At 31.3% G+C, this 72089-nt stretch overlaps 3 protein-coding genes across 5 annotated transcripts; 2 read left to right on the top strand and 1 right to left on the bottom strand.

Annotated features, from left to right (window-relative positions):
* The first annotated feature begins 1241 nt into the window (after positions 1-1241).
* LOC108916396 (pro-resilin-like) lies at positions 1242-5158 on the top strand. The gene is made up of 2 exons (XM_018722641.2): positions 1242-1387; positions 4464-5158. The coding sequence occupies exons 1-2, from the start codon at positions 1259-1261 to the stop codon at positions 4953-4955; spliced, it is 621 nt and encodes a 206-aa protein (XP_018578157.1). The 5' UTR covers positions 1242-1258; the 3' UTR covers positions 4956-5158.
* A 28143-nt stretch (positions 5159-33301) lies between these two features.
* Positions 33302-65427, top strand: LOC108916397 (bumetanide-sensitive sodium-(potassium)-chloride cotransporter). The gene is made up of 18 exons (XM_018722642.1): positions 33302-33482; positions 36336-36583; positions 46495-46609; positions 53440-53602; positions 54926-55021; positions 55102-55355; positions 55456-55570; positions 56232-56371; positions 57281-57475; positions 58294-58525; positions 58598-58719; positions 58771-58906; positions 58971-59182; positions 60838-61079; positions 61183-61334; positions 61425-61652; positions 61717-61980; positions 63217-65427. Exons 2-18 carry the CDS (start codon positions 36342-36344, stop codon positions 63459-63461), a joined length of 3153 nt encoding a protein of 1050 aa, XP_018578158.1. The 5' UTR covers positions 33302-33482; positions 36336-36341; the 3' UTR covers positions 63462-65427.
* Positions 65428-66519: 1092 nt separating this feature from the next.
* LOC108916395 (very-long-chain (3R)-3-hydroxyacyl-CoA dehydratase) lies at positions 66520-71907 on the bottom strand. 3 transcript variants are annotated; one of them, XM_018722639.1, is made up of 6 exons: positions 71706-71907; positions 71299-71389; positions 71131-71247; positions 70838-71069; positions 67263-67608; positions 66520-67038 (listed from the first exon to the last, which is right to left on the bottom strand). In XM_018722639.1, the coding sequence occupies exons 2-6, from the start codon at positions 71377-71379 to the stop codon at positions 66711-66713; spliced, it is 1104 nt and encodes a 367-aa protein (XP_018578155.1). In that variant the 5' UTR covers positions 71380-71389; positions 71706-71907; the 3' UTR covers positions 66520-66710. The 3 variants fall into 3 exon arrangements, with proteins under 3 accessions (XP_018578155.1, XP_018578156.1, XP_018578154.1); XM_018722640.1 differs by having other exon boundaries at positions 71758-71907; XM_018722638.1 differs by having other exon boundaries at positions 71299-71907.
* Between the last annotated feature and the right edge of the window lie 182 nt (positions 71908-72089).

The following is a 72089-nucleotide window of genomic DNA, read 5'->3' as shown; positions in this document are numbered from 1 at the left end:
ACAAAAACTAAGGCCTACCAGATCATTTTTGGAGGGTGAAAATTGAAGAAACCATATCAGAAACTTCAATTTGGCAGAACAGGCCGTCATGTTATAATATTTTAAATGTTTTCTAATAAAGTTGGTTTTCACTTTTTATTTCATGGGTTACTGGATGAAAAGATATAAATCTGTAATATCAGCACAATTGGCAATTTGATCGTAGGATAATTAATACGCAATATTTTTTTATAGAATTTGGTATAGATCCATTTTAAGGGGCACATAATTCACTCAGATTTTTTCTAAAAAAAATGCTAGTATGATTTCCTCAATTTTTCTTCTGTTAGGAAAAATTCTATTAGATTAACGTTGTCGATATAAATGTAAAGTCGCTACACTGTTTTTTCTACATAATAAACCTGCGGTATATCAACTAATTCATTAAAATCATCCATTTTGTTATGTTGAAAGTTGAAAGGTGACAGCAATTATAAATAAACAGATATGTGACAGATAGCGGTATTCAAAATTGTTTTTCCAGCGCCTTCTGTTTGATATGATTTAGAAAGCGAGCACCGTAAATTAAAGTCAAAGGCTGAAAGTTTTCTCACTTTTTCTCAAAAATAAAAAGGCATACAAATTTCAATATGGTTGGAAAGAGAATAAAAAAATACATGAAAACATGCAAAAAAATTTATCGATGATGTCACCACTCTTCTATAGTGTGACGAAACAAAAATTTTGCGTCAGAATAAATAAAATAACATCCCATTTAAAAATATATAGGTATACTTTACAGGGTATCCAAAAACGGGTAACCAAGTTATACCTCGGGGCTTTTATAGTCAAACAGACTGTCTACACGGGTCCCACATTATATCTAATTCACTTTGAATGGTAAATTCAACTTACACTATTTCGTTTCTATTTTAAAATATTTCGAAGAGAGTTTGCAGTTTATAATGCTTCTTCTGATTTCTCCAATTCGGGGTTTTATTTCAGGGAGTTTTCAATATCGATTAAAGCGAAGCTCATTCTTAAAACATACCATTCCGACCTTGGTCTAAAATCGGCAATACCCGACTGATGAAAAAGAACGTCGAGTAGTTGGCACGAATACTAAAGCGTCCAACTTACCAACCGATAATTGCAACCTATGTGATTTGTTCAAACAAAAGTTTATTAGCACCATTGTACGTTCCCAACCCAGTGACCTCACACCAGAATTTTGGCAGGAACCGCCATCCTCCTCTCTAGGATGCATGCGTGAAAGTCGATGGCATCTTCAGAAGACACCATTCCCACCCCCTCTAGAAATTCGAGTATAAAACATCCTCAACATCTGGCAGTCGACACAGTCACACTCGACCCAGTCATCACAAGCATCATGAACTCATTCAGTGTGGTAAGTTGTGGTGATTTTCCAAAAATACAAAGGATTACGCGAGTTTTATCCCGATTAGTGCCCGAAGATTAACACAACCAGGACTTTTGTGCAGTGTTCAGACAGGATTTTTTGTGGTTATATTTTTGAAAAAAAAAAAAAATGTCAGTGGAAATCCAGTGTTCACTAATTTTCAGCCAATTTTGGATCATGCTTTCGGGAGTAAAAATAAAACCACAAAAATCTAAATTAAGTCCACAGTTGTGTTAATTTTCTTACGGTTTTTTTTTTAGACTTTGATATTAATGCTAGTACGGTAATTAAAACAATTAAAATCATCAAGACCAAATTTAATTAACGATAGCAGTATTTTTAAAATAATTGTTTTATTGTAAAAGTGCGCTGATTATTAAAATAGAACTATTATATTGTCTAGAAAAAAAATAATAATAAAAATTTCATTGCACCCTGCAATCATAAAAAAAAATGATAATATTGCTAGATTTAACATTAATGTTTCCTGATTAAATTAAAATCATATCGTTAATAGCATAGTTTGAATTTCACTATTTATAAATTTTAATATTGAACACTTTTGGATTGTTATTTGTAAACAATTTGAGTAATTAACTTAAAATTTAAAAAATCTACAAATTGAAATGTAATAATAATCAATATACCATTAAAAATTTAAAAATTGAATGAAATATTTGTTTGAATATTTGATACAAAAGTTACAAATTTTGTTTCAATCTGTTAATGAAAATGAACAATATTAACAAAATATATATGTATTCCAACACAAAAAGTGTATACCTAATGAAATTTTTTACACTTGAAAAATAATTATTTATTTTTAAATTTGAAAGAAGAATATGTGCGTAAAAAATGAAAGAATTTAAGATGTGAATTAATTCAATGAAAATTAAATTTAAACAGTCTGTTTTTATATTTACAAATTTTTGTGTTCATAGGAAATGTGTTGAATGAAGTTGTTGTAATTGTGACTAATTTCCTCGTAGTTAATCATCATTTTTTGCACTTTAATTCCAGCCTAATATAATTATTTAAAATTTTTAAATATCTCAAATTAAAATCATAACTTAGAATGATTTATTTTATTAGTATTTGCTGAATCAAAGTCATGCTATTTAAAAAGATAAATCAAATAATTTTTATTTTTTTACGTATCTGTTAGTTTAGTTCATTAGCATTACGACTGGCTCATAAAAACGGAATATATTTATTCGAAAGGATTTAATATTTGCTTAAAGCTACCGAAGAAATCCGAGCTACGAGGAACAACGTTGTTTAACGTCGCCGCTATGTTTAGAAACCGCCAAGAGACAATATTTATAGAACTACCATAGAACGCCTGCTGAATAGAAAGATGACACCGGAATTCACATTCCTGGTGGAATTCTAAGCGATTTCCTCTTTGTCAAACGCGGGAAAGTTTTGTAATGCCATTAGAAAGTGACAACATCCGCGTGTCGCGTCCTTCTCGGAAACAACTGAATTGTATAATTGTTAATGAATTGGTTTAGTCACTTTTATTTGTTTTCTCGTGACATGAATACAATGTATAAAAATGTTGCATTTAGTAAACTGCGTGTAATCTTGTTTCAGCAGAAGGCAAATATTATCAATAAAAATTAGGAATGAATATTTTAATAATAAAAATTTATGAACCGTAAGGTTAGCGGTGCAAAATGCAGGAAGCCGACACAATTCAGAAAATTTTTAAGTTAGCAATGGTATCTACCTAATGACACATTATTTGAAACTAGAAAATTCAGTTTAGTAGTTGCAGATATTTATCCCAAAAGGTGCCAATATTGTAAACAGTGATCGTCTTTATCCGCCGCACTTGAACATAGCCAGGTGTCATAAGATAAAGTTGTTATTTAATACGCCTCTGCTATTAAATGTTTAAAATTTTTTCCTTTGTAGCAAACTAGAAAGTAATTTCAATTTGTAAAAAATATGTAAAAAATGTTTTACTAAACTTTCGGGAATGTCCGTTTAAAATACATTTCTATTTTTCTGTATTGCTGTCGTTGATTGAATATTAACAAGAAAACAAAAAAGAAAAAAGTTAACATAGTTGAAATATTCAAAACTGTAGAAAAATAAATTTAATTATGTTCGTATTTTTATGTTTATCAAGTTTGTCTAAGTGCTTCAGCGACTGATGCAACAATAATAGTAATAAAACAAAAAAAGGAAAGTGTTGACAAAACAATGAAATATTCAAAACAGTAGCGAATATATTTAAGTCGTAGATCATTGCGTTTGAAAGAATGTAGAATATTGTATCCTTGGACACTGTCACTACACCTTATTTCGAATAAGTACTTTGTTATATTTTTATATCTATTAAGTTATCTAGTCCTAATTTCAGCTATTGATTCAACAGTAATAAAATAAGATAACAAAGACGGAAAAGTTAAGTTTAAGAGATCGTTTCTTTTGGTATGTGCAATTCAATACCTGTCCTTGGCATAAACTGACACTGCAACATAAATATTTCAGTTAAAATACATTTATGTTTTCGGTATTTATTATTATCTTTTTGATTATTGAATTCTTACGATATTTAATTCTATATTTTACAACAAATGAGGAAAATAACGAAAAGCTAAGAGAACAGCACAATATTCAAAACAGTAGCAAATAGATTTAGTAGAACGGACCATGAATTTTAAAGGGATGTATAATCAGAACTGAATATGTTTGGAATTTTTGTTTGATATCCATCAACTGTTATTGAATCCTTCCTTGATTTATAAATAAGTACTTTGCTAGAATTTTAATTTCTTTATTCTTTACGTCTCAATAATTCAATTGAAGACACTATCCAATAAAATTGTCATCATAATGTAAGCATGTAGGTACTACTACATATTGTTTCCTTCAATTTTTATTAAGTTATCTACTTAAATATGAAATTGTCACAGAATTTAGCTATTGATTTCATAATAATGAAAAATAAAAAAAAATAGTAAAATATTCAAAGAAATCTAGATTTAATGTTCATAAATCTGCGATGTACGGACTGGAATGGAGGAATTTATAATTTTTCTCTTTGTTTTAGGTATTCGCTTTGGCGTTGGCTGCCGCGGTAGTAGCCGAGCCCCCATCCGGCTACAGCTACAGCAGGCCCAGCGGCGGCGGCGGTGGCGGCTATTCCTTGGGGGGTGGACTGTCCGGAGGCGGTGGCGGGTACACGGCGGTCTCGTCCGGCTACCAGACCTCTGAAGGAGCCTCTGTAGACCATGCTCTTCTCGAACAAGTTCGTCAGATCCTCCTCAAAGAGGAACAGAACTCCGCCTCTTCCGGTAGCATCGGTGGCATTAGCTCTTCCTACGGGGCCCCATCCTCCCAGTACGGCGTCCCATCGTCGTCCTACGGAGTTCCCGGTTACCAAACCCGTGTGGTAGGCATCGACCTGGAAGGCATCAAGCAAGCCATCCAGGTTGCCCAGTACCAACAGATCTCCCACCAGGCTGGCGGTTATCCCAGTGGACCCAGCAGCAGCTACGGCGCTCCATCCCGCCCATCCGGCTCCTACGGGGCTCCCTACTAGGCTCTGAGAGCTAAAAGAACTGATTTAAGTGTAAATAACATCTCATTCCATCTCACACGGGTCATGATGCATTTCAACACCAACAACAACATCAACAACATCGAGTGATCAACATCAACAACACCACGCGTCAAATTTATTTTTATTTTTGTATAAAGCTTTTTGTAGGTTATGTTATAAAAAATACATTTGTCACCGTAACCTGCCACTCTTTTCTTGAAACTCCCCTTAATAGCAAAATCTGTATTTGCTCAAGGATACTCACAATATCCGAAGATTTAGCATGGAAAGATCGGCGAAAGTGTTCAGAGGAAGTAGAAATAATCGTGTGCCTGACGCAACTTACCTAAATCTTCCTTTTGTGCAATCTTCCCTCTCACAATTGTATTTCCAAACGAAGAATTGTTCTCACATGATTCAAGATTTCACTGTTGCATTTACAAACACAAAATTGTGTAAATAAAATTATCTGGTAGTAGAAGATTAGAAATTACAGTAATCAATCCTTACTTAATGAGAGAATGAAGCTCCATAGTTATGAAATAAAAAATTACCTTAATGAGAAAGCAGAAGCTTAAGATAAGCTAGTGTCTATATAATTACTTTCTTTGCGTATATTTTGAATTTATTAAGAATTAGCAACAATGGGGAACGAGGATTTTTCGACATCGTTTGGAAAATTGCATGTTTTTGAAAGTACGTTGCTCAAATATTATATATCCATTAACATAGTTGCATCCTAAAAACCTTAAAGAATTTGTGCAACAAATGGAAAAGTTTAAACAGCTATCAACAAATTTAATTATCGTACCGGCACATATTTGTTTGGAAAGTGTACTGAAATTTGTTAAGAATCAGATCTCGCCGCATTTAGATGCTCCTCGCTGTAGAGATTATTTTCGAGATAACGAAAGTGAACGTAAGAAATATAGCCTAAAAATGTAAGCCATCGGCGGGCATCGAGAGAAAGTAGGATGAGATCATACTTAATACCGTGTATCAATTATTATTGACCAGTTTTTGTTTTTTATGCAAAATTACGATACTCGAGGTAATAACTTGTCCGTGCGGGGCTACGCTTTTATGCAAATAAAAAGTTTCTCGTACCAGGAAGGGGATCGTCTTCGGTTAACGACTGTTTTTCCCTACTGTTTTCTACAACCTCGTGAACTTTCATTTCGCCTGTGCATATTTACAGAAAGGGAAACTAGTGGATATCTGTTTCGCTTGATCGTCGAATGAATATATCCAATCTAGCCTAATAAGTACTAAGCGGCGAATAATTGTTACTTTCAAAAGCGTGCAGATTATTATATAATCAAAAGTTGTTGAAACTGGCTAGTTGTTATAAGGAAGATTAAAACAATTATGCAATTCTCTTTTTAAAATGTACAAGGTAAGTGTTTGACAATAAAGCAAAACAGATGGATTAAATGATTCGAATCATATCCAAACGGCGATAGCAAAAACAAAATAAAATGCTTATCTTTGACTTTGTTTTGTAAAAAGACTATAATTCATAAATATGAAAAATTTGGAAAACACTGATTGACAGTGAAAAAGAAAGTCAAGAGATAGTACTCGTTATTGTTTTGACTGTAGATAAATCTTTCTGGTAATTAGTGTACCTAGATATATTAAAATTGTTTGTCAAAAAATTTGAATAATAATAAATATTATTGTGGTGATACCTTAAATATCAATATTCGAGAAAATGGTGGATGCGCCTGGTAGTATTCGAATTTTTTTATATTTTACTTGGGTTTTTCTCTGTTGCTAATAATTATTTAATATTTATGAGCAAATTGTCTTTGCATTTATACTTAATAAACTAATATTTTTTTTAATTTTGTGAAATCCGTATGAGATTTTATTATGAAGTATCAAAGTACCTCCTTTTGGACATTCAACAGTTTAACCTTAATTTAGTTTGATAAATGACTATATCTTTTTTATTTAGTTTAAAATAGCAAATAAGCAGGTACGAACCTGGTTAAAGTTGGTCATCTTTATTTCTTTAATAGATCTTGCGTAAGTATATTTAACTTTCTTTTAATAATAATACCTTGTATGTGGATTTTTACAACGTTGTCATTATTTTATAATAGGCTACAACTACATGCAATTTAATAGTTCCAGTGGTATTTATTTACTTTAGAAAAAAAAAATGGAATGTCATAGAACGTATACCTTCTTGGTTCGATCCACATGCTTACAAGTTTATTTAAGCAATTTTACACATTTGCTATAGTGTTTATGCACAAAATGTATACAAATAATACATTATAACGCGTGTTTTTATATTTTTGATGTAAATATACATAATGTGAAATTACATTGAATTATCATTAGATTTATATGTTTGTTTTAATTAATAATGTAATTTTACGAACGAATAATTTTATATACAAGGTGTTTTTTAACAATAGACCATAAACATGACAGTAGTTTACTCGAATGAACCTATGCTGTTAACTTATTGGTAACCGACATGGCGGAGTCAATTTTTTTTATCTCCATTATTTTTACTTTTCTTAAATTAAGGAACCTAAAAAATTATGAAAGTTGGTAACCGGGAATAATTTTGAAGGAGAAATTTAAATCTGCCAATAATATTTATGCAGTTTGTACAAGGTGCTACTTATCGTACTTTCTGCGTATCAACAGCGGTCTAACCTTCCTTATTATTTTCTATAAATAATTTATGAATAGAACCATAGCTTAAAAAGGATCAATCTTGTAAATGTTTCCGAGACAAATGTGTTTGAATTTATATAACTAGTAGTAGTTTAGTAGTAATAAATGTTTAGTAAAGATACAAAGTAAAGTACAAATAACTTACTGTCAAAGTATAGCCCATTTTGTTAATCATAGGCGGCGTCAAAATAAACAATAGTTCAGTGTGTAATTTCACATAAAATTTATGTGTAACATTTGTCAATTTCAGCAAGGTAAGCTATTGAAAATTGATAAGGTTTTTCGATATATCGAACAGAGGAACATGAATGAATAATTTGCTTATTCGATAGTATTGGAAAAACTAATTCAGTACTTTTTCGAATCTCACCAGGGATCTTAAAAAATGAACGGTGACAACCAAAGAAATAGAACACATTAACCTAACCTAACTTTTCTGTTAACTATCATAGACAGTGCTTATTTGCAAGTCTATGGAATCGCATTTTTAAAATCTTCGCCCCTTTGACATCTTTTGATGATATGATCGTAAAATATCCGAGAGTCCGCTGTTCATCGACTATTACGCTTCTTCTAGTTGGATGAGAATTAATAGTAGGTATAGACACATGTGTTGTGGGATACATGATCATACCGCGTTTTGTGAAGTAGAAAGTTATATAAGTATCTAACTGTTTTATGGTATTTGTTTTGATTTTTCATATTTAAATCTTGTCCAAATATTAAAAATTATAATTTTGTGTGGCCTATCAGAAATCGCTGATATTAAGTTTTACATAGGATGGAGGAACAGAAGGCGAACAGTGACAAAGCAGAACAGGGGTAAGGAACCAAAGGAAATTGAGTTAGAAAAGAAAGTCAACGTTTCTTCATTCTTAGGTTGGAAGAGTTATAGTGCAAGTTCTCATGTAATGTAATGTAATGTAATTCAAGAAGACACCGGTGGATCCCTACTAAAGAGATAAGCTGGACAGTTTTAGGAGCGATTTATGATCATTTTTAGTACTTAAATGTTTGTTATACATTTACATTAGAATCTCAGCTTATAGTCACAGTTCTCCAACAACATTTCTGAAGAGTTAATTCATATGTTTTTAATTCAGACAGAGTATACTACAGTTTAGGACGTTTATTATTATAAAGCTTATAATTAGTACTAGATGTTCTAATAACGAGTATGGAATACTACTTTAATAACAGTTATAGCTATCATTTCTTAAGGAGTATAAACAACGTTGTATGGTAATGGTTTATAGTCACTATACAACTGGGTTAGCAATACGCGTTTTAGTTATATACAATATCCATCTGTCACATATAGTATAGAATACAATGTTCGTATAATGGCATTTAGAATTCTAATAAAGAATAAAGCGCATTTCTTTCAGTGTATGCCCCAGAAATAAATATGTATGTGGTTAAAATCTTGGCATTTATTTCTAGAACGCACTGTATATTTGTTGACGAGTGTGTTATTTTTAGTCGCCAGACAATAAAATTTGATCTTGTCACGAGTTGTGGAATTGGCATTAATGTTTATAGTTTAAAAATTGGGTTATTTGGAAGTCAATAAAGTGACTGCAATTTTAATTGAAATCGAAATCGGAACCTACAGGAAGTTCGTCAACAAACTTTAATAGGCGATTATCGAAGTGATAAGCCAAAAAGGTTATAAAAACATCGGTCCACAAATCGATAATTTTCAAGATATGGATTTGAAATCTCAAAAATGTCACATTTTCTAAAATATATTTGAATTGAATTCGAATAAAAACATGTGTAACAATTACCAAAAATCCTAGAAATTCAAGGCTTTGGATATTTTCAAAATTCGGTTACTGCTTGTAAACTCCATATTTTTCGAAAAATTTGATTTTTTGACTTATACCTATTGCCGCTACCAAAAACTTCAGAGCTTCTACTTTCTCAAAAAAAGTTGATTCGATTTTTTTGCTAGAAATTGTGTTACAAAACAGTGATTGAATTTTTAAAATATCCAATGGCGTCGAATTTCTGGGATTTTTAGTAAACGTGACTTCCACCATTTCTGACACTGATTCAAATTCAGTGAATTTGTTTACGTAAATTATTAGCTCGATGTTCATAGTTCACCATCGAATGTGTCCAGAGGTATTTGGGCTTACACAAAACTTACCCATTAATGCTTGTCAATGTACGTTAAAAATTAGAGATTTTGAACACTTAAATTGTGTAATCGTAATTGCATAAAAAAAACAATTGGATATTCCCATTCATTACTAACAAACATTGGAGAACCCACTTTTCTCCCACACGTTCCGCTGGCATCCGCCTCTGGACAGTTAAAAATGCGGACCACCGAGAAGCCCGACCAGTAGTGTCGGTATACCCGGAAACGTCTCCGAGTAACATTGTGTCGACCCAATTCTAGTCCTTTCTCCTCGTCTTCATGCAACTCCGCTGACCGATAAAGCAGAAACCTTCTAATTGGTCGGCAAGTTTTCGGACCTAATAACACAGTAATGGGAATCGAAAGGAGCATTACCGTTGTTTATTGGCCCATCATCGTGATCGCCATCTCAACAGTTGTTTGTACATTGTCTTATGATTTATTTATGAGTGCAAATCGGTGGGATTGAATCGTCGTGATTACCAGCGATAATTCTTTATTGCGATCAACAAATGCTTCAGAATTTTAAGAAGGATATTGTCGATTTATTGCATCGATGGACAGTATTGATTAGATTTATTTCAAGAGATTAGCTGGAAAGGTTGTTGTAGGGGAGACTCGACCGAGATGAGAAAAGTTACAGCATCTTCTGCTCAATATTTGTCAAAGGCATAAAGGAATGTGCCATGGTGCAAACTGTCATAATATTAAACCTACTTTTTCTGCAAAATATTTTTGAGATGTTATTGCTTCTCTCTCAGTCAAATGCAGCTTAGATGTAGTGAATATTTATGAATGAAGAATAATTAATTGTTGGTTAAAGAAATAGTATTTATTTTAATTTGTATGGAATCAAAAAGAGTGTAGGTATACATGTAGATACATTACATTCATTTCTGCACATTTTTTCCTTATTTATAAAATCATGCTAGGGGGAACGTGTAGCTGAGACTGTGTGCAAATTACGTGGAATTTTCTGTAGAAGGAACGCCTCGAATGAAACATCTGAAACATTAGTTACCAAATTTGAACATTCAGGTTCGGTTGCCGACAATAAAAAAACAGCCCGGCCTCGTGCTCGCTGCTCAGCCGAAAATATTGCTACAGTGAGTGATAGCGTGGCGGAAATTCCCGTAACCTTAGTGGGCCGTCAGTCACTGCAATTAAACATTACAAAAACAACAGTGCAGCGGATTTTAACAAAAGATCTGCATCTTCATCAAAACGATGAATTATTAATTTTTTACGATATATTAAGTTAATTTTAATAAATTCCTATCAAATGAAGTCAAAAAATGTCCTTCGATATCAAATATCTAGGCTTGTAAAAGATATCTATAGTAGGAACGTATTTGATGCAAAGTAGAGCAAAAAATTCTCGGTCTTTTAAGGAAAACGCAATAGTGGCGCGTACAGAGGTAAAATGTAGTACATATTATGTGGAATATAAGAAACTACTTGTATTTATAATAAATTATATTTAAAATAAATAGTTAATGAGAATAAAGAGATTTTTGAAGGAACGGTGCTGCCAGACGTAAACTGATGTCTTCATCCCTTCATAATGTATAAAGAAATTATTCAATTTCTAAACCCCTTAAACCGTACTGCACTGGATCTTTTGACAAGCAATGATTTATTACTTTGCATCGAATATACTACACTTCATAGACATCCTAGACTTCATAGATACGATTCTTAATAACTTTAAATTAACTACTTAAAATACAGGGTACAGTCATAATGTCATTGATTTTAAGAGAAGATCGGGAAAATTTAGTAGAATATGAATCCGAGATTGAAAAAAATTCGGATTGCATATTTACGCTGAAAATAAATATTTTCAAATCATTATTTAAACCACTTTTATGACCGCTCCTAACCGCTGATCCACAAAAATTTATCAGGAGTGAATCTTGACGTTCCATAATATGCGGTCATTATTCTAGCTTTTAATGACTTTTTAATCCACAGAGGACTACATCGAATAAAAACAGCTTTTTACATAGGCACATGAATGAATAAGATATTTTTTAACATTTTAAGTATTAACAAGTATTATTTATTTGTTAATAAAAACAAATGTATAAGCATTTAGTATTTTTAAGATTGTTACCATATTCACTAGGTTTTATTATTAATTTAATTATTCAGTTTGTAGTACGTATACTTTACTGTGTGACATTGCTTTTCAAAGAGACCTATTTAAAGTGAAACTAGGGATAAAGTTTCAGAATCCGCTCCACTTCGATTATAAATCCAATTGCAAAATTCTAGACGACTGGGTAGAAAATCAGCTGTTTTCTTCAACCTTCGAACGCTCTAAGTCCGCCGCACTGTGTGCTTGAAAATGATTCGTGATTAGATCGGGTATACAAAAAATTATTACCTTCTTTTTAGTGAAATTGATCCTATCGTAACCTACTTTGAAATAGGATACCGCTTTTTTACCTCGAAAATTACATACATTTTTTTTAAGACCTTGAAGTTGAAGTAAATTTAGATCGTAGAGCATGGGCCGTATTTTTTGGAAAAGTGACTTAAAATACACTACATTATAGTTTTATGGTTTATGTAGTTACTTTTTATGTTTTCAGGATTTTTAAACGATCAATTCGAATAACTTTTGAGAATGACCTTCAATTTCAGAACAAATGTTGTACATTTTTAAGGGGATCGTACGATAATGACCTTGGTTTTGGCCCAGAGGTCAAATTTAGGGGTCGTTTAGAGGTTCACTTTAGAATTTCAAGTAGAAACCGCATTTGTTTTATCCAAAAATAAAAAGAGCAGGAAATTTTACGTTCAAAGATGTGTAATTTGATCTTGGGTTATATTGATCCCTAGGAGCCCTCTGAAGGTGAAATCAACTTTCCGACTGATATGTTTATATTTGATGGCAAAGGTTGATTCATTTTTGTAGCAAATGCTGTCCAAACTACCGTGGTCATGGTTTATGGTCTAATTCTGACTCTGACCTTGAGGCCTGAGGTCAAATTTAGGGGTCATTTAAGGGTTAACTTTACTTTTGGTTATTCTATACAGAGATGGGAGAAACAAAAAATGTCACGTTACAAACACATAGAAGTGAACGGAGCTAATTTTGGGAAATACAGAGATTTTCAAGCTCTATTTTGCCAAAAATATGCTTGGCACTGTAGCGACGCCCTTGCAAATAAATAAAAAAAAATTGTATGTAAAATGTGTTCAGTCTTGTGCACAATGTCACATTATTGCAATTGATGACTTCATTTTCATTGCCATATGCAATTATAAAGATTCCACATATTCTATTAACATCTTATTCGTATTGAACTAAATGTAATAGCATTTAACATCGTTTTACTGGGACATATCAAGGAGGAAATTCCTTAAACATTTAATATCACACTGAAGTGTTTTTATCGATTTTCAAGGCAGCAGTAAAAAAAGATACTTTAAAAGCTTTGATATATGACAGTTCCATTAAATTTATAAATATATCTTTGTTTTTTCTATTAACAGTTTTAATATAAATAAACATTTTTACATAAAGCTTCAGTAAACATCCTTGTTTTCTATTGTATCAGATTTCTGCGACGATCCACCTGTAGCCGCTACACCTCGATACTTCATAAGTGATGTAATTGAATATTTATAGTAATTACATACGGAATGATAAGTAGTGTGGTTAGTTTCAACTTACAACGACCTTTCCCGAAGTATTTGCACTGTATACAAATTACTATCTTCAATACGCCTATTAAAAAATCCATGCGGCACCTACTTGACAATCAAATAAAGCAATAAGCACTCGAACACGATTCGGGTTAGTTCTAAAAATGTTACGAAATTTTATGGTTACTTAACAAAATTTCAACGGGTAGTATTACTGTACAATGATTCCTAACAAAAAGCAGCCATGTTAGGTTACTTAGTGTGACGTTATTTTTAGTAAATTTTCTAAGACACAGTGTTTCGGAAAGGGGATATACGTATCGTCGATGATCTTGCGAATGGACGTAAGCATAAAAAAATAGACTAAACTCTTTTTTGGTACATAATTAGTATGGTCTTTCCGATCTCATTTAAGAACCAACAGGTTGGCAGTATGTACCATGTTCGGTCGCTGACACAGCAACTCGGCATTGAAATATTTGGAAACTTGTTCTCATATTTATTTAGCTATACCCTCATACAGGTCTAGTCGCTCAGTTGAAGAATGAGCGCACATGCAAAGGCGGCACAAACACAGTCGCCCTGGACCACCTGGCCATAAATTCAGTTGTCAACAAGTGGCATAGCAGTGCAGTGCAGCAATTCGGAATTTGGCGTGACTCAGGTAATTTTAATTTATTATAAGGACCTCCTATTAGTCATTCATATTGCAGTTGCGAAAGGGAGAAATAAGAGGAATTTTGTTTACTAATATTATTACAACATGGCATTTTGGAGACCTTTTGAAACGGAACAATACGAAATTTACCATCAAATTATTATAATTTTTTATCTTCAGCAGAAAACTTTTTTAGGGACGCCTAAGAAACTCATTAAATTTTTTTGCCAGGCGTTTTTATACATGTTCAACTGACTTCGGAAAGACTAGACTAGGATCCATCGTACATACCACAAAAAATCGCTTTTAATGACTTGTCGTCATATTGTTTTATTGAGAAATTACTCAAATAGCGGTTTTGGAACTAATGCGTACCCTTTGCATTATTAACCACGATATTCAGGTCAGTCATTTCGGCTTTGAAACAGTTACATGAAGCTTTTGCCATAGGTGGTGCGGGTGTGGAAGGGTGACACTATGTAGTAAAGCACCTTTTTCTCATTTGAACTACTACCATGACCGCTAATTTTTTTTTTAAGAAATTGGATTTTATGTCCATAATAGTTGTTTTCACTCATAATTCTTTGTGTACCTAATTACACATTCTTTTTTCGCCTGTATACAGGAGTTGTTTTGACTATGTACCCGTCGTTTGTGGGAAAAATAAATAGCATATTCGTATTCAGCATCCCAAACTCAGAATAAAGATACTGATTTCATTCCTTTGATGACCCAAACCAAAATTGCCTGTTTTTATAACATATTAAGAAACGTTTGGTGGTCTCTCTGTAACATAAATAGGTATATAAAAAAAATTATAGAAGCAAGACTGTTCCTTAGAGTTTTAATAGGTGATGTTCTGTGCGAATATATAAAAATATACAGGATATTCTATTACAAGGTGATGTTTGATAAGTCTTTTTCTTAACACGACAGTAAATGACAATATTTTTAAATTTATGCCCTTTTCAAGAACAATGTTTGAAGAAATGCAGGTTTCTCAAGGAAGGAAAAATTAAAGAGGCGTAGTTTGTCATTCCTGCAAATGTCAATTAGAATGTAGACATTTTGATACTTGAATGATCAAATTTATATTTTTAGCTCTAAAATCTTACTCATTTTGGTGCGTCTTATATTTCGCAATTAATCGTTATGATGTTATCACTTCCTGTTGGGATTGGTAACAGTATTTGAAAGAAACAGCACACTGCAAATCGAATTTATATTCTTTGTTTTTCATTTTTTGACATCTGCCTATTTGTACTTAAATTACTCAATTTTTTAAACATTCATAGCTCATTTTTTTGGGTGGTAAATAGGAATTTTTGGCTGCGGATTCGGATTCATCATCAAAAAGTAAACAAAATGTATTCATGTCTTTGGTACAGAACTTTTTTTGTGGGACAGTGTAATTAAAACAATTTAAGAATAGACTGTTGCAAACTGACAACGTGAGCAATAAACATAATCCAACAATAAAATGCAAACTTCAATGTTTTTAAGGAAACAATGGTACTTTTGGCATCATCCTGCCCTTGTACGATATCAGATAAAACAATTAATGTTCCACACTTTACATCAACACAAATACTTACTGATTTCTATCAATGTTTTTGTTTTGCAACTAATGAGTGTCACACCAAGACAACTTACTTTCGTAATGAGTATTTCTAGAAAAGATTTTTGGAGGTCAATAAATTGTCTTTTCATGTACATAAAAAGGAAAAATGAGAAAGTTTGACCCAAGAGATAATGTTCGACTGCACGTTGTAAGATTTCTTCGTATTCATCGTCGATTTCTCCGTATTGATGGTGACGCTTAAATTACTATCAATGAATTTTCCCGAAACGTTCGAAGTCGCATTGTATAAAATCAATAAGAAGACAGTCGTTGACTTCCTAGTTAGACAGTCACGCGATTAGTGTTATTAACTGAGGGAGAAGCGTCATTTTCCAATTAATGTTTATATGATTATATTTTGTACAGAGTGGTCAGTTTCTAGAAATATAGGGGAGTAATTTTAAAATAAATTGTAGTGGAATAATTTTCAATTAGTAAAATTTTTTAGTAGTTGCTGAAGATACAACGGAAAAAGTTATTCTTTGTTGCAAGAGCGAAATTAGTGCTTTTAAAAGCGGTATGAGTGTTGCATCTTCGATAGGGCAAACTGTCGTAAGAAATGGTAATTTTTTCATGAATATGTACAACCATATCAATTTTTTGTAAAAGTCACTTTGATGGCTAATGTTATTCGAATATCATGAAGTGATATTAAAGCAGACTATAGTATACTTACATATTTTCTTAATCTGAATGAATTTATATGTAGGTATGTTGATAGGTTGCAAAACCTTGAAATGGGAAATTAAGCGTCCATATTACACTTTCAACCCTTTATCACCACCACCATAACCTTATGAGACCAATAACCCCCTAACCCTATAAAACTGGGAACAGAGTGAACAGCTCGAAGGAATTCAAATTATCACGATATCTATGGCTTCCAAGCTTGGAACCAAGATTCAAGTAACCCTATAACCTCGTAACCCTTTATCAGAAATCACTATAACCTCATAAATCCAAGAACCCCATAGCCCCATAAACATATGGGATTGGAAATGCAGTGAAAACATTTGGATTTCTTCGTTCTGTCCACAATCACCAAAAGTGAGAAAAGTATCGGTATCGAAATTTTGATTTTTTGAAGAGCTTGAAAACTTGTCTTTTTAATTTTTCTTGAGTGTGGTTAAATAATAATCAATTCAAAGCATAATTGCAATATCATCTAAACAAATTTTGCGCAGAAAGCCAGCTAAAGAAGCAATCCCAAAGATACGAGTTGGCTAAAATTCTTATTGAAAATTGTGTTTATTGGTAAAACAGATATACACATTTTGGATAAAATACTAATGTCCTTACTGACAGGCCCTTTAACTGTAATCGTGAAATAAAAGCATGCAATAAAACCTCTTATACAAGGCTTTAAATATTTTCAGGTCATTTCATCCCATAAACTTCAAACATTCTCTGAAGGATTCTGAATCGATAATATTTTCAAAAATTACTTATAAAGTGTAGGTAGATTCTATTTCCAGAAGCATATTTATTTCTCGACTGTTTAAATAACGATTTTTCTGTTTTTAATGTAGGTATTTGTTCAAATTTTAAAATAATTAGATTTTTTTTATTTACTCATGTAAAAATTGTAACACGACGGTTCTGAAGAAACATAACATAGTATATTCTGTCAAAAAAGCATCCGGAATTTGTCATTTAAAAATTCCGCGTAAAGTAGATTTAAATTCCATTTTTGATAGAAAGTTGGTAGCACTGCACTCTATTCTGACGCGAGGATTAAAAAAAGTGTATCTGACACAAACATTATTCTCAGTATGTTCTTCAGCGAAGTTGTCTAAAATTGGTGCAAGTTTAATTGAACTAAACTCGGTATGATGCCAATTACAGTGACCACCCTGTGTAATTTAATAAAGTCTTAGATAGTTCATGGCTCAATATGATGTGATAGTACATTTATGTGACTCTTTCATTGCCCAATTTCTTACTTGACCTGAATGATTTTTATCTATAGCAAATTTTTATTACACAGGTACTTGCATTTTCTAGAGCGATGGTTAGATAAACTTGTTCTGTCGTCACCTTCTTTTCTGGTCGAGGTACCAGGTCTGCAGCAAATTACAAATTTATGTTTATATATTTCTTTGTGAATATATAGGGTTATACATATTTAATCCGGCAATTTTGCACATGACAACAAATGATTAAAAACAGTTTTATACAAATGTGAGGCGTAGATGCTTTGTATTTGAGATACAGGGTGAGGAAATAAAAATAAAAAATCACTTTTTCTCAAACATCTCTGAGGATGTTCGACGTAGGCTGATGAAACTTCGGCCAGTGATTTGTTTAGTTAAATGTGAAAGTTTCTTACCTCATTACAATACTTTTACGGATCTCATAATTTCGACGTCACTGAGTATTTTGGGAATTTGAAGTACTTTTAATTGGCCTCTAAGAAAAATATTTAATGTTTTTGGAATATTCTAAGAATTAGTTGTTTTCATTATTGTTTTTTTTTCGCAGGGGACTCATTTGTTAAAAATAATATACTAAATACAATACAGGGTGTTCCTAAATAAATGTCGCAACGGAATACTGTATCCTCTTGTAAAAACAAACATTCTTTTCCTCTTCCATTTTTCTCTCCGGGCTTTCGTTTTCGAGATACACTGTGTCAAAACTTTCATTTTTTTTAAATTTTTTGCCAATATCTTAGGAACCGTTTGAACTACAGGACTGAGTTTTTGTACACGCAGTACCACTATTAATAGCTACTTTTTTGCACCCTTCTCGAATTCATTGAACGTGCCAGTGGTGGAGATTTTAAGGTATCGTAAGGGTTTTTCCCCNAATAAAATATATTTAGTTTATTCCAATTTATTATACCATCAGTAGGTAATTCGTAAATGGATATTTCAAAAAGGTATCAATTTCAAAAATCATTCTTGTGAAAATCTGTATTTTTTTTATAAATTCATTGTTCCTTGAAATTCAGAAGTGCCAGGAAAACGCGTGACCTTGAAAATTTTAAAATTTTTCGCCTGCGGCGCCGTTTAGAGACTCCGGGCACTTAATATCCCGGAATTCAATTCAACAAATGTAACAACCCTAAGCAGAACACATTCAATCAATGTTCACGCGCCGCCACTGTAGATAGTGATAGTAATAATTAACAAGTTTAACGAAATTCAACAACATTTGCCACAAGTAGCTATTAATAGAGGTAATGTGTGTACAAAAGCTCAGTCCTGTAGTTCAAACGGTTCCTAAGATATTGGCAAAAATCTGAAAAAAAGTTTTGACACCGTGTATCTCGAAAACGAAAGCCCGGAGAGAAAAATGGAAGAGGAAAACAATGTTTCTCTTTTCAAGAGAAATATACCGTTTTCCGTTGCGACACTTATTTAGGAACACCCTGTATATTCGTCAATAGTCCAAAAAAGTATCGGTAAAGAAATAAATAAAAATATTTGATAATGAAAATGTGTTTAATATTAAGGCGATGTTTCGCATTGTATTAGGTATGTCCTGTACAAATTTAGTTTCGTGCAACTACAATATCTATGTATGTTTTCAGCCACGAAATTTGAAAAATTCCAAATATTTCGAATCTTCACAACCAAGAACGGCGGTGCCAACATTTAGGCGATGTTTCGCATCGTATTAGCTATGTTCTGTATAAATTTAGTTTCGTGCAACTCTCTCGGTTTCAAAAATACAATACCTATGTATGTTTTCAGTGACGAAATTTGAATAATTCCAAATATGTTGAATTTTTACAAACAAGAACGGCAGTGACAACATTTTTAACATTAAGACGATGTTTTGCATTGTATTAGCTATGTCCTGTACAAATTTAGTTTCGTGTAACTCTTTCGGTTTCAAAAATACAATACCTATTTACGTTTTCAGCGACGAAATTTGAATAATTCCAAATTTTTCGAATTTTCGCAACCAAGAACGGCTGTGAGAACATTTTTAACATTAAGGCGATATTTCGCATTGTATTAGCTAAGTCCTGATTTTTCTCTAATATAATGAATTATTTTATTAAGTCAATAATAATATAACCAGATCTTTACCACTCACTTTAATCCCAAGAAATAAAAAATTTGTGTGAGAGGGTGGCGGTATGCTATTACCAAGATAATGCATTTGCGGTTAGGAGCTACTTATGCTGGTAACTAAGTATAATTCCGCAAGAATATCTGAAAATATTTGTGTCTCGAAAACTGAAGCACTTTGTAATACAGGGTTATACAATCTTTTGCTTAAAATGAGATGTATTATGTGTGATAAAGATTTCTAATTAAAATCTGAACCACCTTATATTTACAAAATCCACTGCCTGTTTCTTTCCATTTTTTAAAAGCAAATTTACATTATAACTGATTTGATCAATAACTATATCTACTTTCGATTAAATAGTGAATTAAAAATAATATGCCCTTGACTCTTCTACTAATTTTCCTAATGACAAAAACTAAGCATATAGTTAATCCTTTTAGGAACAAATGACAACTACCTAATTTCGCAAATGGAAGTAAATCGATTGCTTTCAATCGCCCTAATAGGAAATATAAGAACAATGGGAAATATTTTGTCTTAATTACTCCAGTTGAGCTTAATAGTCAAATTTGGCAAGACGCAATTAGTATCAATTGTTCTATAGAAAACATTGACTATGTTGCTCTGATTCATAAAATCTTAAAGTACAACATGTCGTCTTCAGTAAATTATGTGGAAATTTTGATAACACAAAGTACAAAGAATTTTGAAAAATCTGTTGAAAATTAAAATATGTTAAAGATAAATGACACTTCTACTGTTTGTTCCCATATCTGCAATGTTCTAATGTTCATAATGTCCTAATCCATGGATTCTATCCATTAATTCTATCCATAGATCTGTTTTGAATATTCATATCGATCGACACCTGTCTTAAATGTATCCATAAATTATCCTTTTTTATTGTTTTAATGGACATTGTTATAAAATACCATGAGATATCGTTTTCCTTAAGTAAACGAATATTCCATAAGATGTACATCTTTATATCTTAAACAGATATCCATAAATTCAACATCAAAAAAATATATATATTTTTGCCTATCTAAATGCTTATTTGATCTAAGTAAATGCATAATAAATTATTTTATGTAGTTTTGATGGATATCCTTATTAAATTTTAATAATATAACAATTATGGACATCCATAACATCTATTTCCGTTAACTGAAATGGATATCCATAAATTAAATATCAATAAAACATAATTTTTGACTAATGTAAATAAACATCTTACTAAATGGATTATATTTGAAAAAGGTTTATGATTTTTTATTTTTGAGCCCATCAGAAAGATAAGAGAAAGTGGTAGAAAACTACTAAATTTCCATTAGTAGATTATAAAAATACATATTTCAATCAAAATTCCACTATACTTTTTCTTAGTCATGATCAGTTGTTAACTTCCGAATTTGATTATTGCTATTTTGACTAATTGCACTGTAAAGAATAGTTACGCATATTAGATTTATTAAATATTGGAAATTAGGGCTAATAAATAAAATTAGAGACGTTTGTTCAGCTCAGCGTTTATTGAAGAAGTGCTTTTTAGATGAGCTTATGATACATATTTCTACAGTTATCAATATACCTGAGAAAAGCATGGACTAAGCTCGGTCGTAATAAATAAACAGAAAGATAAAGGAAACACACTTAGATCGGTCCTATGGGTTTTAATTTTTGTAACTGTATATTTCTCATAATATCCAACAAATGTATTTTCCACGTAACTACTATTATTAATAAGTTATAACCTTGTAACATAACATCAAAATGTGAGCAGCGAATAGCTCAATAACTTATTTGGTCAATAGGCATCAAGGGAAGTGGTTCGGTGTTCAGAATCCCGTTGGAGGAAGAAAAAGTAAGTTTCTGGAAATTTGTAGTGTACATGTAAAACAGTTAGATGAAATATTTTACAGTTAAATACAAAGGAAGTTAGTAAAATATTAATAGATTGAAAAAAGGTTGAATGTATAAAAAGAAATAAGTCAGAGGCAAGAAAAGAATATATAAAAAAAAGAAAAAATTGGAAAGAAAATGTAGAAAAACAATTAAACCGCATTGTGTATGGATTATTATGGAAGTCAAATAGATGGCTTATGGGTAAGGTGAAATTATCTCTATGGACGTCCGTTTTGTAATAATGTAGATATATGTCATGGATCCATTTTATATAGTGTATGGACGTGAGAATTTATGATACAAGTCTCCATCAATCTCCATCAATTGATGTCCATCTGCAGTCCAAACGGATAAACTATGGATATACAGAATGTCCCAAAGATGTCCACGGGAATGCGTGCTATTTGGGATAAGGTACATTTACAGAGATCGTGATCCAAAGTGAATTAATTTTATGTTTATAGGTGCACCTAAATTGAAAAACTTATTTCATTTTGAAATTGTTAAAAGTTAAATAGCAGTTGCTCGTCTACAATCTCCCGTAAGGCTTTGTTCCTCAAAATCTTTATTTTGAACTTCTTCTGTTTTATTATTCCAAGAACCATTTCATTCTTCAAACAGTGAAGAAGTTATCGGCATATGATTATCTTTAGAATTATAAACTATTATTATTTACAATACAAGTAGCAATTCTCTTACAAAAAGTAAATGTAATCGCAAAACAGAAACGCAGTGAAAGTGATTTTTACAAAGTTCACTCTGCATTTCATACATTGGAATTCATCCTGGGTAAACAAAAAGTAGAACAGGCATTCATCGTTCATCTCAGATGATCACTTTAGCGTCCTTTCCTAGTGATCCTATTGAACCCTCCCTGACCTTAAATTTCATGTGCCACATCCACTGACTCAATAACACTATGTTCGGGGCTACAGCAATATTTTGCGTGTGTTACACAGTTGCGCAACAAATAATAAGAACATCCTTGCTTGGTAAAGACGTTCCTATAACACTTTATGTACTTATAAATTTAATGTTCGCATGTACGGTGTCTACTGCAGTAATTCTCCATCGAAAATGTAGGTTAATTGCAAAGTCGTATTACAGCAGAATGGAAAGAGAATTTATAGCATTTCACTTTTACCATTAATGATGATTCGGAAGAACTTTATATACGACTCCGCGTTGGTTGTGCATATTAAGATTGCATCGATATTTCGCGTGCGCAATTATTTACGTGGTGTTAATGCGTTAAATTACAGTTACATGAATTGTGACAGATGCCAACTGATAAATAATACATGATATAGCAAAACAAATAAAGAAATAAGAAACATATTGATGTGGTCAAAATTGTAGTAGAGCTAAAATTATTATAATATTAGGTAAGTCACTAAAATCATCAAAATTGATGAATAGATTAAAATCATCTCCATTGTTTTTAATTCTTTGCTCGATCTCCATGTATTGAAGTTACAAAATTTACCACACTTAATGTATTATTATTGGATTGATGTACAAGTTTTTTATTTCTTTTTTAATAATCATAACACCATGAAGTAATCAAGAACATAATTCTCCTTCTTTATTTACGATTATCTCCCAAGGATCTGGATGTTTTTCTATTCCACACCTGAAGCGATCCGGTGGTTTGGGAGTGAAGAATACACCAAGCTAATTTAGAAACGCGAAATATAGAATAACTCTTCAGTCAAACTCTTGAATAATCATTTTTTTACGTTAGCAGTACGAGACCGAGCGTTATCATGCTGCCAAATCACTTGCTAATATATTCCCTGTGTTTTTTTTTTAACTGATGTAGCCTCAAGACGACGGATTCGCTGGTAATAAACCTCAGCAGTGATGACAATGCCTTCTTTGTCACACCAGATGCTCAACATGAGTTGATGATGCGGAAGTCATTTTGTCTCATTTTTTTTTATTTTCGCTCAACACATGCTGCAACCATCTATTTTGGAAACTTGTCCATGTCGTGTTATGGTCTACACGTCGTAGCTCATCATATTGGTCAACTGGTGACTTGATTTATGTGGATTAAAATTAAAATGTTCCAACGATCTTCATCAATCAGATGTTTTTCCTGAATATAGAAAATCGTTTATATTCATGTCAAAATTGCCCTCTTTGAAACGAGAAAACTATTTTATTGCTGTACTTCCCCAATAGTGTTACCTCGTAAGCGGTGAAAATGGTTCTAGTGGCATAAGCATACCACTCGAACTGAAACAAAAGGATATACCCATTATTTCTATTTCAGATTCCATTTTCTTCTACAAAAGGTCTACAATCTTTGCACAAATTTACAAAGTTTGAATGCTGCTTAATTAAACAACTGTGACATATGTATAACAATTGATTGCTAATGCATTCTTGCCATCATGAAAACCAAAAACGCTGCGAACCATTAGATATACAGGATAAGAGAATCCGTCTAATTGTTGACACTGTCCACAGTTTTTGGGGAAGCTAGGTCCTCCGCAGCCAGGGGGGCAACAAGATCCTCAGATTTAAGAAAACGTGCCTCAAAAAGAGGCAATTATTTGCTTCAACTATTATAATAGGATAATAAAAGTGGTAAATGTAATAAACAATAATGATAAATGCCTAATTAGTTGCATCTAAGGGCGTCGACAGCAATGGCTCCTGGATCCTGACGGTCTACAAACGTCGAAATTTGTGGGCAAGCTTCAGCTATTACTTTGACTTTTTTTAACAGAAATCCATTATAAACTCAATGCTATCAACTCGTGCATTATCTCAGTTCAAGTACACCAACACAACTGGGTCAACTTCTTGAAGAATATTTTGGATCAAAACTGGGTATATGCAAACGTAGAGATAAAAATAGGGTCAATTCAGAAGCATTAAAAATTAATTAGTCATGTTTACTTTAGAAAATAAAAAAGTAATATTGTGTGTTATATAAGGATTTTTATATAAAATTACCTTAAAGGGAGTGATGAATTATAGTAAGAGAAAATAAAGGATGACTTGTTAAAGAATGGGACTAAATAGCCAAAGCATGTATTTCTGGATTTGAAGAAGCAAAAAAAAATGTTAAGCTTGTTGAGGTCTTTTAAAAGAAAAAAGGAAAAAGAGAAAAAATATCGGAACTGGAGAACGTAGATTAACCATAAACAACGACATATATTTATTATAATATATTTATTTTATTACAGGTACCAGAGAGGCATACAAAAATTTTTTCATAATTTTCCTAAAAATCAAATTAAAAAGAATTTCAAAATTTGTTTGTGACAGACATGCCAAGAAAACTGTAAATTAGTCCTGTTCTTTATTACTCTTATTCTCTCTCTTTGTGCGGTGTAGCTAATCTGATATGAACAATGTACATTTCTTGTTTTTTAATGAAACACAATCAATTATCCAAAAATAAATAGTAAAATGACAAAAAATTACAGATACACTCAGAATCAAGTCCACATTAACAGTAAGTACAGTGTGACGCAAATCTCTTTGAAGTTGAATGGAAAATCGACAGAACGTGGATGGCGTGCGTTGTTCGTCACGAAATTATTTGTGTGCATTTGCGTGCGGCGCACAATTCATATCAATAAAAAAGTCGACGCACACGAGCAAGTTTGTGTTAAATACAACGCACAACGCAAATTTTTATTGATGTGGATCCGCCTTAAAAATAAATTTATCAAGAGACTAGGGTAACCATGGTTTCCTACTTTAAATGTCTTTAATCTGACAATGCTAGGTATGTCTAACTGAAATTTTCGTCTATCGATTTTTAGAGGGATTTCCAAAAATTGTATTTAACTGACAATGGCTTTAACATTATGGAATTTGTTCGAAACGTCTTTGCTATGCTTGAATGCATTTACTATAATACAGGAAGAAAGGTTACACAAATGTAAGTATTGTTTTAATTTGATAAATTAATATTATGAAAGCTGTAGAACACAGTGAGATAAGTTGAGGCTGTGGAACGGTTATTTTGAGGTAAAAAAATGTTGTCAACAAATATGGCTAAAAATGATTGATTTCATATATTTTTAATGTCCTAACCTAGTCGCTAAGAGGCGTATTTGCTTTTGATATTACAAAAAAACATCAATATTTTCAAGTATCTTGCGTAAAATATAAGCGGGAAATATACCTTTTTAAGAAGGTCTTTTTCTATAGCAGTTGGGGACTGATTCGGATAAATAAGAGATCAATTGATTCGTGACCTTGGATTCGCTGAAAGTACGTGGTGGAACGGTATGCCTGAAAACAGTTTGTGACTGCCGTGGAAACGAACCTATAACCTTCGTTCAATCTTCTCCAAATTTTGTTCCAACATTTTTTTTCTTATTTCCATGACAAAACCAAACCCCCCTCCCCCCCATCGTTTTCGAGAGTATGAATCCGAATTTGAGGACCATTGAAATTCTACACATCCACCGTAATTGGCTAAAAATCAGCCCTTGTTTGATTTCGGGCCGCAACAATGAACTCATACCTATTTCCCCCAATATTCATGGGTATTAATCACGAATATGATGATCACAACCCTCTCCAACACTCGTAACCTCCTAGAACGGGCCAAAACTACCCCTAATCTGATTTTATGGAATTCAACAAGGTAACCCTCCATTTGTGAGGCTGCTGACCACGAATAAGGTCATATTAATGATTAGCCCCTCGAAAATGGAAAGTTGGTTTCCATAAAATCAAATGGGGGGTAGTTTTAGTCCGTTCTAGGGTCGTGATCATTTTATCATTGGAAACGGGAAAGAGGTGATTTTTGGACAATTGTGGGGGATATGCAGGGTTAGAAATTCGGATTCAGCACACTCGAAAACGGGGGCGGGGTTGATTTTGTAATTGCAACAAATACTTTCGTACCATCTACCTTTTTTCACTACACTATATCCTGATTTAAATTACTATGGTCTATATAAAGAAAGGGCTTTTTAATTTGATCTTAAATTTGGATAAGGCAAACTCAAGTTATAGCATTTTAAAGAATAGAAAAAGGAAATGAAACAAAATTTGTACACTGAACGAAAATTATAAAAACTATATTTCCGAATTGCATTATATGTAAGATTTTTTTTTAATACCATGGCAGATATGTCTCTGGCAATGAAGTTAGAAATATTTTCAACCAATTTTCTTTGCCATATTTTTTAACTGATTTTTTTAATTCAAAATCGTAGGTAGCATGAATGGTGTGCAGGGTATACCCGCTCCGAAGCCTGTGTAATTCAATATTTTGTAATTTCTATCGAGATGTAGGGATCCTCACTTGCACTGGAATCTTTTTTCATTAAACCTTAGCCTATTTCCGGTACAACGCAGAGCTTATTAGGATCAGCAGACGTGAGCTGACCGAACTCGTCGATATTTATGCATACAGGGGCACCCCTAATAAGGAAACTTCACGGAGCCCCTTCCCACTTTGCCTTAGGGTAGCTTCTTTAACATATTTTACATAGCGTAGACACGGAAGTCACGGAATCTACAATATAGGGGTTTGCAACATACATTATGAAGATGTCATCTCTTGAGTTTCACTTGTCCAACAAACAAGTGGAGCTCAGTAAATAATTTTTTTAGTTTGCCTTACAACTGTCTTTATTTATTAAGAATTAATAATATTTACAATTATTTTTTAAAAATTAAAGCTGAATCAATAAATCATGAGAATGAACAACAATTTTCTAAGTAGATAATTCGATTTATTTTAAAACAATCTTCAAGGGTAAATTGTTGTGTATGGAAGCTAGATGCTACATAATTTTGTGCATGTATTCCAATAGATTAACAACCTTTTTTCAGCTGGATCTGACATGAAACGTAGCAGAACCAATTTAATGCAATGCAACAGGGATGAGGATGTTAAAAATCAGGTCTGCGATTTGATGCATTATATTGGGGCCATTGGTAAATGTAATACAATGCAAATTTTGTCTGAAAAACTTTCTATCTAATTCCACATCTTTTTTGCAGTTCCTATAATATTTCTTAACATTTTAACAATTTTGTTAAAGTTGATTCTTGGATCATAGAAACTTTTATTGGTACAACACATAATGTGTAAGTGATATTTTATTATAGACTGAGCAGCTAAATTCAAGTTATTATTAGATATGTGTTTTAAAATTATTTTATTTCCTGTTTCAATAAAATACTTAAAATAATGTACTTATCTTATTTTTATAATTTATGTATTTACTTGTATTATATCGCTTATGCAACCAGTTAAATGATGAAGTGTATATTGGAAAGAATAAACTTAAGTATACTTGATACATATTTTTATTACTGCAAATTAGTTTTGTATTCAACTTTTAGGGCAAGTTGGCAAATCCATACAAATGCAGGTTTCGGCCGATGTGAATCTTTTTATGTTTTTGGTTTGGCGTCACTTTTTAATTGCCATATTCTTTTGCCGTTGCAGATATATAAGTATGAAGAGAATGAAGCACTCATTAGCATGAATCTCATAATATGAATCTGTTATATGTTAAATTGCAAAACGCACGTTGATTATTCGAATACATTTCAATAATTTTTTGCATTGAAAAACAACGCATATTAAAATGTGAAGGAATATTATATCATTGTTTTTAGAAAAACAATGATCATATAGAACATGTGGCGCCACCTCTAATTAAGAATTCGAAATATTGGATAAAATGCACTTTGAAAGTCTACTCTCCTCATTTTGTCGAGAAGTATATCTAGTTGCATAATTACTTGGCTTTTATTTTTATTTTTAAATTGAATTACTACTCTTGGACATACTATTTACCATCAGCTTATATAACCAGGACTATTATCCTTGAGTACAGTAGCTTATAATTCATGCTACTGTCCTTAAAGTAAATAATAATTTACAAACGTAATTCATCCTACTACTGCTTACTACTTACGGTCATATAGTGAACCCTAAATTTTTCATTGAGAAATCAAATCTTATTAATTGAATAAAAAAAACTATGATATATGACTCTGTTTGAAATTTTGTCATATTTAACCCTCTAAATATATGACGAATTTCTCTTTAACTTATATGCGAATGTTAATATTATGACACGAAAAAATACTAAAAAGGCTTTTTTCCTCTTCTGAACTTATTAGCATTTAATTTAGGATCTGTAATTACAGTTGATGTTTTAAAAAATCAATATTTTTCTGTTATCAAAATTAGGTTTATAGTTTAAATTTATTTGCTTCCATAGATAGATTCGTAAGATATTTGTTGAGATAGAATTGAAATAAAACATTTCTCTTTGCTACAATGTTTTTAACTTGAGCCCATATAATTTAAAATGGATGAACCGTAAACGCCACTCCGTCAATGTCTTTCTACCTCAGGTACCAAATGCGGTTAATTCCAAGAAAATGAAGCAGGGATTTTTTTGGAATTCTGTCTCAGCAAATTTCGTACGGACTGTATCATCTGATGTTTATGGGACTCAGCCGTTAACGAACGGTATGACGTAACAACATGGCTTCCGTGCGTTATCCCGCTCTCCGTTTTCATTAATTATTTTGAGGGAGAAATAGTTGCAAAGAATTTTAATTTTTGGTACATTAACTAACTATTTCGAATACTTTCTAAATATGAATTTAAAAAATATGCTAATTGAGCTCATATCATTTTGTAAGGCTTACTCGCATCAACTTACTACTTAAAAATTACGAAAGATGAATTTTTATAACTAGTTAAGTTTATAATCAATTCATGCATTAACTAATCTCGTAATCATAATCTTGAAGGTAAAAGGAAGGAATCAATTAGGTACCCTAAAACTGTATGTAAGTATATTTTTAGATCATTTATAAACATAATGTAGATATCTTTTCTGATTTCGTAAAATGACTTGTGGTTGTAACTACAGCAGTGTTATAACAAAAGATTTGTCCATCAACGTATCAAGAAGGGTTGTAAAACTAAATAAATGACAATTTTTTTTCACAAAAAAAAATTCTGTCAACGTTTTTCAATTTTACCATTTTAGTTATGTTTTTAATTGACTTTGCTCCAAAATTCCTACAATAAAATGACGGTTTTCGAAGTATCTATTATACCTACTTCTTGTAATCTCATAAATACAGGATTGTAGATAACACATTTTATTTTTAAATTGTCCAGATATATGAAATAAAACTGCAAAGTTGAACTTCATCTTTATAATGTATACGAGAAATCGGCACCTCTATCTTTAAAAATTCATATCAAATATTTCTAAAAGCGTCTACTTTTATTATTAATTAAAATTAATATAAAACAAACGATACTTTGTTTGATATTGTTGCAATTTAAAACATATTTTTTATTTAAACAGTTTTAATATGTTACTTAAAGTTTACCGCAGGCTCAAGGATTTCTATTTCAATTCAAGTCCACTTATGAACGACAAACATTATTAATTGTCTAATTGATAGCTGTAACTTAATCCAACCAATTAACAAATGTTAGATCTAACGAAAAACATTCCTTTCTCTCTTTATTCGTATTCTCATATGACTAGAAAATAACACACAATATAACTAGAAAAAGCCGACCTTTCCTGGTGTTTCTTTACAAATCTGCACCACCCTCAGGGTTCCAGTATACCCTCGTCCCATGTTTAGGTATGGGATTTATGGATATGGGTACAAAGAGCATTTGTATGTTCATGGAAGCACTGATATTTGTCAGTAAATTCATTTTAAAGAAAGAAGTAAAGAAAATTTATAATTTTTATTAAATTCTTTGTCGACTTTTTACTAATATTTCAGTCAATATAATTTATGTTTAATAAATTGTTATGCTCTTATAAAACTGACATTTGCACAGCACAATTTTGTATAATTATATATCTAAGTCATTTTTATAATTGTAGTTGTGAGAAGTTACTGTGTTAAAAATTAAATTATTATTTTTATTATTAGCAGGTTTGAAAATTTTAAATCTAGTTCATGTTTCATCTTTGTGCCTATTGTAATAATAAAAGTCCAATTAATTTTTACTCATATATAAATATTCATTAATTTTACCCTACCACTATTATATTCTGATGAATGAAGATTATAGTTGGTTGTTTCAGTAGAATGTAGTACGATACCTTAAAAAATTACAAATTTCCCAAAAAAAAAATGAATATTTCAGTTCTATTTTGGTAAAATCCTTTTTATCTTTATACTCTATTTTGTTTTGTAAAGCAAAACTTTTGGGACGACCACAGATAGAAGAATATGCACGTTTCTACGTCAACTTATCATGAGAATAAATAAAAACTTGCAAACCATATACCTCTAAAAATCATATTAATATTTCTATTCTATTTCATTTGGTGCAGACGTTTATTATTGTAAAATAAAACAAAACTAAGTTTTTAACATATGGTAGGTATACCACAGAATCAAGGGCTGGGCATCTTCCAATTCAATTTCATTTATAAACGACATTGCTTAACTATTTTGTAATTTGTGTAGCTAGACAAACCTTCTTAAAATATTTCTGTACGAAACTGTACCTGCCCTAGGGCCCCTAGGGTTATAGTGGACCCTCGCCCTATTTTCATGAAATCTATGGGTATGGGGATAAAGAAACATCTTGTGTTCATGGAAGCGTTGATATTTGCCAGTATAGGGGTGAAAGAAGCAAAATTTATAGTTTTTAATATTATTTGTCTAATTCACATCCATCAATTATTTACTAATAAATGATCTCTTAAAGATGTAGTCACGAGAAGTTTTCTCTAAAAATTATTTTTGTAAATCAGGGGGTAGTATTAGGGGGTAGTATTAGGGGGTGAATGACAATTTCATTCCCAACATTTTTTATGTGCATGTGGCTCAAAGAAATTTCAAATTTGCACAAGGTAATGTATTTAAATTTTCAAATATATTCTAGTAAGTTCTACTGGCAACTTTTGATCAGTTTGTACAAAATAATTGGATGGTAACGATGATCTGATCAAACAAATTTGATGGGAATGTCTGAGACTTTTTTATGGAAATTTGTGATTCTAAAACATAGATCAATTTGCCAGAATTTCTCAAAAACTTGTATAATTAATTTTTGGTTCTGATTCTGAATAAAAACATGTCAAAATAGTTCGANAAAAGTTGCACGATTTTTTATGAAGTTTTCGAAAATGATAGTAGAAAAACAAATGGAGTCCAAACAAAATGGCCGCGGATGTTAACTTTGTTAATTTAAATGGAACACCCTTATATTTTTACATATTTGGATAGAACGTTCCCTGCCGAGAACAGTCATATATGGTTTGTTGGGTCCATCTCTAACAATAAGCGAGCTAATATTAAAAAACGAAAAGGTTTTTTATTAAGAAAATAAGATATTTTGTAATTGTTGGACGACTTTCAGGCATTTGTGTCTTTTCTCCAATTACGTAAGGATTTAGATTTATTTGTAATATATTTTGACATATTGAACAATGATATAGTCCAAAGTGGGTATAAGTATTTTAACTAAATCTCACTAATTAGGCCATGAGCGGCCAATTTACTCATGGACAATGTTATATGGTAGGCCGTGACAGTGACAGGTTATAACAACATTGTAATTGTTTGACAGTTTGTATTATTATTTAATTAAAATGGGTTACACAGAAGTAGAAAATTTAAATATTATAGGAATTAAGATAGAGTAGTTAAGATATTCTCCAAACTCTATTTTAATTCCGATTAATATTTCAATTTTCTACTTCTGTGTAACCCATTTTAATTAAATACTAATACAAACTGTCAAACAATAACAATATTATCATGATATTACTACCTGTCACTGTCATGACCTACCATATAACATTGTCCATGAGTAATTGGCCTCTCACGGTCTAATTAGTGAGATTTAGTTAAAATACCTATACGCATTTTGGACTATATCAATGTCCCATATGTCAAAATATATTACAACTAAATCTAAATCCTTACTTAATTGGAAAAAATGCAGAAATGCCTGAAAGAGGTCTAACAATTACAAGATGTCTTATTTTCTTAATAAAAAAAACATCTTTTCGTTTTTTAATATTATCTCGTTTATTGCTAGAGATGGACCCAACAAACCCTATATAGCTATGCTCGACAAGGAACGTTCTATCCAAATATGGAAAAATATACAGGATGTTCCATTTAAATTAACAAAGTTAACATCCGCGGCCATTTTGTTTGGACTTCATTTGTTTTTCTACTATCATTTTCGAAAATTTCATAAAAAATCGTGCAACTTTTGTATTTCACATTTTTTTATAACTCTTAAAGCAAAAAAGTTAAAGGGGGGTCAAAATATAGTAATCACCCTGTACTTTTTTATGGAAATTTGTGACATTCTAAAACATAGATCAATTTGCCAGAATTTCTCAAAAACTTGTATAATTAATTTTTGGTTCTGATTCTGAATAAAAACATGTCAAAATAGTTCGATATCTAGTCGTTATCAGTGTATCTTCATTACATTGACAACACCACGACAAAGATAAAAATGTTTTCCAGTAGAATAATAGCGTTTTTAATGATATGTATAAAACGTGACTCACGTTTTATATATCAATGACTATAATACTGCTCCTGTCACCCTGATCTCCCCTATAAGATACCATACGTGTTTACTTCTGAACTTCAGTCTGTTATAGGCACTCACTATTTACGGTTTGGTACAATCCAAGTGGAGTTCAGATCGATATTATCGCGTTGCCGGTAAATTTTACGAATATTTCCAGTAAAAGTCATGAGAAACTCTAAATGATGAATGAAATTCAGTGAACTAAGGACTGTTTTTGTGACATAGGGTGTTTTTCCCTTCAATTATTTTTTAAGGTAATGTAAATAAGCATGTTTGAGTTATTTTTTGTGCATGTCTTATATTTATCAGATATTTAAGCATCAAACGTTTATTTATTTCTCATTTTTCCCAAAATAGTATTAATAACTAAGAAATTACCCCTTACTCATATTTTCTGTTAGTATGACTAACGCTTTAATGTGAAAATTGGAAAATATGGCATGGAATAGAAAAGTATAGTATTAAATACATAATTTACAAAATTAGCTATTGTTTCATAGCACATTTATTGAATTTGTCTACAGAACATTAAACTAGTAGTAAATCAACATTGTACATAAAATTTATAAATATGTAGACACAAATAAAAACTGAATTTTTATAAATACTTATAGAATAAATAAAATTTTCATTACATCCTTCGCAAAATGGTAACATCACTGGGAAAAGTGTGTGAATAGGGGATGGTAGTACTTTGAAGGAGAAAGGACCAATATTGTATAAAATTAATAATAAAGTTTAAAAAATAAAGTTCGGGGTTATTTTCTGAACAGACCTGGTATTATACTAAGAGTTGTTTGAACACGAAACAATAAACTAAAGATTAACGATTGAAAGGATTATATTTAGTGCATTATTCGTTCAGAAATTAATTCTTTAATACCTGGTGCATTACAGGTTATAATATGAAAACATAAGTACAGGTTTACATTGTTATCTGTTCTATTCCATTGTGTAAGATAATAAAAGACTATCGATGAATTTACACTTTTTGCCAATTCATCAGTTATATAGTCCATAATATTTATTTGGTTCTAATTTGGTGAATTACTAGAAATAAGTCATAAAACAAATGAATGCAAAAATATTTCTATTGGCGACTATTACCAGTACCAAACAAATTAGATACAAAGTGATTCAGAATGCCTAGGCATAAATAAAATTTAAGTAATCATCAAAATAAAGAAATTCATTACACAATCTTTAAAAATTTTTCCTGAAAACTGCAGCAGTTAGAAGATTGATTAAAAATTGAAGACGCAGATTTTATTCTGAACTGATCAACCAATTGGAGAAAGAGTGCATTTAAATTTTTATGGAAATTTTAATGATTTTATTAATTAAAGAATGAGGCAGGAAATATTACTCTGACACACATTTTCATTAAAATTTACTGTGATGAGTACCTACTACGTTTTATTTTCTATTCTAATATAACTGTAAATCATTTTGAGTAACGTTATTTTAGTACTATTTATCATTTAGGAGAATTTAAATAAATGATGTTGTATATCACCTAGTACCAAGTTAATCTGAATTCGCCGTAATTTTTTTTTTTCATGCATTGAAATCTTAATAGTCCAAGAATCTCATGAACGCTGCGTATTATCGAAAAATACCAAGAGACCTTTTAGATTGCTTTTGTATGGTAGTATTTAAAATACACTCTTCGAAAAACTCAATGGCGTACTTTTTTTTGAAAAAGGGGCCACGCATCCCCCCCCCCTTTGCACGCCACTAGTTAATGCGATAGGACTAATATTTTGTCAATTATGAGAACCCCCAATACGCATAATGTGTACCAAGTTTAAATCAAATCTACTCGTGGATAGCCGGGATATGTCAAAAAGTGTTTATTTTTTTTAAGCTTCAACGCCCTGTATCTCCAAAACAAAGGCTTTCATAAAAAAAAAATTATAGAGCAAACTACACCTAATTTTTGATAGGGAATACATTCCTGCGTTTTCCAAATTTAAAGTGAAAACACCCTTTATAAATTTTATGTTGAAACTGCATCAATTAACAAAGTAACTAGTAGACTTTCGAGATTTGTTTAATGTCAAAGATGTTAACCAAAAAATGCTATCAAAATACTGTAGTTGTAAAATGAATGAATTAATAAAGCAGATTTCCAGTGGAGAGTTTTGTAAAAACTAAATCAGTTCCTCAAACTCAGCGTTGTTCGTAATTATTCTAAGAGGCGTGCAAGCGGATGCTTGCAACGATCCATACGCCAGTTCTTAGTTTTTCTAAACCAAGTGTTCGAAGAATGTTCCATAAAATAAATTATCATAATTGCCGAAGTCAATTGAAAACATTAAACTTAATCGTTCTGTTTTGTACACATTTTTGAGAGACTCTTTAGAGTCATAAAGCGCATTTTTATCTGATTGGCCATGTAAACAGACAAAACTCTCGTTATTGGACAACAGCATGCGCCTAAAGTGTGGTGCATTGTTTCGAAGTTGACTTGGCCCCTTTTCTTGGAAGAAAATGGTAATTTTGCCATTGTTACTTAAGATATAGAAAATTGTCATACATTATTTTCTGGTTTCAACTGGAACAATTACTTGGAAATTATTGGTTCCAATAAGATGGCGCTACCAGTCAAACGGTCAATACTTTTTACGTGGTGGTGATTTGCCATGGCCGGCGAGATCGCCCGATATAATGATACCCGATTTTTGTCTACCTTAAGCACAGAGTATTTATGAATAAACCTCTAACCGTTAATAACCTCAAGAGAAATACACATGGTAAAATTGGGAGAACACCAAAGCAAATATTGCAAAATATAATGCATAGAAAAGTGCATTACTGAAGAAGATGGACATTTGTTGAACTCTATCTTTTATTAATGAATCTTGAAATATTATTGCTATGCTGTTCTTGTTATTATTATTAATTTTTTTTTTTAATAAAGTTTCAATAGACATCTGACTCTATCTCCGAAGCTTTGAACTAGTCAGCAGCCAGTACAACGAGCTAAACTTTAGCTCGTTGAACTCACTCGTCAATTCTCTTTGTCCGGCTGTCAACTGTCACTATGACAGCTTGACCATCTACACCAAGCAGCATTTCTTGATCTCAGTCATCCTTTATTCCAGTTGAACATGGCGGAGAAAAACGACGCCACCGAGATGAACCTACTCACGCCGAACGGCGACAAACACACCAGATTCCAAGTCAACAGGGTGCGGAATGAGGGCCAGAGCCAGAATGCGGAAAGGGACGGGATTGATGTCGCCTTGAACATGGCCAGCGAGGATGAGCACACCGACGACGACGGAGACCGTGACCTCCATTCGGTCACTGACAGGACGAGGTTGAATTCCGAACACGCGAAGAGTTTTCGGTGAGTTCTTTAATTCCATGTAATTAAGTCGGCTGCAGTAAACCTTAATAGTGTCTAGAGACAGCCAATCCACTTTGCTTCGAGGTTCCCAGTATGCGTTTTTCTTGATTCTTAATTAAAAATATTTAAACTAAGTTTTTCTTCATGTAAAACTTACGAAAACAACCTAAATCGTAGAAATGCATGCACCGGGGAGCTTCAAAGCAAAGTGGCTTGCTGTCTCTAGACCCACAGGTTTGAGTCACTATTTTACACAGCGCATCTTTGCGCTGCTTATAATTTTATCTCAGCATCGTATTCCAGGACATTTAAAAAATGCTGTTTATATTTCTGAAATTGAACGCTTACATTTTTTTTTAATTGTCCTTGTTCTGCAAAACCGAAGCGCGAAGGTTTAAAAATATAATTAAAAAGATACACATAATGTTAGAAGTTTGACTGCCTTAATTTTAACATACGATAAAATACATTAAAATAAACACAAAAACCTTATATGACCTGGATCCTAAACTCGACCATTTCCGAGAAAAAAATTATCAAAATCTCCAAGTTGATGTACAAAAATTCGATTAATTAAGGAATATTAACATAACTGCGTGCATAGAATACCATAAAGTACAATGTTTATCACTTTTTTGAACTTCTTTATGCTTAATTCTAAAAAATAATTAGCGTTGTAATAAATTTAAAATTCGATAAAATTCATATTGAGCAATGCGACAACATCGCGGCAATTAACACGAGGTACTAAGCAGCCCTCTTTGGACGATGTGAATCTTTGGGTAGGTACTAATTACATATTTTTCAAATTCATAATTTGATTAAAAGTTAAGTTCCTGTTTTAACAGATTCATAATTACTAAAATTTAAGCACAACACTATATTCGCACTACAAAATCTATACAATATATTTTATTAGCCTTTTTACTAAGATTAAACACGATTGTTAAAAATTGGATACGGGCTTATTAGGCAAATTCTACTCTATCTTTCTTTTTATGCTATATTAAACGATACCTAACATTCGTAATTGTATAGTTCCCATAAAATTTTCTGCGTTTTTTCCCGTAAAGTAGGTACTACTGGCATGTATGTAATTTTATGACGATAGTTATTAAATAACTGTTTAAAACTATAATTTGATATTACTACAGGGTGTTAAAAAAATAGTGTAAAATATTTCAGGAGGTAATAGTATGAACTAAAATAAGCAGAAAAGTCTTAATAAACATGGGTCCGCAAAGTAACGGTTGCGGAGATATGGACCACTATTCGTTTTTCAAACATTTTATTTTATTAGGGTTAAACCGACAAAGGAAGCTTTTAACAAACAAAAAACAAAGTTACAGAAGATGTTCAAAGTGCCCTCCGTCCATTTCCAAGCAGGCACGACATCTTCGTCTCAACGATATTCGAACTCTTTCGAAAACACCCTCCTTGGTTTGGATTTCTTGACACTTTTGATTAATCCGTAGCTGCAGCTCTTCCAGGCTATTTACAGGAGTACCATACACTAATGTCTTCAAATATCCCCAAACAAAGAAATCTAGAGGGTTCAGATCAGGCGATCTTGGAGGCCATAAAACAGGTCCGGCCCTTCCTACCCATCTATGTGGAAAAGTTTGGTGTAAATGCTCTCTAACGGCCATGGAAAAATGAGCTGGAGCACCATCATGCTGGAACCACATTTGTTGCCTCTGATTCAAAGGAATGTCTTCCAAAAACTCATACAGTGTGTTCTGCAGAAAGTTGAGGTAAGCAGCGCCTGTTAATCGGTTTGGTAAAACAACAGGACCTAGAAACCTGTCACCTACAATACCCATCCAAATGTTTAATGAAAAACGTGCCTGATGTCCAGATTCTATTAGAGCATGAGGATTTTCGTCGGCCCAAATATGCGTATTGTGAAAATTAAACACTCCATTTCTTGTGAACCCGGCCTCATCAGTAAAAAGAATGTTTGCAAGAAAACGAGGGTCTTCAGCATCATGACGTAGAAACCAGCGGCAAAAAACCAAACGTGCTTGATGATCATTTATTGGATTTAAGGCCTGTACTCGTTGCACATGGTATGGATAAAGCAGTTGCTCGTGAAGGATTCTCCAAACAAGAGGACCACTAATTCCTACCTCGGCTGATATTCTCCGCACACTCGTACCTGGATTCTGCTCTACCAGTGCTAGAATTTCTTCTTCTGCTCTAGGAGTGGATACCGACCTTGGTCTTCCGGATAAATGGCACTGTTTGCTCAAGGAACCGGTATCACGCAATCTTTGGTGAATTCTTCCAAACATGCGTTGTGAAGGAATCTGGCGATTTGGATAAGCGTCAACATAAAGACGTCGCGCTTCGGTGGCGTTCCCATTAGCACGACCATACATGAAATGCATGTCTGTTAATTCTGCGTTAGAGTAACCAGCCATAGCGAAAGAAAACTTGTGCACTGAGAACAACTGTCAAATACGTACTGTTTATTTCACTAAACATCAACCAACTATTATAAGAAAATACACGTTTATGCAGAATAAAAAAGGGGCTAAAAACATAAAACATTCCATATCTCCGCAACCGTTACTTTGCTGACCCATGTTTATTGATACTTTTCTGCTTATTTTGGTTCATACTATTACCTCCTTAAATATTTTACACTCCCTATGTATAATAAATAATAATGGCACAGAAAAATTTTGCAAAACCTACAATTTGTTGTTTATCTTTTTCATTTTTGATATGTAATGGTATTACCTACATATGTCATTCAAAAATTACATTTTAAAATTGCATCTTCATAAGAAGATTTTACGGCTTCTACGGCATGCCGCTTGCCATACCCAATTTTTCAATAATAATAATTAGCACAGAAAACAAACGTAATGGTTTTACTTTTCTACTTCCTTTAAAATATATACAGGATGTCTTTGATAGGTTGAGAAATCTCGAAACTACAGGTATGGTATGAGAGACCAAGATATGCCTATTGAGACAAACATACTTTAGTTGAAATATTGATAGTCAAAACGAAGCAGTATCAAGTTACAATTTTGTTTACAGCTGTTTCTTTATCGCTGGAGAATTTTTTTAGGTTTTGACTAAAATTTGGTACATGGGGTTTTTTGGTACGAGAAAGAAGAATCTGCCTTTAATTTTGGTCAGATTTCTACAGGACGTCACGTACACTACACCACTATGTTTATAAATAAGCAATAATAATTTATTTTGTGCCACCTTGTATGCAAATACTTATCGAAACGTCTTAATCTCTCGTTCTCCCTCAACAAAAACGATTTTGAATAAAAATCCGTTTTTCCAGATGCAATAAAAATAACATGGGCTTCGCTAGAAACCCCTACATACATCATCTCGAACGAAAAACAACTTTTTTGAAATAATTGATACCTATTTTCTCAAAGATAAAACACTACTTAAAAAATTATTAAGATATTTACACTCAGCTGAGGTAATAGACTTACAATTGGTAGATTAACAAAACATAAAAGAGTTTTTAAATATAACCATGCAAAATATTTTCCCTGCAGTATTCAAAAAATGGTTAATGGCTGCTGCCCTTCTGATCGGCACATATGTATGTGAGAGGTGGTAGTGGATAATGGAAAATGTAATATTAAGTAAAAAAAATGTCAAACTAGTCTTGTTTGTATATTTAGTCATAGCCATTCACGCAATGGTGTTCTGAAGTGAAGAACTGCACTACTCGCCTATTTATATTCGAATCTTGTTTGACTTTACGTTGTTGAATGATAATACATACTAAGAAAAATTTATTGTGGTTAATGCGGAATTTATTCACATAGTAGTTTATTGTACGTTTGTCCAATATTTGTTGAAAATATTTAATTTCTCTTTACATTTTCCTTGCCGCACCCCTATAGCAGTATGACCTTTGAAGGTAGAAACTGGTGACTGTTTTTTAAACCCAGGTGCGGTCATGTAGGTACGTAAAATAATTTCATTCAATTATTTCACGCCTTAATATCAAGAAACACCCTTTAACGACTTTAATCGAGACAATCAGCTTTAATTAAGACGATGGAATAATCAACTTTGATCCGATATTTCAAACTAGGACCTGGAGCGTGTATAAGTATGTGGAGTTTTAATATTTCTTAAGTTATGCATAATTATACAAAGTCCTTCATACTTTGAGTTGTAGGTTGAATTTAAAATTAAACTGTAGAATTCATTGTAGCTTTCCATTAAATAAGTAGTCACACATTGATTAATATGTTTGTTAAAAATAGAAAGATTAAGAAGTCGTTAATTTACTAAAATTTGATTCAATTCTAACGAAAATATACAGTGTTTTCCACTTAAGACGAATTTTTTTATAACTGATAATACATTAAGTGTTTCAGATAAAAGTTACACTAAATCAATTTCTTCACATTTAAAAGTTATTTTGCATGATAAGAGTTGACTCAGTTCTTTTGGATGTTGCCTAAACCAATGTTTTCAAATAGAACACCTTGTATATTATTTAATTTTTAATTATTTCGATATTTTTTAAAAATATTGAAATTGTAAGAAAATATCTCCCTAATTAAAAGGTGACAGTAGGATGCGATTTTTCGCCAATCGATCAAGTTTTAAAAAGCCTTCATCATATGCATTACTTATTTAATATATTTCAAACAGAAGAATATTAAGTAGTCAAGTTTTGGAACACTAAAAACTTGATTTTTTTTATGGAAGTCTATGTAAATTTATCACAAGCAGATAAAATTTAATTTCTTTCGATTTTATTAAGGTGTATTAGAGTATAATTCTCACAGTTTGCGACATATTTGTATTTTTTGTTATTGTTCCAGTGTAAAATAATGCAAGTTACGTAATATCACTATTTTCAACCCAAAATTGTAACAATAATTAATTATTCAAGTCAACATTCGACACCAGATCTCCAATTTAACAAAATCTGACTTTCTCTTGTGGGGATTCATAATAAGCAAAATTTATTCTTTACCTCTCACAATGCAATATATGCAATATCCAAAAGGGTAAGTATTCAGAGATAATACAACCGAAATTCTTCATATTGTTGATGAGAATTTTAAGAAACGATTAAGGTACTTTGTACCGACTTAATACGATTTTATTTGCTTAAAAATTATGGCTTTTTTGGCAAGAAATTTATTCCACATAATACTTGTAACCATTTTTCATTATATTTTATTATGGAAATAGTAACAAAAAATATAAAAAATCGCAGCTAGACAACAACTTACCTTAATTATTGATACCTTAGCCTTCAGTTAAATAACCATTAGAATATACCCCTAATCCTAACTAGAATTTTAATATTATTTTACGGTTTTTCAGCAGTACAATAAGTCCCTTTTGAAATAATTTTTAAATGTGAAGAAATTTATGTAGTGCATCAGCTTTCATCAGAACCACTTTTTTTGTATTCTACCAGAACTATGGAAGGATCTGACTTAAATAAAACACCCTATAGGAATCCATCCAACATATTTGATGGGTAGTAGGTGAAAAGAAAAAGAAAATAACAAAAACAAACAAAAATTTTTAGGAAAAACTTTTTTACTTGTTTAAAATGCTGATGCAACACTCATATTATGTTCTACATTAAGCAAAAATAGAAGAAAGAAAATAATTTTTAGATATGAAGGAAATCACTCGTAAGCCTAATTCATCTACTAAACTAAGGTATTGAAATAATGCCATACTTATATTTTGAATAACGCTTATATTATAACAACATATCTAATCTAATAAATTCAGTGCGCAACTTTGTTTTGCAAATTTTTTAGTTTACAAGTTTTATGTACCATTGTTCACTTAATTTTACTATTATTGACTCATTAGTATTCTCTAAAGGCTTGCATGGTGGTCTATGAATAATAATGTAAACCTAAAAGATGATGTATCAATATTTTAGTGATATACTTCTTCTGTCAATAACTATTTATTTATGTCAATTTAAATGCTAAATTAACTTTATTTTCTGAGTTGTTTTACTAAAAATTTATATGTGCAAATAAACTCCCTTCATGAAAAAAACAATCAGTTTTTACCTATTTTGACTAGTAAGAGACGCTTCAATGTTATAGGATCATTATTTAGCTTTAAATCATAGGACCCTATCAATTTTTAGGCTATATTCTATATCCTACCCTTTCTCATATGAAGGGAATGAAACTTAATTAGCATAAAATCGATGCAGTGCACTAGCTGCAGGAGTACCTACTTATTTATATACAGGCTCTCAACACATCGGCTTGTCTTTAAAAATACATTACTGAAGAATTTTTTGTTTTGGAGGCATTGCGTATGTCTTTCATCCTTCATCTCTCTATTTATATTTACTATCTTGTTTCGCTCCCAAAACAAATGTTGTTTCCTGGAACGTTTGGATGATGCCTAACATGTGATTTGTTTTACGAAACACACCACTCGTTTTTTAAAATTGTAAGTTTAAAACCAAAATTAAAATAACGTCGACTGAAATGTAAAATCAAAAAAAAAAACTTTAAAATGCTTTTTTAGATTTTACACAGAGGCTCGCGCCACCTCTGTTTCGCAAAACCATCTAGATCATATTTAAATTATTTTTATATTGCGAAAAAATGAAAATCGTTCTGATAGTTTTAAAAGTGTGTATAGATCGACACAAATAAGTTTGCATCTGAGATAGCTCCGCCTACAAATGCGCACTGGACACGGTGACGGAAACGTTCTCCTTATAGCGGGATTTTCGTATATGGATATTGTAACAGTAGTACCACCGCCTTACTTAGGAAATATCAACGACGATATCCAAATCCCGTCTTCCGTAAACGGACTGCATCCCTATCATTACCAACCGGTACAAGAACTTCTTTCCACGCATCTTCCCCAAAGAGTTCGTCTTTGTGAATGGTGGAGCAATCACCTGAATCCTCTTTCAAGAACCCTTTTCTGTGACGAAGCTGCTTTTATGAGAGATGGAATCAACAAATTCCATAACGATCATGTGTGGGCAATCGAAAACCTTATGCTATTCGGGAAACCTATTTTCAGATAAGATTCTCCGTAAACGTTTGGCTGGAATAATCGTTAGAAATATCGGACAACATTTCTTCGATGTACATTTGAACAGCGAGATGTACCGGGCTTTTTTGGGGAACGATCTACTATTTCAGGACATTCCTCTTCAAATCAGAAGAACGATGTTCTTTTTACACGGTGATCCGTCCCATTATGGAGGAGGTTCAGTAATTTCCTCAATGAAAAGTATCCAAATCGATGGATAGGTCGTGGTGGTCTCATTGCTTGGCCACCGCGATCTCCGGATGTCAATCCGATGGACGTTTTCATGTGGGAACATGTGAAGACTTACTTATTTACTGGTAAAGACCAACTCATCGAGAAGATTCATACATCGTTTGATGAGGTGAAAAACAATACGGAGAACTACAACTGGGAACAAGAGCTTCAACAGAGGATTGAGTTATGCATTGTACAAAGCGGTGGTCACATTGAACAGCTTTAATAATTACAGTGTCATTACGCTTTTGTTAAAATAAATCACATTTTTTTCTATAGCAACTACCCATACGACCTGGCAACTTCAAACTTCGATATTTCAAAAACCGTTGGGAATTCGTGAATAGAATCTTTTTTGCTTAAAATTAGTCATATAATTCATATACGAAGTATCTGGGATACATCGGCACCTATTTAGAATGTGTAAATTATTGTTCACAGAACAATATTTTATGTGTATCTTCATAGATTAGAAAAAAATGCTGACACCTAAAGTTGATTTAAACGCTATTTTAAATTTGATTCAAAATGTTTACTTTTTCTAATTTTTCCTTATAAATGCATCTCAGACGATGATTGTAAAAAAACTGTGACGCGACAGTGATTGATTTTGCAATATTCTTCTAATGCTAAACCAATACCTATGCAAGTAAGAAAATCTATCATCATAATACCATTAGGTTGATGGCTATTCAAACATTTTATGCGAGTATAATATTAACAACCTACTCCGTTTGATTGTTTACTATGTGCTTATTTTTTATTCCCATCAAATCCATTTTACTAAAGCTTACGTAGTCGACACATATGTTTATATCAATATTAAAAATAATCTGAAATAATCATAAAATTATTTAGTTACTTCTTTTATGAAACTATTTTTTCAGGGTTCATTGAAAACATACTGAGGGTAGTAGTTGTAGTATAATATACTGCCTTTATTATAACAATCAGACAAATTTCTTTTAAATTGTTGTTTCAATATCATGTCTTCAATAATTCTCATCATTTTATATATTTTTATAAAGGACATAGCAAAATTATGTACTTTAGTATTCCTTTTTTTAACATTTTCTAATGTTTCACTAGTTGATAATAGGTTTTACTTTTTCTCATTTCTTTATTGAATTCTACTGGGTAAATGTAGTTTTGTACAGTCTTTTTTGAGAGTTTGTAGTTTTGGTAGCAATTTGGAATTTCTTGATTGTATTCCATAATTCGATTGCCAGATTTCTTGGTCAAAATTAATTCAAGAGCTGCAATGAACAGGGGATCAATTTCGACTACTTGGTGTTATATATTGTCTTGGATATGACCTATTGGCATCATTTTCTTTATCAGATGAAGTATTAATAGTAGCATTAATACATATAATCACGTTGTTGGCTATTGTTGATTCTTGTTTGTAGAAAATTACAAAAAATCAAAAAATTTATTTCGCGAAATTAACTTTTTCATAGATACTTTGATAAAAAGATGTATTTTTTTTGTTTATTGGAAAACGCAAGTTGTAGCACGGAAGAGCAAAATTAATTGAAAAAATTATTGCAAATTTTCTTAAATAATACGGTTCTTATTATTATTATGTAACACCAATGATGCAACGCGCATCAAAGGAAGATGTGATGTTCACCTTCACATACAATTAAATGTTTCTAAATACAGAAATAATTATTTGAAATGTAAATTAATTATCTTGTTTGCATTAATTCGTGTGTATTACATGTTGGTAGTAATATACATAATAAATACCCATTTTGTTTCGTTCTACAATTCTTTTTCGTCTCGTTTTTTTAAGTTGGTAGCTAGAACTCTTTGGACGCTATCAGTGATTCAGATATTTATTTACAATTCCAGATTACAATAAAAAAAAAATGGGCATCATTCATCTATTATCCATCCAATTTGATTTTTTCATTAGGACTCTTTCGATACATTTTTTAAATAATTTTTTGTAACTACATATTAGATATTATCTATGAATATAAATTAAATAAAAAAATAATAATTATATTCTAAGAGCTGAGTTTCAGATTAGATAGATAAAAAAAGCAGATGCCTACTAGGATAAAATGTTAAAAAAATGTTATTGTCCTCAGTCATACATTATTTAAAAAATAATTATTTCTGACTAAACTACACAGAATTAAAAAAAATATAGAGATTTTTTCCTCAAAAATGTCTAATTCATTAAAAAATTATATTATTTGCTTGATAATTCAAAGGAATAAAAATAAATTCGAAAAATTTCTGTCGAGAGTAGAAAACTATCCTTATTTTATTTATAACCGATTCTGATGAAACTTAGAACCAATGTTTATAGGAACTTTTTTAATTATTTTTTGCTATACACTGTATATCTTTTGCATGTTTAGATTTCTAGCATCGAGGAACATTGTTTGATTTCATTTGATGGGATTTTTAGTAAAAGTTTTGAATTTATTTTTATAATAAAGTAAAAGCTGATGATATAGTACCTATAAGTTAAAAAAAATACCTTTATAAGGTTATTTATTCTGAAAAATTAACGGTTTCTTGAATAATACTTACTTCGGTTAATTACAATGGTTAAGATATTATTAGTTTCAGGACGGTATAAATAGATGTTGTTGTTTTCATATTTTCAGGCAGCTGACGAGAGAGGCCTTGCCACGACTTGACAACTACAGGAACATAATGTCCATCCAAGCCGCGAACAGGCCAACACTTGACGAACTCCACAATGCCACGCTTCCAAACAAGGTATACATAAATTATTTAGAGTTATTTTGTAATTCTCTCTATGGAATAGAAAACTTTGACAATAATTTACCTATCGAATATGCAAATTCGGTATTGTTATTCTGACTGGGAATGCATTTCGCGGAATTAACAATGGAATTTGCATTTTTGATCGAGCGCATATCGGTTACAAACCAATTTTTTAGATTGAGCTTTTATGTAAATACTGTTGGGTCCGGCGCAACAGAATGTGTGTCATTATCACTAAATTAAAACGTAAACAGCCCTCTAATATATGGAATTAATTTAAGAGAGCAAGGATATCCATGCGTCGAAAAATCGGCGTTATACAAGGATAGTAAACAAAACAACCTAAGTGAAAGTTCATCGGATTCTTTTCATATAAGTTTTGGATCAGACAGTAGGTACCTACTTACCGTATGGATAAAAATTAGATGCAGGTATATTTGAAAAAGTGAAGTATATTCAGATTCAAATCGTTTGTAGATCTCAAGCACATTTTCATAGAACTGCAACTGTATTCCAGTTGTATTTCAATTAAATCCCAATTGATTAAAGTTAGATTCTAGCTGATTTCTTAGCAGATCATCTTATTTTTCGTTTCTTAATAAACTCATTGGTATTTTTTGAGTCGCAATTGGATTTATTGGCCTTCTATCAAATTCTGATTTTATTCAAGTCATTCCATCTACTTCATATGTTTATATCTTCAGGAAATAAGAGATAATTATAAAAAAATCGTTTTTAATTAATATACATATATCGGGAACTAATGTTTAAAAACTATTTTTATCTAACTTAGTTAAGATGACTCCAAAAAACCTAATAAATAATGTTTACTTTTAGAATAGTGGAATTTTTGTTAATAGAACTATTCATTAGCAAGCAAGTTATCCCGTTTTATTTTTACGAAATATTGAAAATATAGGAAAATGTATATTCTATGCGTATCTTTTCAATCCTGACTAAAACATGTTAATTCATCCATTACCCATTTTATCTCACTTCCGTTTTAACTTCCGGGATGTTTCCGTTTCTGAGAGACTAAGGGACATTAGCAGGAGTGGCGTTAAGTATTTCGACGAACCAAAATAGATTTTCTTTTAGAAAAATTGGTTTTGTTTATGCAAGTCTTGGTTAAATTATGTTGCCGATGTTGGCGAAAACAGAAGCAATATTTTCAAATATGGAAATTTACAATGTATATGTACCATAAGCTTAAATATCTGAATATAATTATTCAAAGAAATATCCTGTAATTTTGCCGTCCTTTTATCACCCTTAACAAAGATATCACGAAGAAAACAGCTGCTACAAGAGATCTTTTTGTTTCAACATTTTATTTGCGATTGTTTCATCAAGTGAATCGATTAGTCTTTGTCAAGGATAATAGGATGGCAAGAATACAGGACATTTCTTTGAAAGACTGTATTATTTGTATTACTTAACAATTTCATTACGGCCCTGTCCTGGATCGGTAAGTAATAAGCGTAAAATCATATTTGCTATGTTCTACAAATACGTACCACTAAATACAGGGATGGCCAGAAGTACGGAATAAAATTCATATCTTTTGAATGAGTTAATTTACGCCGAAACACGTTAACTGATTTTGATTTTTTCCCATCTTTCGGTTATATAATAATTAATTTTTCTTCAACCCCCTAACCCCCAGCTACCCCTACTTTTTTTTCAAATGGAAACATAAGGCATGAGGGGGCTCGTTGAAAAGCTTATAGAAAACTGAATCCAGCCATACCAAATAAACAAGTTTTATTTTTTCAATAGCAAGTTTTTTTTTTCATTTAGAAATTGAAACAACTAGATAATTTACAAAAATAAATTCAATGTTGCAAATGCTGAAAATGTCCTCCATTCACTATTTGGCATTCTCCAAGACGATAGTAAAAGCTGTCCACAGCATTCTGAATGACTTCAGCTGGTAAATTATGCATCTCCGCCCTAATCTTGTTCTTTAAATTCTCAATATTATCCGGTCTGTCCTGGTAGACTCTTTCTTTCAAATATCTCCAACGCGCACTTCAGCCTGACTTCTTATTTTGTCTCCACATCCAAGCAATATCAAGATTTCGATGCGTTGCCTTTCCGACAATGCCATTGCAATTCAGTAAATAACTTGATTTTGACACAATAGTAACGTTTCGAACTCCAATTTACAACTAAAGCGAAAAATTAACCAGAAAGCCTGGCAAGTAAGAAGTAAGTGGTGCCAAAAAAACGCAACATAAAAAATATATCTTTTTTGCGTTAGCAGTGATAGGTACAGTTTCAAATTCTTTATTTTATTCTGTGCAAATTCAAGGAGGATAACACTGAAGATAATTAAATTTTATTTCACTTGTTAAATAGGTGCTCTATACAACCCTAAAACCTTGCTATTGAAAAAATAAAACTTGTTTATTTAGTATGGCTGGATTCGGTTTTCTATAAGCTTTTCAACGAGCCCCCCCTCATGACTTATGTTTCCATTTGAAAAAAAAGTAGAGGTAGCTGGGGGTTAGGGGGTTGAAGAAAAATTAATTATTATATAACCGAAAGATGGGAAAAAATCAAAATCAGTTAACGTGTTTCGGCGTTTTAAATAATATTAACTCATTCAAAAGATATAAATTTTATTCCGTACTTCTGGCCATCCCTGTATACATATATAAATATGTATTCTTTTTATAATTTAACATTGTAATTATTCCATTAGGTGTTTAAACGAATCATTTGACACACAAATACCGGTTAAATGTAAATAAACAAATATTTAGGTTACAAATCATTGTCAATATTAACACTATAACAATGTCCCATATCGAGCGTGTCAAGAAATAAATATTGGTCAATGTAAGTAGGTAAATAAATACCTATTTAGGCAATAAGAATGCTGTTCTCTTTTATCGACATATTATTAGAGCATAGAAGTGTAATGTTTATTTATAAAATGAACGAAACAGATTGCGTATTATATGAACCTGTTACAATAACCGAGATAATGCGCGTTTGTAAACGCAACAGCATGATGTAATTACAAATTACAAATTTATTTTAATTATTCAAAATAAAATGCCGACTCTGGAATATATTAGCTCCACTTCTATCTCTTCTACTTCTTTTCCTTCACTTAACATTAGTTTATTTTTAATGTGTCATTAGTCATTTGATCTGTGTTAAACGTCATAATTAAAATTGCGTGTCAGTTTATTGCCTACCAGGTAGTCTCATTCACTAATTACGATAATAAAGAATGACTAAGAGGTCGCAGGTTATCTCGAAAGTTAATTTATCCCATGTAAGTGAGAAGGTTAATTGGTAAAGTATGAAATAGTGTGATATATAAGCAACAACATGCATTTGTTATAGCCTGATTGAGTTCATAAATCAAATCGTACAGATTTCTATTCTTAAAACAATTATAAAATTTAAATACGCCCAATGTTTTCTACAATTTCCGTGGTACTAGGAAACGCACATTCCGAATAAAATTACTTAATTTAGATACAGTTCACAAACAACCGTAATAACGAGGTCATTTCCAACTATAGATTAAAATTGGAGAAACTTAAAATATTTTGCGGAATTATTCATACAATATTTGTTGATAGAATTTCAAGAAAAGAATAAGCCAATAAAGTTCGTTCTGTTATCGGAACTACTGTAACAATTTACAGCAGCAGGGGCGTGCCTGGAAATTTTCCGCGTTATTTTTAGAATATTAAAATATACAGGGTGTTTCATAATGATGTGCAAATATTTTAAGGTGTTTAAAAAGTAATTTTATGGGGGTACTTCCAATACATTTTTTGATTTGAGCCCCCCCCCCTGAGAAAATATTCAAATCTCAAAATGGCCGAAAAATTACTTTTTTTTATTTTTTATTAAATTTTCAGTTCATATTTGCTTAGCTTTTCCTATCGATACAAAATAATTTTCGCAAAAAGCATGTCAAATATAACGATCGTTTTTGGTAACTGTTATAGATAGGTACTAATTATGTGTACTTAATCGGCAAGGAAAAATAATTTATTTTTTGCTCGTAAACCATTAAGTATACCAAAAAATGGGAAGAGTAAAAAAATTTTCTAAATGAAATGTAGTATTAAAAGCTATTTTTCTTGTTGGAATTGTAAATGTAGAAAAAAATTGGGAGAGAAACAAAAACCAAAGGGTGCAAATTTCTTTCATTCAGACATAAACCAGAAAAAAGACTACCAAAAGATACTATTCAACTAGTTGTTAACGTGTACCATAATTCAAATTTCTAAGTTTAAGTGTTTTCGTGAAAAAATATAAAAGCTAATTTTTTCGGCCATTTTGAGATTTGAATATTATCAAAAAAATATATTGGAAATACTCCCCCCCCACAAAAAAAAATTACTTTCTAAACACCTCAAAATATTTGCACATTATTATGAGACACCCTGTATATAAAGTAGATTTTTTGGATAGAAATGTGTTTAGAGCTCGACTTCCACTTTAGATTTTACCTATAGTAGCTTAAGATGCTCCTTTAGCAGCTGCAATACGGTTTTTTAATTGTATTTCATTTTTATTTGGAAAAATTGTCTAAAAATTATACACGTTAAACACGATACTCTTCGACTGGGAATTAAATTCCTTTCTTTTATTTTTCACCCCCGTTGATATATTTTAATAAGAAATTATACGGAAACAGCAGAGGACGATAAACTTACGAAGAAACGCGCCTTCGTAACTGCAAAACACAGTGTGCACTGCAAGCTGTAGCGGTGAACGTCACGCCGCCAATATCTTTCTACCTCGGGTGTCAATGAAATGGTCATTTTCTGAAATATAATCTCTAGCAATACATAGAAGCAAATTTTTTAGTGTCGAAAAATATTCTAAATTTAGAAAACAGCAAATCTCTTCTTAGCAGTGTTATCGTAATAGGATGTAACTATTTAGTTAGGATTATGTTAAAATTAGTTTCCTTTAGCCTCTACATCCTACATGTCAATCTTTTGGAGTACGGTACTTGATTTAGTAGTATTTTTAGTAGAGATAATTGTAGGTAATAATAGATACGATAAAAATGATAAAATCTACAGCTTCCAAAAATATCTTTTGTAAACAGCCAGGATTAATAATAATAATAATCAGTTAACATTACATTGACATCATACGATCGATGTAAAAGAAAGAATTTATATTTGCAGAAATTGTTTTTATTTACTAAAAAATATCTCATTACACTTATTTTATATTATGGATTATTAATGATTTAATTATAGTGACTTGAATTATATTGAATAAGAGATATTATAAAATCTTCTTGACCTTATCATGATTACATCGTATACTAATCATTAACAAATACATATTAATAGCACATAGATGCAGGCATAGTTGCAAAAAACCGGCTTGTTCAATAATTGCTGTATTAAGCTTTAAAAGTAGGCGCTGTTCATATTATATTTTGAAAATAAAATTAAGGCGCAAATGATTATAACATTGCAAAATTTTATTCTAAGCCTGCTAATCACATTAATTCAGCAAAAATTAAATAAACAAAAAACTAATAAATAGGTACATTGAAACATAACAGAAATTGTTACTTTTTTAAATTTGAATACAGGATGTTTCCGAAAGTGGTGTTTTAATTTTACAATAACAAAAATATATCTGAAGCCAATGAGATTTCTGATGCCAATTCCGCAAACAATTTTAACTTAAGATTTTGGTTTGAATTTTTGCTGAGTTGGTGTTACTTTAGGCGTTAGTGTAAGCTTATTGTGGAAATTATTATTAGTATTTTAACAAACTTTTTAATTTTCTTAGTGTATTCAGGCAGACAGTGCCAATTTTGAATATTTATTAAAATTAAAAATAAATTACCAAATTCTCATTCAACTGTTGTACATAATGTAAGAAATTTGATCAACTGTTAAAATTAAAATACTACTTTTAAAAACACCATGTACAAAATAAAAAAAATCTTTATATAACCGAGGCAATTTTTTAGAAGTGTTGGATATCATCGTCTTATTGGATTTTGGATAGAAAACTGCTATTATACTTTTTATATAGCGATAACTTTATTTGCTATTGGTTTATTACTGACTATATCTATCTAAGCCTGTATAGGTAAATATCGCTTTAATAATAAATAATTTAATATAAATAATTGTTATTTGTAGTTATTTAATGATAATTATGTCGTTAACGAACGGGTACTTACAGTTATTATGTAAAATGTACCAATTATCTTTTCTTAAGTCTTTTTGTCTACATACATGCATTTATATATCCGACACATATAAAAGTTACGCAAAAATATATTTTGTTTTTGTATTTCCAAGTATTTCCTGTTAAATTGCAATAAACATTTTATATAAATTCATTACATTCTAAACAATAACACTACATTCTCATTTTATATTAAAAGCTTTACAAACAAATATGTTATTTCTATTATTTTTATTATTTAACTACAATATAATTATTGGGTCCTAGCGATTTGATATTCATTTCATTGAAATGAAAAGTCGAGCGACGATAGTTGCGGTTAGAACTTGGATTAGGAGACGCACGATGCTCATTCACTTTCTAGTGACCTGTATGTCGGGGTATTCACAGAAGCTATACAAGCGAGGTTTGTATAAAAGGACATTCCATCCCTCGGAAAGGCATGGGGGTTGTTCTTCTCCTGGCGTCGATCGGTGTTTAGCCATATTAGCAAAAATAGGCCGAAGTAAAATAACCCGAAAGGAAAAACTGATTTAATTATTATAATTTCTGATTCATACTTTTAATTTCTTCAATAAATAGTAATGTTGACAATTTTTACAAATTTTAATTTTCAGACTCCTCCTCCCACTTCAAGCATCTCGAACGGCAAAATCCCAAACAGCGAAGGACAAATAAAATTCGGATGGATTCAAGGAGTCTTAGTAAGATGCCTCCTGAACATTTGGGGTGTCATGCTCTTCCTCCGTTTGAGTTGGGTGGTAGCACAAGCTGGTATAGGTAGGAAATAACCTTTAGTTAACTTTCTGTTGACTATTTCCTCCAGAAAATATTAGCACAGAATTACAAGTTTATATTTATACCTATATGATACCCAGGGCGATTTAGAACTTATCTAAAAAAATTTTTTGAATGTACAAGGAACTCTTACAAATACAATTTTGTCTTGCTTCACCATAAATTAAAACGATATCCATCAACTTCCAGTTGCTATACACGTAAGCCATTTTTGACACTTGAAAAACTAATGTAAACACTATCACAAAAACGTTAATACTAAAATCGGATTTCAGTATTTGGAAATCACCTGGGGGCACGTGGAGAGAGCGCATTGCATACAGTGCACAACGCGAATAATGCTAGCGATGTAAGGATTGAAAATACTACAACTTCAATAAGTTTTTTCTCGGAAACTATAAGGATTTTACAAAATTTTCTGAAACATATTGACTTCATTTTTCATGACGCATTCTATTCCCAAATTTTTTTTGAATAAGTTGTGAATCACCCTGTATTCCTTTTTATTTTTCCTTCAACCACCTCCACTGTTTGTGGCTTTTTAATACTTTTTTAATAAGATACTATTGTATTTCATTTGGAAAATTAGTTCTTTTCGATTGCTCTAAGCTGTTCCATCGGCTTTTTTCATATTGAAGCTATAATCCTTTTTCCAGAATGTACACACCTTTATAAAAATACTCAAATTGCTTTCAACATCCTTGGGACTTTCTGATATCTATATCGAGAAACAAGGTTCTTTTTGATAACTTTTGTGATGCAAGATGCAATCAAAGAAAGCTATTTAACAGCACCTACACTTGATGTTAATTCGTATCTAAATCTGTTCGTAAGAAATGTTAGATTAAAACAAATATGTGTATTTACTCTGAATGGTTACCCAGAAGTATTAAACAGTTTGAATCAATTTTACTTTACTTAAACTTTAACAAGGAGCCATGTAAGCTCTATAATTTATGTTTCATACAAACAGATTTTTGAATAAATTCCCATCTAATGTATCTGCCACCTTAAACTGATGGGTGTTGCTAAAGAAAAACAGCGTGGAGGCAACTATTCGATTTTTTTTACTGACTTCATATCATATAAATCTCTTTGTCTTCTTGAAATAAACAAAATGTCACAAATTGAAACGTTATGATTATTAGTTTAAAAAATAACACAATGAAATATTTTCTTCAGGAAATAGTCCCTTAAACTCCTCCCGCTTAGCAAATTGCTTAATTTTTTGTAGATTTTCTAAAAATTATCGATAATGCACTAGGGATATTGCCTTTGAAAATAAATTAATTTTTCTACTTCCAGGAGAAGCAATAGTGTTAATATTGACCACAACAATCGTAACATCTATAACAGCCCTCTCCATGTCAGCCATAAGCACAAATGGAGTTATAAAAGGAGGTAAGTAGGTGAAATTCATTTCATGTACCTATACTTATCAAAACCTGGAAACCAAGTGTTTTACACATCCTGCTTTTTAGGGGGTACATATTACATGATTTCAAGGAGCTTAGGCCCAGAATTTGGTGGTTCCATTGGCTTAATATTCTCACTGGCCAATGTAGTAGCTTGTGCTATGTACATAGTTGGTTTTTGTGAATCATTGCAAAGCTTAATACTATCTAACGGAGGGCATTATTGGGTCAGTAGAATAGACGACGTTAGAATCATCGGATGTGTGACGCTTATAATTCTGACAGTTATAGTTGTCGTTGGAATGGAATGGGAAGCCAAGGTAAAATAAAATGACAAGACAGGAATTATATCTACATATATTTGAAGCAAAAATATCTACTTTCCTCCTTTGTCAGTTATTGAATACAGTTAAGTTTTAGGCACAACTCGTTTTGCTAGTTATCTTGCTGGCGGCCGTTGTAGACTTTTTTATTGGGAGCTTTATTGGACCAAAAAATGACACTGTTAAGGCTAGAGGATTCTTGGGGTACAATGGTAAGTAAATCGTTCTCATGTACAGGGTGTAGCAGGAAACAGTGAGCATACAGTCAACTGATTTAGTGCAAAATTGCTTTGTTTAAAAGTTGCAGAATGTATGTCAAACAATTGAATTTAAAAATTATCTGCCAATTGTACAAAAAATTCTTCAATTTCTCTAGAAATTCCTGGATTTCGATCTATTTGCTACTCCAAAAAATAAAGAAGTTTAATAAGTATATTAAGCGGTGTTAATCCGTGACCTATGTTCACCCCCCAGCACTCCTTTAGCCTTAGCTAGGAATCTTTGACCTACCCTTGTTGTTCTTGGGCTAGACTTTGTGGTGACGATTTCTGTTGGTTCTAAAACTGTTATGGACGGAACCGCTTCTAAAACAATGGTGATTCTCTGAGGCAATCCGTAGTGACTTCTGTAACTGGTTACTATGCCGCTATTGAGTGAAGCAGTTGTAGAGTCACTATTGAAGATACTGGAGTGAAGAAAGGCAAAACGTTTAGAAACATACAGACGGAACTATAGAACGTCTCAGAGGACCACTATTGCTGTATAATCACTATTTTCCGGAATACCCTGTATAATTTATTTTCAATATACGTAAAATTTAAAAACGTTCTAATAAATAAAGTATTTCTAATTACAATTCCTCATTTTTTTTAGCAACTTTAGCATATGAAAATCTATTTCCGAATTATCGGGAACAGGAAGGAGTCGAACATGATTTCTTTAGTGTTTTTGCCATATTTTTCCCTGCTGCTACAGGCATTCTTGCTGGTGCAAATATTTCAGGAGATCTTAAGGTAAAGGAAAATATGTTGAATAAATTTTAGTCACAGGTAAAAGCTCCTCCATATTTATATGTTTTTAAACAAAAGATTGACATTAATAGCTCTAAAAATAATATAAATTGGCACTTATCCCTATCTTATGAGTTGTTTATTATTTTTTTTTAATGGAATGCTATTTTTTTTTCTTGATCTGGTATTAGATTTTTTTTCTGAATCGAGCAATTCATATAACTTGATCTTCACGGAAAATTAAATGAAATCAAGCTAGAGTCGCTAGAGATAAATTATTATATTACGTGACCGCACCTGATTTGTTAATATACGCAGAAACACATTATTCTACACATTTCCAGATGTATTTCAGAAAGCGTCATTTACAAGAATGCGTCATTTCAGTTTTGTCTTGGTAAATTTAATTTCAGGAGGCGTTATTTGTAATCCATATTATGTATCAGAAAATGTCAGTTGTATTTCAGAGTAGTCAATTTTAATTGAAAAGATATTGAATTGAATTGAATTTCAGAGAGAGAGTAATTACTTTTCAGAAGACAATTTGTATTTCAGAAAACATTAAATGTTTTCGAAACATTTACTAACTTAGTGTAGTATCAATTCTGCATACATGCAAACCTACTACGTGCTTACATGTATGTATTATGTAAAGCTATAATAAGAAAAATCATTCTAACAGTTGTTATATATTGCTAGTATTTTTTACTTAACTGGTCTGCGGCATATGACTAATCTGAAACAGAATTGTCGCTTTCTAAAATTCGTCTGGAAAAATTGTAGTATGTACTATTTCTAGAGCCATTAACACCAGTTTGTTGTTCTTTAATAATGTCACATCAAAAATGGTGGAGCTTGAGACAGATTTTACAAAACATTTACAATATGGCTTACATGACTGCTTATTTTTAGGATCCACAAACTTCTATACCTAAGGGTACTTTATTGGCTATTTTTATAACGACAATATCTTACATCCTTATAGCTGTTGTGGTCGGTTGCACTGTCCTTCGTGATGCTACAGGCAATGTGACTGATTATATAAATGGAAGTTGGCCTGTCGGTTGTGAGCCAAAGTGTGAATACGGATTGCATAATAATTTTCAGGTATAAATCACAACTTTTTCAGTAGAGTGTATTTCAAACATCAACAGGTATTGTACAAGGGGATTTCACGGCAAATTTTGAAATTACAAGAAAGGATTATTGAAAAATGTCAACACTTTTGTGTGAAAAAGCTAAATTTTCAAGAAACAGAATGCTAAATTAGAAGAAAGTGAATATCTTCTGTATATCTCAGGAATTTATAAGCGGATTTGAATCAATATTTGGTACAACTTATAAATGAAGATAGTTTTTATTACGGGTAGAACTCTATTTCCATGATTCTATCCAGTGGCGCACAGCTGTGAGAAGTATTTATTTTGTCAAAAAGTACGCCAGACTTTTACCAAAAAAATAACAAATTTAGATTTAGACTTTAAAGTCCTGAATATATAATAAAATAATTAATTTCGTAATAAAAAATTATTGAAATATATTATTGAATTTTGAAATATGAATTGCCTTATCAACTGCTCTGTAGGTTCTAGGAGTGATTTAACCTGTGGATTTGGGCAATACAGTGGTATTGAATTTATAGTCTCTGTAGACAACTATTTAGTTATACTACCGATTACTTTAGAATGTTTATACGTCTGTGGACAAATCTGTGTACGGTCTGCATCTTCAATTTACTGTACAACTGTACTATGACAAATTGTAACGTCTGTGGAACTATTAAGACTCCTGATACAAAATTTTGTCGAACAAACATACGAAATACACTTATTTTCTAATAAGGAATCCATTTGTGTAATTTCAGAATTTAAAGTAAAATCACGTAACATACGAAATAGTAATGATTTAATTGGTATGATCCTCAGGTGGTCGAATTGGTATCTTGGGTAGGAGCAGTTATCTACGCAGGTTGTTTCGCTGCTACTTTATCTTCAGCATTGGCATCATTAGTTTCGGCCCCAAAAGTATTTCAAGCGCTTTGCAAAGATAAACTGTATCCTAAAATTGAATGGTTTGGTAAGGGATACGGGCAAAACAATGAACCTATCAGAGGATACATTTTGACATTCGTTATTGCTGTAGCATTTATTTTAATTGGTAAGTGAAAATTTGTTTAGCAAACGCTTTACCTTGATTCCAATTTAAAACTTATTTAGGAATTTGTTTTAGGTGAACTAAACCTGATCGCACCACTAATTTCAAACTTCTTCTTGGCCGCTTATACTTTGATAAATTTTTCAACTTTTCATGCTTCCCTTGCAAAACCTGTTGGGTGGCGGCCTACTTTCAAGGTATACCATTCTCAGATTACAACAAACAGTTGCTAACAGTTACTTTTTCAGTACTACAACATGTGGCTCAGCTTAATAGGAGCAATCTTATGCGTCTTGGTCATGTTTCTGATATCTTGGTTTACCGCGCTCTTGACGTTTGCCATTGTTTTAGCCCTCTACCTTATCGTAGCATACCGAAAACCAGGTAAAATATGTGTTTCACTTCTTATACTAATTGAATATTCTATCCCATATGTATGACTTTTTAGATGTCAATTGGGGATCAACCACACAAGCGCAAATTTACAAAAACGCGCTCCAGGCAGTGCACCAACTAAACTCTGTCGAGGAACATGTGAAGAATTACCGGCCCCAGATATTGGTTTTGTCTGGAATGCCGAGTGCTCGACCATCTTTAGTAGATTTTGCACATTTGCTCACTAAGAACTTGTCTATGTTGGTCTGTGGACACATTAATACTGTAAGCAATTGTACTTTTATTATTTTTAAGGCATAATAAAATGCTTAAACTAGTAAATAAAGGTAAAGTTACGTGTATTTGTAACATAAAGAAAAAATACAATTACATACACATAAATACAGTGTGTCCAAGGTAAGGATGGGATAGCATTAGGATCTAGGAAACGGTAAGAGAAACGGGGTGGCTCAAATTAGAAAAAAGTTGTATTTTTTTATACCCAACAATATGCCGTTTAGAAAGTTTTAAAATTCTGCGTAGTTCAGGAGATATCCAGAAAAACCCAAAATTTTTCAAAATCGTTTTATTTTTTTCTGGCTTTATTTGAAAACAAATTTTAAACCACTTTTTTGCTCTATCCAATGGCGTCAATATTTCTGCAATCCAACGTTTCATCTTCAAGAGGCCATCATCAGCTAAATTTATTTAAATACGTCGCTGCTATTTTTATGACAAAATCTAAAGTCAAGTTAGACTATTGGTTTCAACATGATGGAGCTCCATCACATTATGGTTTACGAGTATGAAATTATCTGGATCAAAACTTTTCAGACAGATGGATTGGAAGAGATGGACCCATAGCATGTTCTCCTAGATCACCAGATCTGAATCCCCTAGATATATCTTTTGGGGTTATTTAAAAGAAAAGATTCATAGTGAACCTGTTGTAAATCCAGAAAATGTAGTAGCCCGTATACATGCTGCTGTCGCGTTAATAGACCAAGAGATGCTACAAAGGGTTCATGTTTCAATGTTTAATCGTGCTAATCTTTGTTTTGAAATAGAAGGCAACTTATTTGAACACCTTTTGTAAAAACATTTTTATTAAGCACATTATGGTTTTAGTTTATAAGTTTTTTCCTTTCCATTTTATAAAATACCTAGTTTTATTATTAAAATGTTTTTCTTTATCCTTCAGATTAAAATAATTCCTTACACCTAGGTACAACCGACAATTGATAATTATACTTACCTACTATTGGTTATAAATTATTTGTCTCAGTCTCCATAAGCACAGTCCTGTTTTGAGACAAAAAAAAATGGATTTTCACTTTTTTAGTTTTTTCAATAACAACAAAGAAAAACAATAAAAAAAATTTGCACCCTTGATTTTCAATTCGTTTTCGTCTCCTTAATCAAATCCCAGGACAGGCGTTACTTTTGGAACACCCTGTATATTAAAATCTTCTGCATTCATAGTTCTGGTAGCAGCAGTATTAATTTTCTAATTGTTTGGATTATAGCTGTTTATGATCTTCTACATAGCTCTCTGTTTATTTCAAGATTTATTAATAAATTGATCATTAGCTTGTCTTTTCGCATTGTGAATTATATCACAGTACCTCCTTCCTAATGTATTTGACTTGTTCCTTAGGAAATAGATTAGAGTCAAATTTGTGAAGGTCCTTTAACAAAACCATTGACATGAAATTGACGAAATTGTAAAAACTCTAGATTTAACTGGTAAATTTTTATCTATAGCATCAGATATAATGCCTGTAGTTATTAGTGAAACTCCAGTTTATCACCTCAATAGTATTATAAAGTATAAGAGCGTCGTTGGTCTATAATTAACACTATTATTATTTATATATTTTTTAATATTTAAAAGACCTGAAACATCGTCATTTTTTCTTTCATTGCTTTGTCCCTTTTAGGATCCTCTTCCTCAAAGAATTCGAAACGTTCTAAACTATAAAGCCAACAGCTGGCTGAAGGCACATAAACTGAAGGCATTCTATATGCAAGTTGATGGGTTGTCGTTTGAGGAAGGAGCGAAAGCTCTCCTTAAAGCTTGCGGTATTGGTAAACTTAGACCGAATATCCTTCTAATGGGTTTCAAATCAAAGTGGCAGACTTGTCCAGCAGAGGAGCTGAACCAGTATTTCGAAGTGCTACAGTAAGTATTACAGTATAAACTTCATTTGTTAATTTAATTTTACTTTTATTTAATACAATTTCTCACAGCAAGTAACTTTTATTTGACGAACTACTGTTTTTAGCAACGCTTTCGATTTGCACTTTGGTGTTGGCATATTAAGAGTACAGCAAGGGCTGGATGTATCACTTATAAAGGAAGATGAAGAGGCGAAAGGAAGTAGGAACAGTCCTGAATTCACAAGGAGGAAACATTCTTTAAGTCAGATGTCTCAAGGTACAACTCTCAATACGAATAGGCATGTTAAAACCTTCTTACTGTATTTTTAACTTTGAATGTCACCTAATATAGCGTAAAATATTTTAGCGAGTAGTAGTAGTGATAGATTCCTCTTTGCAAGTAATAAAGAAACTATAAATGCTACTCCCAATCCAGATGAGTCATCCGTGAAGAAGACAAAATCAAATGTAGGATCGGTCGGTGATGATCAGTTAGAACCAAAAGATTTAGCCTCTCAATCGGAAATGTTCTTCTTCCAAAAGAAGCAAAGGCGTGATGGAACAGTAGACGTGTGGTGGTTGTATGATGACGGAGGTAAGAAATTTAGAGTTGATGAAGGATAAATCTTAGTAAAATTAAAAAAAAAAATGTTTTTAAGGTTTGACATTGCTTCTACCTTACATAATGTGTACAAGAAGGAACTGGAACAACTGCAAACTCAGGGTATTTGCCTTAGCCAATAAACATGATGAGTTGGAGCTTGAATATCAGAATATGGCTAGCCTTTTGGCAAAATTCAGGATCGATTATACTGATTTGCAAGTGGTGCCGGATATTACAGCAAAACCGCAGGAATCAACACAGACATTCTTTGATTCTCTTATAGCTGATTTTAGAACGGAAGAAAAAGAAAATGATTCAGGTAAGCTTATTTCATAAGTGAAAAATGTTACCAATTCATTACAATACAAATACTGTGATAAATTTGGTAACTTCAATAAATTGACCAAGAAATCTGAGACAATAGAATTAGTACATGTGTGTAATTGTTATAGTATTTGTGTTAGTGTAAATTGTAAATAAAACAAAGTTTCAGTTCACTGTAACTAAAAAAAGACAACATTTAATAAAATGCTTTGTTTACTCTTAAACCGAGTTCAAAATAACATTACTTAAAGGGAAAACTTTAGGTTCCTTGTTTGATGCTTCTCTTTCTAGATAAATACGCTTCTGTCAAGATGTATATGAATCTGAAAAACCTGTATTTTACAGGGAATTTTATAAATTTTGGAAAATTATAAAAAAAACAAGGAAGTTTCATAAAAGTTTTTTAAATTCCAATTATAAAGTCTTTATTTATGAAATGCTGTCACTGAATATTATGTTCTAGGGCATTTATCTGTGTAGCTTGAGTCGTATGTTTAAAACTTAGTTCATATAATTGCGGACTGCCAAATTCAAATATTCAGATAGATTTTCAAAAAATATAGCCATCAATTTCTATTATTAATTAAATATTTTGACGCCATTTAAATTTCTGTATTAAAATAGTCAATATTAAAAAAGGTGGAAAAGAAAAAAAATTAATACATACTATTAAAATTTAACAAAAAATTTTTCAAAAAAAGTATTTTTAAATTGTACTGCTTAAAATAATGTTATTTTCTCCTAAATCAAAAATTTCAAAAATCTCGCAGTGTATAGGCTGATGTAAAAATGTTCCACATTTTATGCACATTTTATGGTGGAAGCTATGTAATTTTTGAAATAATCACACTGCGAAATATTTTCCGTGGAAGATATTGACAGAAAAAAGTGGGAAGTCGACACATTTGGAAAATTTTTCAAATCTACTTGGAAAACCTGTACACCCTATCGTGGTTAATTTGAAAATATTCAGAATCTTTATCAGCTTCTTCTAAAAGCAGAAATGGTCGAAGGATTTTCATTAATACAATAATTTCTAAAGGTTATTTATCTTCTAGACTATCTAGACTTTAATAAGTTTAGTTTTACCGAAATTTTCCCTTTTTTTTTCAATTGTTTCATGAAAAAACTTAAGACCAATTTTTCCGAAAATTTTTAAACTCTACATCTTGATCAACTTATTGGGTTAAAAATTCATAAAAAAGAAATTATTTAACTAATTCTTTTTCAGTCTACATATCGGATGCAGAACTAATGGCAATCAAGGATAAGACAAACAGACACATGAGGTTAAGAGAATTGCTTCTTGAACATTCTAGTGAAGCAAACATGGTAGTCATCACACTGCCCATACCAAGGAAAAATATTGTATCAGCTCCTCTTTATCTGGCTTGGTTAGAACTGCTGACAAGAGACATGCCTCCGATTTTGTTAGTAAGAGGGAATCAGACCTCTGTCCTTACATTTTATTCTTAAGTTTTACAGTATTACAATGACAATTAACCTTTTCTGCAAGACAGTGAAATAGTTATTTATATAGTTAATTTTTTTAAGATTTTTTATCTTTACATTTTTAAAGATAATTTTTTTATTTAATTAGGTAATTATTGTACGAACGATAGAAACCACAAATACGCTTAGTAACTGTACAATTTATAGGGACGAATAACTGATTTTATTTGAAATTTTTATTTGATTAACCTCTAAATTTAATATAAAATGGGATTTTAATTCATATAAAAGTTGTTGTCCCTATTACTTTAAACCATTTATTACTTACACTACTTTATATACATATTTATTATAAAATATTTGCCAATAATTTTTAGTTGTATCATAGCAGAATACAATATATTTTTTTAATAAAAGCTAGTCATCAGTACATATTTAAATTTCACGAGGTTAAACATAGTGCCATTACATATTTGTCGATGGAATTAATATTAGTAGTTTAGTAATAATGTATTACATGCGGGTACAATTTACTAATAACTGTAGCTTACTTAAGTGTCCTTTTATCTTTTTCTTTTTATAGTTACTTTGATATTTTTCGATAAAATGTATGTAGACTTACTGTATAAACTTATAAAGCTAAGTAGGTCATTTTCTCCAAAAATTGTGTAATGTATTTCCTGGGTGTTATCTTTTATTAGTTTAATTTAATTTTTTTGTACTTACTTCAGTACCCTTAATGAGATTCATTATATACAACCAAATTGCTGTACAACTAACAGAGTTTGATATTTCTGTCCAAAATCAATGGCGTCACAAAGAAATTTCAAAATAATTTAACTGCGCTAGATATATTAAAAATTAAAATAAACGTACTATAAATCCTCAATTTTTTTCCACTTAAATCCGATCAAAAATTAACAGTCAGTTTATCAGTATATGTGACGATACAATCAACAGCTTCAGAGTAATAATCATTTATTCCACCTAAATAATCAAAATTGTTCACTTCAGAATATTACTTACACTGAACATAAAAATTATGTCATAATAAAATTATCCAGTATGGCAGCTGTAAGATTCTGTTTTTATGCATTTGACTTTCAATATAGCCTTTGCACGGATAGGAATCGCAACCCATCAAACCGTTTCACAAATATGACATTTTATTACTGCATAAATCAAGAACACATTCATTTAACATGACTTGGATGAAACATATTTAAATTTCTTTAATGTGGCAATCCATATTACTGCCTAAGACAAAGATTTTATGAACAGCTCAGTTATGCAGTTAAGTTATACTACAAGCTTAATCTGTTTTTAAGTCTCCTAGATAATAGCAATCCATTTTCCCTCTATGCCTTCCAACTTCCTACCTCTTTGTGACGAACGAAATGAACCACGGTCAAAGTATCAAACTCTAATTAACATTGACATACTTGTGACAGTAATTTATGTTAGATACATTTATTTTTATGTAATATTATTACTGATGTAGAAATTTACAACTTGTTCTACAAGTTAAACTAAACAAACTATGACGTGAAACTTAGTTTGAACTTGGAGAATTGTATTACAACATTAATTTAAGTAATTTTTAATTTTTTGTACCTACTAGGTAGTACTTTTCATCCTAGAATTTATTGCAAGGAAATATGAAGAAATATGTATTTTTAACAAATATATAAGTGTTTATTTTTAATAACTATTATTTTTTGAAACTTGAAACGTTATTGGATACATCGATCAACAGTCAAAGGCCAATTGCAGGTTGAAAAGGCAATATAATGTAATAACACATAACAATACAAATAGCTGAAAGTCAATTAATTCTGCTTATAATCGAATTAAAGGGTGTTTAATTCGATGATAGGATTCTTGGGTTTTACTCCAGTTATTTTGAATTCTGAAATAATCATTTGTAGATTCTACAGGGTGATAGAACTTATCCAAAAAAAATTTAAATTTCATGAATGTACAGGGGACTCAAAAATACAATTTTGTAAAAAAAATCAAAAAGGACAGTTCAAAAATGATTTAAAAATACTCTTCCGCATGGCACTGGAAACTGGTCCACTGTAAAACCTGACCTTGCGCAACTCAAAGCATGCAGTCGGCGACTGGCATGGCGGCAAACAAAAAAAAATTAAAGAATTTCTTTCCTAAGAAATAAATAAAATTTTATAACACCTATTTTTATATCAGCAAATTCAACTGCTTTTGTTATTAATTAATAAAATTAATTTGTGGTTTTTATTAATAAAACAATTTGTTATACCTGATGTTACAACAACTTTTCAAAATTTTGTCCACCGATGTATAAACACATCTGGGTCCGGATCATGCAGTTTCTACGAACTAACACAAATATTGTCTTGCTTCACCATAAATTAAAACGATATCCATCAACTCCCGAGTTGCTTACACATATGCCATTTTTGACACTTGAAAAACTAATGTAAACACTATCACAGAAACGTTAATACTAACATCGGATTTCAGAATTCGGAATAGCCTGGGGTTACATGCATTGTACACAGTGCATAACGCGGAGCATCCTAGAGACTACAGTAACCCAACGATGTAAAGGTTAAAAATACTACAACTTCAATAATATCTTACTCGGAAATTAAAAAAGGATTTTACAAAAATTTTTCTTACGATACCGACTCCATTTTTTATGATGCATTTATTTCCAAATTTTTTTGGATAAGTTCTGAATTTGTCAATAAAGTTTCATATCAACTGCAGCGTAGGAAACAGTGGACATCCAGATCAACCACAGTATCGTTAACAAATATTTTAAATAGAAGGGGGCCTAGTATGGAGCCCCGAGGAACTCCAGATGTACAGATAATAAAGAATTTTAGTACATTTGATAATATACTGAACTGATTTAATTCGTTCATGAACAAACTTCTGGCTTGGAGAACTTCCTAAAAATTTGTACGATTAGTCCAGCTAGTACTTGAGCAGTCTAGTACCAAAGACTCGTACTTTCTCAGTTTTAATGGACTTTTAATTTCTCTTGTTTATATTTGGAAAGTTTAATTACCTTTGTATAGTAAAAAAATGTTTCTAAAGGTAAGAATTTATTAATTTTTTTACATTCACTACAATTATGTGCCTTTGTAAAAACATTTGCAAAACATAATTAAATTTATGACAAATATATATCTATTGAATATTAAAATATTGCAATCATAATAGACTTACCTATCCTATAAAATTTAATAAAACTTGACTAGAAATTCGGGGAGAAATTACGAACTACGATTTCTTAATTCTCCTAATTTTTTTGCCACCTAGTTTCTGTTTACGTGCATTGAACATGTGAGACATAAGCAAGTACATTGCGGGAATCACGATAAAGAGCAAGTATATCCTTAAAAACGTTGCAAAATGGAAAGTGAAGTTTAAAGGATTCGGCAAGGTGACCGACCATTTGTTGCTTTGGTCGACAAATATTAAATTTCTGAAGATGACGATGCCTTCGCATAAGAACCCGATGGGATATAGGACTATCCAGGCGCTATATCGTATCCATGTCAGTAGGCCATTTTCTTTTTTCATTATTTGTGATACATAGTACGGATATCTAAAAAAATATTAAAATTCGAGATGGTAAGCTGCAAAAATTAACAAGGATGTCTTGGAAGGGCTGGAAATTAAAAAAAAAAATGAAATGATGAAAACAAAATATTAAATCTTTCTATATCAAAGAACTTTTGTTCTTGAATGCAAAATTATTTTCATGATTTCACCTTTCCAATTTCCCGTACACCTAATAATAATAGTAGAGCAGCAGATACAGAGACTAACCTAATTACTTCTATTGCACACCATACGAGAAACAGATAAAAAATGACAGGCATTTTCTGTATTCGGGGTTCGTGTTGCACCGTTACGATTAGTACAAAACACCTCCCAGCTATCTGTAAGAATGGCATGAGAGGGCCTCCTTTAACGTAACCAAAGATGGGGTGTAAAACTTCAAGAAACTGTAACAGTTGAAAGCAACACATGACCGAACCAACTGTCTCATATACTTGAGGAAAAAAATCTGGGCCATCTCGGAGGTATCTTATGCACAAGATGAGAGTTACATACAAAAATCCACTGAACATGAAGAGGTTGTAGAGAGTCATGTAAACTTTCTTCAAATCCTCTAAAAATTGAAACAACATTATTAAATACTTTGAGTTTGTAATATTTATAGCAGTATACAGTGTGTTATGGTATCACTGGTGACTATGGTACAATAACATTTATAATAAGTAAAAAGTGTATTTGCCATTTTCAATTTAGACAAATAGGTTTCAAAATATCGAACTTTAAAAAAATTTAAAATGGGATATTTTATTAATATTTTTTAAACAAATTAGTACAAATATGCAAAAACCAAAGAAAACACAAAAAATAACTGTTCAAAACGTTCGCCATCTTCTGCATGTCACTGTCACATGTCACGGAATAATGTAGGTGTCATATCTGGTGACATTTGTTGGACCGTCTGAAAAATGCATTCCCACAAATATTTTAAGTTAACTACTGGTGTTACCTGCGAGAACTTTAAATAACCCCACAAAAAAAAAACATGTAGGCCAACAAATGGCCAGTTCGGAAAAGTTCTTTAAAAATATTAACAATTGTTATTCGTTATATTTTGCTTTCAATTGTTTCTCACAAAATGGTAAATAATCTTTTTACTCACTTCTAAGTGAACCATTTGAATACATGAATATCGTAACAACCTGCACAATTTTTAAATTACTAGATTGTGAGAAAAATATTAAAGAAATAATTGTCAAAGTTTTAACCACCAGTTGTTGTTTTTGATGTTAAATTTTGGCACTTATTTGCGAAACATCCTTTATACACAGAGAACATTATCCTTTACTTGTTCGTAAAATGGTGGCTAGCACAAGTTGTATTAAACTTTTGTTTGAAATATTGAGAAAACCTATAATCCATCGGTAATAATTTCGTCGAATTTTCACACAATTTGTGCCTGTCCTCATTTTAGGAACAGTTGTATGAATTTTCATAAAAATGTTTATTCCATGAAAATGCTGATACTAATATAAGTTACACTGTGATGTCGCTACCTCTGGATTTTCAAAATAGAAGTTATCATTTGTTTAACAGTTTGTTAAAAAAATTATATTTTAAAAAATTGTCTAACACTTCCATAATTTAATTTAATGCACAATACCCATTTTCTGCACTTTCTTCTGTTGTACCAAACTCATGACTGCCATATCTAGGTACATTTCTTCATCTAAATTTAATTTAACCTTTGTAACAGTTTAATACACACTAATTTGCAACGCACATATTAACAGTGTCGGATTTCAGAGTATCCCCACTTTTATAACCAGTTCAAAATACTGAGTAGTGAGTTATTCCTAATTTTATATGACATAAACAGACAACATTGGTAAAAATAATAAATTTTAATAAAATAAAAGCAGTTCTTTGAAATTTGATGCAAAGCCATATATATAAATTATGTCAACTTTATGAATTAAGCAATATAATTATTTATATAAATTTCTATGATAGTTCAACAAGAACATTTAATTATATAGAGTGACTATATTAAAAGCATTTGCATCCAGCATAACTAATCCTTGAATTTATGTAGTTATTAATTTTCCACTCAATTTTGCAAAAACAGAGTAAGATACAACATATAGGTACTTATTTTAAAATGTCAATGTACAGAGTGAGGCAAATTTAATGTCAGATGTCGAAGTATGTGACTATGATATTTCATATAAACATTTTGTCAAAAATTATTTATAATTTTATATATTTTTACTATTTAATATAGTTTAAATAAAAAATATTATTACTGTATTATATTTCATACTTTCCCAATTGATTTGAGAATAAATTTAGCACAGTTTTTTTATGGTACAAAGATTTTCCAAAAAGACATTCAAGGGAAGAAATTAGTTTCACTCCACTAAACTCACTCGGTATTTGCCATGAAGCTGTGACAGATATCAAAAACTATTAAAGAACACTTTTGATTTAAAATTAAAAACCTTTTTAAATTTTTTCCTTGGTGCGGAGCCACACTACTTTTTTTTTAAATTAATTAGAAGTAATTGTTCATATCTCCGCCACTGGTTATTTAGGTGATTTGATATTACCATAGTAACTTATCTATATTACACGAACCAAAATCATTTTAAAAATTTCCATTTTACAAAATATAAAAACAATTTTATAAACTTTTACATCTTTCTGAAAGTAGGAATATTTGTAACCTATTTTCAAACTTTTTACAGAACTCTTTTGAACTATACAGCTATAGTACTTATATGTGTCAATTCAAAATAGGTTTTAGACATTTTGTATTGTTTAGATGAAAATAAGGAGACTCGTTTCATAATTTGTTGATATATACAACTTTTTAGGATTGCTTAACCTGTTGTGTATGTATGATACACACTTTGTGAATAAACATAATTAAATAAATTTGATTCACCCTATATATACCTTAATGCAAATCTTAATATGACAGGTAGTCCTTGAGAGAAATGCTAGTTTCATGTTTTTTATACGTAGGTACATGAAAATACAACCAATAATTTATAATGTTGTTTATGGGTACATTGTACACATTTATTTTTCAGAATTAAGGATTTTATAAAATATAGTGTCAAGAAAAACATATATAGGTCTTTTTATGTGACACAAGATGTCAAAGTTATAAAATAAAAAAAGGTTTCTATTAATAAGTATTCAGTTGAAATTTTTACTTTTATCTGTCCACATTTTTTACGTAACTAAAAAATATAGATTTTTTATAGATAATTTCTTTCTCTTATTTCTTAAAATTTTGAATTAAGATTTGGTTTATAAGATATTGCAAGTTCTTTGAATATGTGATATTGACCAACTGATTCTTAATTTTTTAAGTTCTCTTATGTCGCGAACTAAAATTTATAAAAATAACTTTTGGGCAGTACCTACCAATTGAAATGTTTCTACAATCTACATTTCTAAAAATTTTCTGTTATTTGTTTATCCTTAGCCACAAAATGTGTGGTTTTAGTTTAACCATTATGAAAACCAATTGCAGAAGAGTAAAACCATAAATATTCCAGCACATTTGGTTTTCTTCCATTAAAAAAGCCTTTAGTGTGCATTTGTGGAAGTAGTAAACATATTGAACAATTCATTTTTATTACTTTTTTTTGTTTTCTAAATTCTAATATGAATTGAAGTTAATATGAATTAATATTCTAGGTAATATGAATTGAAATTAATTCAATTTCTAAAATTAGATTAAGTAAATTAAGAGAATATTTAATCAAAACCATTGTCAAAATCGATATCCCAAACTAGACCATCTTGTTTATTAAGGATCAACTTATTCTTACCTTTTCGATAACCGGTTTCTTCTTTTTGTAACATATCGTAAAGATCAGGATAATCCTCTCGTATGTCTCTCACGTCCTCGTCCATTATATCATCTTCAGACTGCCAACGATCAAAATCAACTTTTAGCCATGCTGGCTTTTTGGGTTGAGATGTTAGTCGTGGCCACCACCCTTTCTCAATTTTTGTTAAAGTTAATGCAATTTTATGGTCAGTTACTTTTATATCATTTTTCTAGAAATATTTTTAAATTAATAGAATGCTTATTGAAAAATGAAATAATATGTATACTTACATTTTCATCAATTTCAGAATGGAAATCAATAAAGAATTCATAATCTTTAAATCCTTGAGCACCAGAGCCTTTGGATTGAAATTGCAGTTTTCTTTTTTCTAATACTACATGTGGTTCCTTAAAAAAATATATTACTAGTTAACAAAAATAACTATCTTTATTATTTACCTTCACATCCTTCAAGTCTACTTTTAAAAATAAACTATTTTCATTTTGTGCCCAATAGACAAATGGACTCAAAACTGTCATAGTTAACCGTCTGTAGATAGAACGTTAGAATTGTTAGAAATAGTTTACAACAGTGACATGCAGAATTAAATTTATCATGTTTATCTTTTATGAATTTATCATTTTTATAACAAATACCTATATTAGAAATATATTTCAAACTGTCAACAAAATATTCATTTCCTATACAACCCTATAAGTTAGATGAACAATAATTCTTTGATCTGAAGTTATAAATCTTCAATGAGATCCAGGATAAAGATAAAATGCTAATAATTGTAATATATTAATTTAAAAAATATATATATATATTTTATTCATTTTGTTATTGTTAACGGAAACATAACCTAAGTCCAATGTAGACGTAGACAAGTAGTCGTGTCGTAACGATAGCACTACTGCTTTCCAATTGACAAAAAAACTTCGGATTTCAGAAGCACTTCAGGAACACTTCAGATTAGATATTTGCATTCCAGTAAGGTGAAACATTTTATTTTATTTTATTTTTAAAGTGCTCCAACACCAACCATAGATAAGATATACTATCAGGGCCCGAGAACTTGAAAATATGGGGACACTGGGAACCACGTGACTTGAGATGGATATACAAGTTGGGGAAAGGGTCTATTGATGTCGCCACAAAGATTTTGTAGAATAAATTTTGACAATTGCAATTATGAATCATTTCATGTCATTCATGTTGTTTATGTTTATTGTTGGTTAGGTTTGGC

The sequence above is a fragment of the Anoplophora glabripennis genome, unplaced genomic scaffold, assembly GCF_000390285.2.
Source record: "Anoplophora glabripennis isolate ALB-LARVAE unplaced genomic scaffold, Agla_2.0 scaffold1389, whole genome shotgun sequence".
In the NCBI taxonomy this organism is placed as follows: Eukaryota; Metazoa; Arthropoda; class Insecta; order Coleoptera; family Cerambycidae; genus Anoplophora; species Anoplophora glabripennis.
Note: the sequence above shows the minus strand (reverse complement) of the source record. Positions and strands in the feature narration are given on the sequence as shown.

Coding starts and splice junctions, on each gene's coding strand:
- LOC108916396 (XM_018722641.2), top strand. CDS start 1,259: ATGGCATCTTCAGAAGACACCATTCCCACCCCCTCTAGAAATTCGAGT. Junction 1,388..4,463: donor TCATGAACTCATTCAGTGTG/GTAAGTTGTGGT, acceptor TCTTTGTTTTAG/GTATTCGCTTTGGCGTTGGC.
- LOC108916397 (XM_018722642.1), top strand. CDS start 36,342: ATGGCGGAGAAAAACGACGCCACCGAGATGAACCTACTCACGCCGAAC. Junction 46,610..53,439: donor ATGCCACGCTTCCAAACAAG/GTATACATAAAT, acceptor TTTAATTTTCAG/ACTCCTCCTCCCACTTCAAG. Junction 58,526..58,597: donor TGTAGCATTTATTTTAATTG/GTAAGTGAAAAT, acceptor AATTTGTTTTAG/GTGAACTAAACCTGATCGCA.
- LOC108916395 (XM_018722638.1), bottom strand. CDS start 71,379: ATGACAGTTTTGAGTCCATTTGTCTATTGGGCACAAAATGAAAATAGT. Junction 71,070..71,130: donor ATTCTGAAATTGATGAAAAT/GTAAGTATACAT, acceptor AAATATTTCTAG/AAAAATGATATAAAAGTAAC. Junction 67,609..70,837: donor AGAAACCGGTTATCGAAAAG/GTAAGAATAAGT, acceptor TTCAATTTTTAG/AGGATTTGAAGAAAGTTTAC.